Below are 72,089 nucleotides of genomic sequence, written 5' to 3'. Positions count from 1 at the left end.
GCTGATACAATTATTATGCCTATTTCACAAAAGAGGAAACTGAGCTATTTCCCCAGAATCCTAGAGATTGAAAGAGAAATCTCAGAAATCTCAGGGTTCCTACTCAGTCTATTTTTTTCAATAATAATTACAACCATATCTCCCTACCCCTGCCAACTTATTTGGTAGCCTTACATTCTAAAACATTTTCTTCCACATTATGATCTGGTAAGCCTACTGCCATCTTGAGTCTCAATACTTTTTCATTCTCAAGCTTAAAACCTTGCATTTTTCTTTATTGAATCCAGCTCTGTTCATTTGTCAACATGGTAAGCATGCACCGTGTTCCCAGTATTGTTCTAAAAGCATTTCTAAATAGGAAAGGTGTTTTGATTTGTTAACAAAGATCTTAATTACACATTCAATTGGGAGAACAACACATCTAAAGAAAGTTGTTTTCAGTGAACTGTCAAAGTACACACCTGGACTCTGCTTAAAAGATGAGAACTTTACTCACAAACATACATATTTGATGCTTAGAGTCCTGTTTGTTTATAGCAATAAAATGGATGAGGAAAACCTCACATTTCTGTGAGGAGACTAACCTGTAATTGTCTTTGAAACATTCTATTATAATTTAAAGTGCATTGCAATGGTTCACAAAAGGAAAGAACAAACCTAATTAAGTGGATTCTGCAATAGGTTAACAGATTTAGTGACACAGCTTTATCCCAATCCCCTTGACCATCAAACAAATTAAAAAACACACACACATTTGCACAGAAAACTGTTCAGCAAACACCTGCCAACATTGTCTCACCCAGACCACACACCCTGTCACTAGTCATAGCTGGTTCCACTATACATCAGGGACTTCTTGTTGGATCAAATATTCCCTGATCACCAAAACTTCTGTTCCTCTGCTGCAACTGCATGAGGTTGTTGGGAGCCAGAGAACCATTTAGAGCCTCACATGGCTGCCTAATACTCCCCAGGGTCTTGGGATGCAGCTGCAAAGAGATAGAATTACAAGCCAAAGTCACAGCCCAGCACACCCAACTCCCAGATGCCTTGGCCGTTGTTCTGCCAGCACCAGAGCAGGACTGACCATTATCCCATGGGTGCTCTTGAATAAATTCTCTAGAAATCCCTCTCAAAACACTATCCCTGTCCATTTTCCTTAGAAACGCACTACTTTCTAAGCTCACAAAGAGACGTGCATTGAAAGAAGGAGCTGAAGAGGAAGAAAGGGAACTGTTCAGCAAACACCTGACAACATCCAGCTTTCAGCTTCTTTCCTTAATGTAGAAGGACAGCAGTGAATTCTACCCTTCCATGAACAACTGTGCTAATGGCAATTGGAACTTGCCCTCTGTCTGGATGTTGAGATGGTTCTACCAGGGTTTGGGTTTATTTGGTGACCTCTGTTTCTTTCTCTACCCCTGATTTAGATAGAGGCTCCAGCTCAGACTCCAAAGAAAATAAAATGGTCCTTCTTGAAATATAAACATAATTCCTCATCTACCCACCACCAGTTTTCCAATGCATCAGACTGAGTTGTGGCCATTCTCTACCCCTACCTGGGGAAAAAGGAAAAGCCAGCTGCTGCTATCCCATTTCATCAATGAAATTTTCATTCATCGTATTAAATTTAGCCAAGATTACTTTCTTGCCTAATAATCACAGATACATGTGTGAGTACTTACTAAGTGCCAGCCTTGTTACAAAATGCTTTGCACTCACTGTCATCCTCAGTCCTCATAACCACCCCACGAAGTAAGTACCATCATAAGTCTCACATTTCCGATAAACTGACAGTCAGAGATGATAAGGATTTTGTTTAAGGTCACACTCTTACTAAGTGAACAGACCAGAATTTGAACTAGATCTCACTAATGGCAGGGCTGTATAACCTAAAGTAAAAATGCCCTCAATTTCCTACTTAATGGGATAAAGTTTCAGGTAATTCAATACAAATTGAAAAGGCTTTCAAATGATAACTTTTAACATATTTTTTGACTTACGGCTAGCACAGAAAGAAACTATATAGGGTACAAAAAGGATTTTCAGGCTTACATCTTTATGAACTATTTCTGCTTTGGCAATTTCTCAAACCTAACTTACTTCAATGATATATTACACTCTGTTTATTATCTACAAAGAGCACAAATAGTTAGAAAAATGTTTTTGACCCCTACCAAAAGCAAATATGACCTCGTTTCCAAACCAGAAACCTTGGTCTGGACTTTGAATACTGATTTGGAAACAAGTTTTTAAAAGAATTAGCTCAAAGCAGCAGGTTTGTAGCTTATATGACACAAGATGATCAATGACCACATTAGCTACTAATCTAAGGCATAAAACATGCATGAGGCATTAGCATGGAAATCTAACACGTTCCCACCCCAGGTGGCACTGGATTTCTAATCTGGTGTCCCATCTAATAGGAATAAACTTAAATAGCTTATTTAGAGCTTCATTTACAAATTTAATAATTAGGGTGATTTACTTATAAGGCAGGGGAGGAGAAAGGAGGGCCGCTGGGTGGGGGTTGAAATGGGAGAAAGAAAACAAAAGTCATTTTGAACAAGCTAGACTCAGTATAATTTGCCTTGAAAGAGATCTCCCACTCTGATGGGAGGGAATCAGGATTAGAAAAAGGCATGACCTCTAGACGCTGAGTGTTAGTTGGGGACTAACAAACAAAATCCTGTTAGGGGGTGCTAGGCAAGTGGCTTAATCTCCCAAAGATCTCTACTTTTTTTTTAATTTTTTTTAAGATTTATTTATTTATTTATACAAGCACTGGGTACAGTCAGAAGCACGGGAGGGTGAGAGAATTCACCAGAGCCAGAGCGGGGAGCAGAGCAGGCAGAAGGACCGAAGTACACCGCTGAGGGGAGCAGCGGGCGGCAGGAGAGGTCTGCGCGCCATATGGGACCCTCCTCCGGTGGCCGGGGAGCAGCCGGGGATCGAACCGATGCTGCAGAGGCTGCGGGCAGCTTCGCAACCCAGCACTCAACCGCTGCGCCACTGGGGAGGCCCAGATCTCTACATTTTTAAGATAGGAATGCTGCTGCCTTCTTTGCAAGAATTAAAAGATAACTAAAGCAAAGTGATCAATACAGTGCCTGCCACCAGGAGGCACTACTGATTCCAATTTTGGATTCACCAATAAGTGCTAAGCTTCATGGGGTCCTCTCCTCCTGGTTCTGCAACACTGGGACTGAACTAGTTACAGATTTTGACAAGGTTCTCCTCTCACCTATATCTAGTACTAGGAGAATAGCTGGATGAGTTTTTTACTTTGTTAATACATAGAAATTGGGCAAACAAGATTCAGTGAACTGGAAACAACCAGTTATGTAGTCTGTGACCCACCTCTTAGTGATCAGTTTCTCTAGGAACATTTATAGTGCCTGACTCCAGGCTTATTACGTTTCAGGCTCTTACTAACAACAAGAGTCCAAATGGAAACCCATATGCCTCTATACTTAGGACTTAGAAAGGGGGTAACGATATTTAGATAAATAATCTCTATCCCCTTATCTAGAAAAAATTACTTTAATATCTGGAAGTATTACTACCTGGCCCCTGGAAGCCTGAATTCAAATTTATAGGTCTCAGAACACTTGGAGTTTGTGCCAGGACATCACAGCATGGGAAGAACCAGTTCTCCTGCTTCCTATCCTGTTTCTGTCTCTACTCTGAGGAGTCTTGCACTTGCATGCACGTGGTCACTGCAGGCTTCATGTCCATGTTCCACCTTCACCCCCATCCTCACAAACAGCATTCCAAGGTAACCTATCCAGCCCACTGGTGAGCCCACAAAGAGGTGTGGTTGGTCCTCCCCCTACAGGAAAATCCTAGCAATGAGGCTCCAAAAGCACAGATTTGCTTAAGGCTGGAATTTCCAGAGTCCCAAATACCCAGAGTTATCTGGAGTTGCAGAGGCAGGTTCCAAGTGGCCACAAGACTAAAGGTGAGTCTGAGGACACTGCATCCTAGTGAGAGAAAAGCAGAACTCGAGACGCCATTTAACACAAGGAACCCAATGCAGTAAAACCTTTTACCTGATTCAGTAAAACCTACTTGCTCAGCTGAGTTAGTATATCTTCCCACTGTCCCACTGCCATCCTGAAGGCCAGAGTGTTAATATAGTCACTGCAGGGGGCTCAATGCTACCCATAAAGTGCTTCCAAGGAAGACAGTCCATCTGCAATGGACATTATTATTAACCCTTCTAATTTCACTCCTTGCATTAAATCAGTCTTAATAATTAGCAGCTTCTACCGCCAAACAATTAGCTAGAATGGTAAATAAGTATCCAATCAAAAGATGGGCAATGTTAATTAACCTTCAATTTTCTTCATAGCAGTGTACGAAGAATTGTTTTATATATTATGTATTTTACAGATTTTTTTTTCACAAAAAAGAATTGTGATGAGGTGTTTTCATGTCCATCCTTATTACTTAAAACCACAGTCCATCTCATGTGTCCAGTAATCCTTAGCACCACTGAAAGATTTTCTGGGTCATGGAGAGAACTTTTACAAGCTGTATTAAACCATAACGCTCATTTTAGAAGGTTGTAAATAGAGGATACAAGCTACTCCCACAGCTTGTTATTGACTCATCTAGCAGCCCTACCAAAAGTGAAAGAGCCTCCCCATACCTGCCCCAACCAGACTGCGCTGCAGAAAGACCGAATGTTCGGGGACATTCAGGGACAAGTAGCAGCACCTTTAGTTATGACAATTTCCCTCCATGAGTTGCTCTTTGCCTAGTTCCCCAGCCTCACCTACCATCACCTTCTTCCTATCTCTCAAAGGTTTTCTACCTCCAAGATTCTCAAATCACACTGCAATCACCTAGAGAGCTTTAAACTCAGCTCCAGAGACTCTGACTTAATCGGTGCTGTCTGAGCATAGAGCGTTCTGAAGGCTCCCCAGGTGACTCTAATGTGCAGCCAGGTTTGCGAAGCAGCGCTGCACCACCACCGCCCCAATCAACATGCTCTTCCTGACACTCTTGTACTCATATGCCCTTTCCTTCTGCTTTAAATGTCCCTTTATTACCTTGCAAACTTTTTCTCATTCTCCAAGACTCAATCAGATAAAGCCCTGTCCCCATCAGGTCTCCCCATTTTGAGAGATCCAAGAACAACTCAGGCATCCCTTTAATAGAATTAACGAAGACCAATGTGTTGTTGAATGTAAAAAAAAAAAAAAAAAAAAAAACTATTTATTCATACTGGGTGATAGGTGTCAGCTAGGTCTATTCCAGACAAACTGGAGCATAGGATCTCTAACTATAACCTCTATTTTATATCAATCCATGATTGCAGACTCACTTACCTGTCTTCTGCTCAAGGATATGAAAACAATTAAGGCAGAGAGTAAACTTACTTGTCTCTCTAACCTCAATGACCAGTAGAGATTAGATATTGCACCTTATGGGAAACATCTTTTAATAGTTAAATTAGTTAAATGCATAGACTCTGTAACCAAAGAACATGGGTTCAATTCCAGCTCTGTCATCTATCAGCTGCATGAATGAACAATTTCTTATGCTTTAATGACTTCATCTCTGAAATGGGAAGATTAAGGCATTACTTAATAGGATTGTTTAAAGGCTTAAAGGAATGGATACGTGTAAAACACTGAAAACAGCATCTGAACAGAAGCAGCATTATAGAAGAGCTTATTATTTATAGAAAGAACAGATAAACCAGTGGGATAAGCTCCCAGTGGTTATTTTCTATGGAAGCCCTCCAATGATCGTGTCCATAGTGACTCTCACAATAATAATGGCTAACCTTCACTGATGACTCACCATGTTCCGGGTACTGTTACATGCTTTGCATACATTATCTAATTTGCCCTTCACTGCAACCCTATTAGGAAAATATATTCTCTAATGCACTGAGTTTATAGATAAGAAAACAGAAGCTCACAAATGAAGATTCCCATAGTCACTGTATTTTATCTTTCTACAAGAAAAAAGTCACTTCAATCCTCTCTCACTGTGAATTTCCTGCAATCCTTTTGAGAAATAAAAGGGCCTTTCTGAAGTCCCTGTTATTACACAATGTACCCAATGTTTGAGGAAATGGGGAGTGAAAAGGCAGTGACAGTGAAATCTGTGCTTTGTAGAGAGCTCTTGTTCGCTTTCGCTACTTTTTGAAGCGTTTTAACAATTCACTGGAGAATATTATCAAGAGGAAAATATATACAAAGCATTATTGGGGTGCTCTGAGGACACCCAAAATTATGCAATCATCTCCTCCCCCCTAGGATTTCAAAATCTAGTTGAGTATAGAGAGAAAATATTGAATAATTAACAATAGGATGAAAAGCACAGTTATAGAAGGTGGAGTTCCAGAGCAAAATATAATTAATCTCCAAGTAAATGGTGCAGTTTGCACTTGCCATAGAAAGTCAGGAAAAGAAGGACTTCCAGTGAGAAGACACTTAGGGAGCATAATAGCTACATCTTTAAACATTTACAATTCAGCAAACATTCACCAACAGCCACCATGTGTCACTCCATTACACACTGGGACTGTGGAGATTAGAAAAACAGTGCTGTGTTCAAAAGCTAAAAATCCAGAATAGGATCAAGTCATGTGGACAGAAAGTCAAATGGTATAATAGCTGTGACAGAGGTGTGCCCAGGATACCGGGCATCCAGAGAAGGGCTGCCACCCAATCTGGACAGAACCGGTAGGAAGAAGATAGAAAGATTTCCACACTGCTTCTTAAGGAGTGAATAGAAATTGTCAAGGATAGGAATGGTGCAGAAGCATAGGGAAAGGGAGAAAGTAAGCATTAAGTAAAACAAAATATATACTGCAAAACTCAAAGAATATAAACTTTAGGAGATGGCAGGTATGAAAGTTGGAGTCCTATTAGGGAGACAAAATCTTCTAGAAAGGAAGTATATAATAGACACAAGGCTAAAGAGTAAAATGATTATTTTTTGAGTTTATATGTTTCAATGGAATTCCAAATACAGGTTTCCCCCACTCTCCAGTCTAGTCCTGCTTTATGTCCATAGTTTTGCAATCCAGTCTTCCTTCAAGACTCTGCCAATGACAGCAAGAAGCTGAAAACAATTCCTGTTTGTGGCCCTGAACTAAGCTCATAAAATACACTTGCCAGAAGGGAGATGTACACATTTATTCATCTAATTTCATTTAAAAATGCACGTAACCTATTCCTGAAGAGCAAAGCACATGCTCCAAAAGAAGTCATACACTTTGACATGCTACAGGGAAAAACAATGATTAAATTACTTACATATATTTGCTATACTCATATATTAAGTTATATAATACATACCTCAACCTTCCCATTATATACTAGTGGGTCAATAAAATAATTCCTCATAAGGCTGTACAGCAGGGTGTTTGGGTGTACATGCAGTGGGATCTGACTGCCTGGCTTTCAATCCTAGCTTCTTACCATACCAGCGGATGAGCACTTCCACAATGACTGTAAGCACCTTAGCACACCCAAGTCTTTGTGATTTTGTCCATCAAATGAAAAATAACAATAGAACCTACCAAATGGGATTAAATGATGATCCTCTTATGAGGATTAAGTAATTTCATTCATGGTCAGTGCTTAGCACATCGGTTAGCATGTCATCAGAAATCAATTGGTCTCAGACCTCTTAAACTTATACCAGAAATTATTCCAAAATATAGAAAGGAGATATTTTTCAAAGAATTAAAGTGATTAGAAGGGACTGACTAGTCTTTAAAAAAAAAAAAGACATTTTTCTTTTTTTAAGATTTATTTTTATTTATACACAAACTGGGGTATAGGCCAGAGGCGTGGGAGGGTGAAAGGATTCACCAGAGACAGAGCAGGGAACAGAACAGGCAGACGAACCAAAAACATTACTGCGGGGAGTAGCAGGCGAGACAGGAGAGGTTTGCCACGCCATGTGGGTATCTTCCTGGCCAGCCAGGAATCAAACCTGCGCTGCAGAGACTGCAGACAGCCCCACAGTGCTGCGCTCAACCTGCTGCACCACCGGGGAGGCCCTGACTAGTCTTTTTGAGGCCAACTATACATAAGAAACTTCTTTTGTAAAAGACCATCCAATGCTTAAAACAGGATCATTGTTCATATTGCTCTTCACATATATTCCTGCCACTTTGACTTTCCTCATCTATATAAACGAGCCTTAAAAAAATATCCCTGAATCTAAGCACTCCCAGAACCTGAAGAAACATCTCAAAAGAAATGGTTTCTTTCCATATAAATTGTTTGTTAAATGTAGGATCTCTTCTGACAGACTTGCTGAAAATTAAGACAATGATACACAGTCACAGGCTTGGGTAAAATGACTGTGGTCAACTACAAGTTTAACCATACTAAATTAGTCCCTCCAGTGCAGCTGAGTTGCAATTTACTTTTTAAAACTTCAATCTTTTCCCTTAGATTTATTTATCACCCTGCTCACTCTCTTTCCCATTCTCCTCTCCAGTTTCATTTATACCTTACTTCTGGGGAATAATTTTTAAAGGGAGCCTTTACCAAGATTCTGAATTGCTTGTATTGCTTAATGCATATACAAGTAGAAAAGGACATATCCAAAACCTGAATATAAAAGCCATCATTCCAGAGCTTACAATATTTGGAGCTTGTAAAAAAAATTGGAGACTGTAAAAGGTGGAAATTTCAAAAGGAAAAAAAAAAAAACCTAGTGATGAGACTCAAGAAATATTTTAAAGCACCAGAAACTTTGATCTGAAACCTTTGTGTTGTGCACATTACAAATGTAAAATGTGGATCTTTCAATCAGGAGAAGAACAGGAATTGGGTAATAGAGTCAAATGAACTGACATTTCCATATCTAACTCTCCTCTTTTTTCCTGTCCTGGAAAAAAAATTACTCTCCCATTGTGCAAATCCACCTACTCAGAGGCATATGATTAAGATCCTAAGGAGTTCAGGTCTCGGGGTACAGAGAAATGTTAAAAAAAAATCTTAAAACCCATGGTGAATTATCACTCTTTTAAGCTGTGATTAAGTTTAAAAATAAAACCATCCATGGCTTTTGTTCTACAGTTGAAACCAGAGGTCTACTTTCCCCCCACTGTCTTTACTTTTGCCTTCAAATAAAATCTTGCAGATCTGAGAGTCTTTTGTGGCTTAGGTTTATTAAACCCTGATATGATTCCTCCAGGGTTGAAGATCCTCGTGCTAAACTGCTTACCAAAGGTTTACAAATTGAAATGGTTCTCAGGGGAATTTTTTTCTGCCCAGTTAGTTCTGTTACTGCTGTCTCTGAAGTCAGAGATTATTGAGATAAAACTGATTAGAAAAGCCAAGTCTCTCTAACTTCCAACACCAAATAGGTCAGTAAAGCAGAAATCCGAGAGCTTGGAGCTCTTCCTGCTTTATATTATTAAAAGATTTACTCTGGTAAGTGAAAGGCTTGTTTACTCAATACCAGTTTTCAGAACACAATGCCTCAAAGCATCTTTTCTTTCTCCACACAACACTCAAAGCCCAAATTCTTGATCAAATTCTAGGTTGAACTGGCCTATGCTGTGTCATTTATCGACTCAACTGCAAAGTGACTTCTTACAGACCCCACATGGCGTAGCATGGTTACTACACACTTTAGTAAGAGAATAACCCCAAAAAAAAAATGAAAACACTTGTATAACAAGGACGAGACAATTAAGAAATAAGTTGAAATTCCTTACTCTTTCCTTAGCATCAAGCCTTATGATATGTGGAAAGAGAATACCAGTTCAACTTTACTTTTTCCCCCTAGGTCAGTGATGTTGCAATATATTATGGCTAGTCCAAAGCATGCTTCCCCTGTTCCTAATAATAAGAAACATAAAACTTTCTCTGAACAACTCTGACTTACAAGTGAGCCAAGGTCTGAAAGTTGCACTTTACCTGATGGATGCTCAGAAGACATTTCTCATGAAAACAGAGGCTGTGGATCTCTACGCCTACAAATACATGTACCCATGCCATAAAACCCCTCTCCCTGCCCTCTCCAACAAGTAGCTACTGCCCAGCCTTCAAACTCCTTTACTGATGGACTTCACAGCTCCTAAGGGTTTCTCTAGTTGAATGACTCCCCTTGTACATTAACCAGTATCAACTCACATGGCGCTACTATCCGCCTCCATCTATCACGTGGCAGAGCCTCTTCTCCAGGCTCAGGAACTCATCCTCCTGCCTTTGTCTTCATGTCTCCATTGTACATACGCCCGATTCTTTGAATCATTTGTACTAATGTGTATTCCAACTCCCATGGTCCTGAAAACGCTCCATTTCATTTTTAATGCCATTTGTGTAATGTGATGTGCACAGTTGGAGAGAATCAGTGTGTGTGGCTAGCACAGTTGGACACTGATTACCCAAGGTCTGGAAGCCATGGTTTTCTTCTGTTTTACTGAACACCAAGTCATTGAAAGACACTAACAGCTGTCCATGGAAGTTATTTGGGTTGGAGAAGAGCCTCATTGTTTATGATGTGTGACTGAGTGCCTTGGATGGGAAACTTCTTTCTTTTTAAACCAGAGAGGTGAGAACTGTAAATACCAGCCACTTCTGTAACTAGAACTAGAGACTAGAGCCAAAATAAAAACTCCAAATAAATCTTTATTTTCTGGGAGAATCATTTGGATAGTATCAATTACAAGATTGTAAGGGAAATAGATATCTATCACTGTGGAGTAAAGTGTAAAAGATTATATTTATAGCTTGGCCACTCTGCTTCTTCTCCCCACATCCTTGGGATTTCCACCTCTAATGAGAGTAGGGAAGGAGCAATTTGTGGAGTTGGGAGGGAGGACTTTCTGTTTAGTAAATGAATAAACCTAGATATCTTTTGTTTGTGCAAAATGAACACTTCTGAAACACAATCTCTAAATTATATAATGGGTCATCTCAACAGAAATAAGTAGGGTATAATTCTAAATGTCAGTTGTAATTCTAATCATTCCAAACCAAAAAAAAAATGTGATTTGCATTCAAAAGACCTTGTATGATAAGCAATCATATACTTTCAGAAGTGAATATGAATATTAGTATATCTGAAAGACTAGATACCCCAACATGAAGTTTCTATTTTGTTCTGCATATTTCATTCAGTTTTAGCACATATGACTCAAATTGTGTGGCTATTACTCTCATTAAAATACGCCAAATCCCCCCGGAATTCATGGCAGCCATCTGCCCAAATATTGGCTTCTTACATTTGAAATGCAATTGCATTGAAGTCATTGAATCTCTCAATCAATTACAAAGGATCTGAGCTCTTAGAGTTTACATTGATTGGCTACCATTTTCCTAATGGAATCATAGCCTCTGTAATTACCTATTTGACGGGAGAGGTGCCTGCTTTCTGAAGGCTATATACCCTAGCTCTTCATTTACCTAAAATGTTAGTTGGCAGCCCTCATAAGAGCATCAGCTACAAAATGCTATTAGAGTTAATGTAAGTGTAACAGAATGATGTTCTCATCTCATCTCCACTTATTGCATATGGCTGCCTCATATTATTCTCTAACATGGATTGCATTTTTTGAGTAACTTTGATATAAATTTTTATTTTATAATTCATCAAGAGTCAAAATTTATGCATTTGTACATGTGTTCCTATGTACAGGCATACTCAAAAAGTGCTGCTGGATTCAAAAAGCAAAGATCACTTTTTCTAAAAATAGAAAAACTTCTGACCCTCATAAGATTAAGTATATTTTGTTGCAGCTTTTTAATGGACATAAGAAAAAGTAATTAAGACTCCCTTCCTTAATAAATATGGAAAGTAGAGAGAACACGGCTGTTGAATTCAGACACAACACAGATCCCAATGTCATTTCAACCACTGATTACCTACATGGCATAGGTTAAATTTTTAGTATTTCTGAACCTGACTCTTCATTTATAACATTAAGGTATTAATATCAGTGGCTGCTCCACATTGTTTCATAGTTTCTGGTCTCATGTTCTTAATTGCACTTAACTTTGATCCCTTCTTCTATTCAAGCATTTACTTCTAGATAAAGAATGGTTATCATTAGTTTCAATATCCTCCTGGAAATTACCTTTCCACTAACTCTAGTAGTCTCTTTAAGATTCCTTAACTCCTGGGCCTCGCTGGTGGCACAGGAGTTAAAGTCTCAGTGCTATCAAGCTATCTCCAGCCACTGTGGCATGAGTTTGATCCCCGGCCAGGGAGCTGACCCACATGGCACAGGAGACCTCTCCTGTCTCGCCTGCTGCTCCCCTCAGCGGTCTATCTCAGAAAATCCGCTGTTCTTTTCCCATTCTGTCTCTGGTGAATCCTATCACTCCCCACACTGCTAGCCTATATCCCAGTTTCTGTATGCATAAATAAAATAAATCTTTTAAAAAAAAGACTACTTTAGTCTTTGTTTCCCCCCTAAGTTTAAAGTATTTGCCCTGTCTGAATACCTGCATCACTGTGTTCTCTCTTACTCCGTTTGTCTCTCTCTTTCTCTCTGTGTGTCTCTCTCTGTCTCTGGTGTTTTGAAAGTCTCTAAACTGCTTTACTAGTAAAGAGGACTATAACAGCTTACTTGTTCTACATTCCCATCTAAAAGCAAATATACCAGAAGCCAGGAATTGGGGGAGGGCCGATATACTTTAGAATTTTGCCTATCCTATTACTTTAATAAAAATCACTTATAGAGCAGAGATAATGTAGCATAATGTGTTCTTTAACCACAGAATCATAGATTTATAGTTTTGAATTGGAAAGTACCTTAAAATTCATCCAGACTAATCCTCCCACCCCACCTATGCAGGAGATTTTCTATAAATCAACTATAATCTAGTGTCTGCTTCAACATTTTACTGATGACAAGACTCACTCATTTATGAGCCATGATATTTAAATTTTAAATTCCTGTAATTAATATAAAATATGCCTTAAAACCTATATTTTTATAAATCCCACATTTTAATTAGTTCTTCCCTCCAGAAAAATTTTGAATCAAAATATTTCAGATAAAAATTTCTTAAGCTTAAAAATCAATCTTCTTTCTGTTTCCTAAGGATGTACTTTGAGTTTTCTCTTTTCCATAAATATTCTACTTCTCATATGATTTAATATCCACATATTTCACTATTCTAGTCATCCACCTAGGAATTTATTCTTAGTTGTTAAAAAAGCTCTTAAAACATGGTCCTTAACCAAGTAATATTATATCAGGAATACAAACTCAGAGTAAAGCAACATAGTTCCACATTAGGAAATATAAACATATTAGGAAATATAAAATATAAGTAGATTGAATGAAAGAAATCAAATAATTATTTCAACATACACAAAAATATATTTGATAATTTCTAGCATTTAATAAAGATCTAGAGATAGAATGGAATAATTCATAATTTTTGTAGGAGATCATCTTTTCCTAAAATAAAACCAAGGCAATGATAAGATACCACTTATTTTGTTTTTTAAATGACATTCTAGGGCCTCCCCCTGGTGGCGCAGCAGTTGAATGCTGGGTTGCGAGGCTGCCCATAGCCTCTGCAGTGCCAGTTCGATCCCCGGCCACCAGCAAGGGTCCCACAAAACAATAAATAAATATTAAAAATAAATAAAAATAAAATGACATTCTAATTGAATAAAGAGTCCATGTGCTACCATGTACTTTTATAGTGAATGATTTCAAATCAAGGACAAAATCATGATGCTATTTAAATACAGTATTACTTGGAGAGTTCCGGGAAATTCAGTAATTTATATTATCAAGTGTTATAAAAATTAAAATAATTATTTTGAAAACATTATATACTAAAAATATTTTTAAACTGCTAAAACTTTCAAAATAGCAAGAAGTAAATAAATTCATGAATATGAGCCAATTATACCATAAAAATATATGTTGTGCATTAGAATAGGCAAAAACTAAACAAAATGGAAAATGAGAATGCTTCATTCAGAATAGCAAAAAAAAAAAAAAAAAAGAGGGCAGAAAAGAGGAAGTGAGAGAAGGGAGAAAGGAAGAAAAGATGTAAGAGATAACAGTAGGGCCTCCCGGGTGGCGCAGCTGTTGAGCGCTGGGTTACAAATCTGCCCGCAGCCTCTGCGGTGCCAGTTCGATCCCTGGCCACCGGCAAGGGTACCACATGACGCACAGACCTCTCCTGCCTCCCGCTGCTCCCCTCAGCAGTGTACTTCGGTCCTTCTGCCTGCTCTGCTCCCCGCTCTGGCTCTGGTGAATTCTCTCACCCTCCCGCGCTTCTGACTGTACCCAGTGCTTGCATAAATAAATAAATAAATCTTTAAAAAAGAAAAGAGAGAGACATAACAGTAATACAGTTTAAGAAAAAGACAAAATAATAAATCATAAAACAATAGAGAGGGAGAGATAAACATGTAGATAGGTGCATGCTTACAAAAAAGGAAGACTAAATGTTGCAGAGATCTAGTATAGTTAATTTATAAAGTTAATGGAATTCAATTAAAATCTCATCAGGATTTTTTTTTCATGGAATTTAGCCAAATGATTCTGGAATTTATTTTGAAAAATAAACAAATGAAAATATCTAGGGCTTCCATGGTGGCACAGGCGGTTAAGTGCAGCACTATGAATTTGTCCATAGCCTCTGTAGCATGGGTTTGGTCACAGCCAGCGAGATATCCACATGGCGCAGCAGACCTCCCCTGTCTCACCCACTGCTCCCCTCAGCAGTGTATTTCAGTCAGTCTGCCTGTTATGTTCCCCGCTCTCTCTCTGGCGAATCCTCTCACCCTCCCACACCTCTGGCCTGTACTCCAGCTCTTGTATGCATAAATAAATAAATCTTTTAAAAAAAAAAAAGAAAATATCTAGTAATAGACCATAAAATAATTTCAAAGTTATGTGAGGAGAAAGGGAAGGGACATACATAATATGGTGTTATGAAGAATAATCATTGAAACTCCATGTCATTATTGTCACACCCACAAAAAAAATGGATATATTGTTTATAGGATTAAAGGAAAGGATAGGGAATTAGTCAAAAGATATATAAGTGCTTTATTACAATTACATTTTTAAAAACAAATAGAAAATGATTACTTTAAATATGGAGCTGTATTGGTAAGCAATATAAAAAAGAACAAATTGGATGTATGCACATCTTTCTCCAGATACCAAAATAATCACTATGTGGGGTAAAATTCTAAAAAACAAAAATCAAACCATAGTAAAATTAGCAGACTATAATATGTTATTAATTATCAAATTTTGGCAGGAGTGGGGGTGTGAATAACCAATCTCTCTGCCTTACAAAAGAAATAATTGGAAAAAACAAAAAAAAAAATTAAAAATTGCATGTAAGAGGGAATGATAACATTAACTATAGAAATAAAATTTTGAAAATAAAATAAAAATGTGAGGGCCTCCCTGGTGGCACAGGGGTTTAAGACACAACTATCCACAGCCACAACAGCACAAGTTCTATCCCCAGCCAGGGAGCAACCCACATGGCATGGCAGACCTCTCCTGACTCGCCCGCTGCTCCTCTCAGCAGTGTTTTCAGTCATTCTGCCTGTTCTGTTCCCCACTCTGTCTATGGTGAATCCTCTCACCCTCCACACCTCCGGGCTGTACCCCAGTTTTTGTATGCATAAATAAATAAATCTTTTAAAAAATGTGAGAACATGGTATTGTTAAGTAAGTTATGTGATTTTGATATGTTAAAACAGTGTGCAGGTATTTGTAAATGATGATTATTAATGCTCTGTGGAATTATTGAGAATGTTTATAATGGTAAATTAAAAATGACAAAATGTATAGTTTTTGAAAACTAAGTACACTTATTATTATCATTTGGCACAAAAAATCATTTGATTAGTAACATGTACAGTTTTGTCTATATAAAATTAGCCAAATGGTTTAATCTGAGTCCTAATGTTTCCATAATAAAATGGGGTTGCTCCCTATCATTGTGAAGATCCCGTGAGATAGCAAAATTAAAGTAATTTGGATCTCAGTCATTGCTCAATAAATCTGTTATAATTAGGGGAAGTACAGTATTTACCTCTCAAAATGTTCCTGAAAATTGTAAATATACTGCATCATGCTGCCTCAAAAAACCAAACACCCTTTGAGTAAATCATTGTTAGTTAATTGATCATAAATCCTTCTCTCTGTATCTTGCCGTCTACTCATAAGTCTCCCAAATTCCTAGCAATCCACCCACAGAAATAAAAGCAGTTGCAAAACTTCACAAGTTTTTTTTTTTTTTTTAAAGCTTGGATAAAGGATTAACAAAATGTCCCCCTTTTGTGTGAGGGTCTGACTTGCTGTGTACTTCTAGTTGTTCCCTTGATAATAAACCAAGACGGTTTGTGCCATCTCTGCTATCAGGCAACAATGACTATGACAAAAAATGATCCCTGAGAAATAGATTGAATTTAATCTGGGAGAACTTTAAATTCCTGATGTGATGCCAAACCCAGGGTTTCTCTGTGTACAATGAGTCTGCTCTGTCCCCTCCGGGATCCCTGGAAGCTATGCCTATAGGGATGTCACAAGAGGTACTGGCTCACGTCAAGCATGAGGCTTTTAAGCCCAGGCAGATGTCCAATGGGCATTTTATTTCCTTTTAAGTGAGTTGACGATGGCAGCTGTTGACAATGGTAGGCTGCTGCATAGACTGCTATAAGGACTCCAGCATGATTTCATCCTACCCCTCCAAATGGGCTGATATCAAGGGTTGCCTATGTGAGTCTGGTGAGTCTGAAAGTCTAGTTAAATCTGAGAAAATCCCAGGTGAATACTGCAGTAAGAAAAAGAAAAATCACATCTATCTTTGGAATTGAGATAGAGGAAAGGAAGGTCTCTGTTTATGCTTAGTAAAAGATATCAAGTGTTACTATATAGATAACTACATGCTTTGAGCCATCTGAGTAGCCATGGCAGAAATAATTTATATGTACAGAGGGAGAAGATTAAGAAATTTCTTGGGAAAAAATGCTTGTGGAGAGTCTCCAGGAACAGGTTACAGATAACCTTGATAGGCTTCTGAGACGTTCGGTCTGTCTCACTTCTGAATCCCTGAGGACATCTCACAGAACTACAACACGGAGGCCCATCCCATAGTCATGGCACCCTGGGGAAGCTTTGTGACAGCACAGATAGCTATTCACGGGTGGCTTTCTTGCAATAGTCTTAGATAGACTGCAATCATGCCTTATCCAGTTTTATGTAATAGACTCACATATAGAAATCCAATTTCTCTCAAGAGAAAGCAGGGCTGAAGCTCAGTGGGTGGCTGAACTAAAAAACCAGTGTGTGGTATCCTTTGGCAAATGAATAATTAATACATAATAATCATGACAATAATTTCTACTCTTATTATATAGTCCTTTTGGCCTCTCTGTTACCTCTGAAGCACTTGACCTGGGACTTCAAAGAAGAACAAGTTTTCAATATTTTAATTCACATGGGAACACCATTCAAGACAGGTTTATGCCAGCAGAAATGGCCCAAAGTGACTAGTGTGTAGTGTGTTGGTGGTAATGGGGGATGAGGTTAGAAATGAAATGTGAGCATGAATGAATAGAGAAAAAAGAGGAAGGGAAATTAATGCAGTTAGTTTTTCAGTACCTGCAAAAGCTATCTTCATAGGGCTTATATTGAACATGTTGTATATTTAAACAATTTGTTAAGATTATCAATCAAGTTTCCCCTATCGTTCCTTTGAATCCAAGTGAGGCTCATAAGATTTAGAATCAAATTACCTGAGTTTGAAACTTGTCTTCACCACTTACAAGCTGAGTAAACTTAAGCAAGTTATTTAAGCTCCCTGAGCCTTAGTGGGAGCACATCTAAATGCCAGAGGCAAAGAGAATGCCTGTTTCTTGTGATTGTGAGACCACTGTGAATGAATGGCCTAACTGAGTGTCTGCATCTAGTAAATATTTGATAAGTAGCAGTTATTTGCAAAGTAAGAGATGGATGGCAATTAGGTTCAGTTTTAATCATTCTGGGTCAACTCTGTAGCTTATCACAAACTGTGCATCTTTACTGAGAAGCATCTTAACTACCTCCTCCAAATTTGTGTCCTGATGTGTCTCATGTGCCATGTCTATAAAGATCTCCCCTAAAATTAGCAGCAATTTATTAGCAAGAACAATTCTTTAACAAGAATTTCAGTTACATTTTTCCCACCAGACATAAGTTCCATTTGTACCATATTCTTCCATTTTACCCACAAAATATCACAAAAATCTTTGTCAAATGTTTTGCAAATTAAAAAATACAGGAGACATCTGTATTATTTAGACATCAAAAAATAAAATTAATTTCTGTGACATGACTTTGTTCTAGTGAAGCCTCAGTGATATCTAGAGATCAGTGCTTTCTCTTTTTAAGTCCTCCTAAATCTCTTAATATTCTGTTTGAAAATTTTAAGAAATCTGTTAAAATCCACCTTATACTTTACTATCCATATTCCTTAGAGCAGAGCTACATTTATATTCAATACGAAACCCCTACTCAGAATTCTGTAGTAATTGTTTCCATACTAAATATAGAGACAAATGTGGAAATCTTGAGAGGATTAGATTTAACTCATCTTTAAAGTAGGTTTTAAGAAACTTAATTCTAACAGATCTGGAATTGGCCTGATATGTTCTTCTGAAATACATACACAGTACTGAACTCTGGTCAAGGCACAAAATGTAGTTTTGAAAGTGTTGTCTGGAGTAAGTTTTGAGGCAGTCTACACCAGCCTATTAGCATTGTTATGTTAATTCAAACAAGATCGATGGTTTCCACCCAGTTTTGGTGACACTCTCAGAGGACTCTGATGTTGAGTTTGGTCATATAGCAATAATGTACCTACATGCCCTGCAGAGTATAAGAGTGCCTGCACTTATACGAATATAAGTCACCCTGCCCGTGACTCCATCTTGGGCTTTCTGGTTCTGAAATGTTTATGCATATGTTACTTCTTCCTGATCTGAGAAGGCATGGACATCTGAAATGGCCCTATCCAAGAAGGACAACAGAAGCCTACTACTGGCCACTCCCAACCCTCTGCTGTGAAGTAGTCTTGGCTACAGTGAATAGCCTCCCTGCATTCTGATACAATTTGCTGTTGCTATTTTGTATCCTTTTCTGGCAATAAACTGCAGATTCAGAAATATTATCATTTTGGGTCTTATGAGCCCACCATTTTTACAAGAGGCAAAATAAATTGCCTCATCATTTTTTTCTTGCAGATGTTTATATGCTTAATATATTCCTCAAGTAACTCTATTTCTATTACTTCTATGCATGTGCTAATCAGTTATGATAGAGCTATAGGAATCAAGTATAATACAAGGTAAAAGCATGTTGATCCAGCTCTCATCTAGACTGCAGTCCATTGTAATGGTGAATTCAAGGTGCAGGTGATCTCATTTATAAGCAAATAGTTAAACTAAAAATGACCACACTCATATAGGGCAAATCCTTATGGAGAGAATAGATATTTGGTGATAGAAGAGGGTTGATAAAAGATGAAGATGCAAGTCTTCAACATAAGAATGTGATCAAATTATGTACCATTCTGAGAACTTGTAATACAGTGTAAGGCAAAGGGTTTACATCTTTTGTTCAACCTCAAAATAAATATTCAGTTAGTAATTCCATTTCCAGTATTAGGAATTATGAACCACATTTTATTTTCTTAATGGCACTTGAAATTATCTTAATTACTTACTATATTTTCCCCACTAGGAATGGAAGCTAACAATGAGGAAGTTTTATATCATGCTTACCAAGGTATCCTTAATGCTTAGAATAAAAGTTAGCACATGGTAGATGATTTAAAAAAAAATTTAAAAGTCACTCAATTTACTGTTAACTATACTATAGACATTGTTGTGTTTTTCATACGTTAATCCATTAACAGCCTGCCATGACTGTGTGAAGTAGCTATAATCTCAAATCTCATTTTATAGATGAGGAAAGCAAGGCACAGAGAACTTAAATAAATTGGTAAAGGCCACACAGCTAATAAATGCCAGACCATTTGAGTTCAGGTAGTCTGGTTCCAGAATCCAGGTTCTAGCAAATTAAAAAAAAAAAAAAAAAAAAAAGGTCAGAGAATGGCCAAAGATCTAGATTATCTTAGAAACTTACTTATTAATCATTGCTAAACAGCTCAGTGCTTTAAATATTTTTATTTTTACCTTTCATCTATTTTTTGCCTTAAATTATTAGATTTCGATTATCAAGGCTTAAATTCTACCCCAGTAAGCAAACTACTTTCTGAAAGAAACTAGATCAAGAATCACTGGTAATTTCGGATGTGTCATAATTCCAATGTCACCTCTGAGTGGAGTTTATTTGTGTCACACAAACAGAAGCAGGTGGCCCGATGCAGGTGTTGTCATGTTTGTGCAGCTTTAATGAGGATGTGAGAGTTTGCTGGGAAAAAGAATAACAAAAATGAGGTCTTTCTTTCCCACTATCTCCAGCTTATCTGAGGAAAAGAAAAAGACTCATTACAGTACTGCACATGATAAAAGTAGAGAATGAACCATTTCTTCTAAGTAAAAAAGAAAATTTTCCATAATTGTGAGAGCCCCTATTAGCAGAGGAAAGCAGAGACTGCCAATGGAAAGTGTAAAGTGCTGATTCCAGAGAGAGACCCGACATTCCACAAGACTTAGATTTGTTTCTCATTCTATTGAACAGACTTTTCTTACACAGAGAGAATAACATGTCTCTGCAATTTATTTTTCCAGTTCAATTCAATTTTAAATTTAAAATATAACTATTTTTTAAAAAAATCACCACCAATCATCTTTAACTACCCTTGAGTGGAGGTCATCACAGACCTATAATTGATTTTCTGCTTCTCAAATTCTTATACCAAAAAGCAAATTTAGAGTTGAGGAAAGAACTAAGCATATCTGTTTCACAAATAAGAGTCTTTAGGAACAAGGTAAAAAGGGTTCCACTCATTTTTGGCAGCTTTTACTTTCAGATTTTTTTTTTTATTTTTGCTGCTTAATAAAAATAAAACCATTTCTTTTCAAAGTCTTGAGGGAAAGGAAAGGAGACTCCACGTAAATATGATTCTGTGAGTTTGTTTTAAGCATCTTAGTATAGCTCCAAAATAAAATATTTAAAATTAAAGACACATTAAGACTCCACACAGTAAGATATATACCACATTGCACCAGAAATGGAATAGAAATTCGTAATGATAAGCAGAGCTGAAATGAAGAACCTGTTGGTCTCCAGATTTGGAAGCAGATAGAAGTAACTATACATTTGATTGCTGCATTGCTGCAGAGAAACAGAAAACACACACACACACACATACACACACAAAATGAATGCTTTACATTACATGAAAGACAGATAGCATCTCTGACTGAATTGAGGGCCAGAGCAGACTTACCTCCTGAAGAAGACTGAATAAAAGATCCAAGAAGTTTCCAGGACTAAAGGTGATTGAAAGCTACTCTGTTAAAACAAACACACACCCTGAATAGATGCAAAAAAAAAAAAAAAAAAAGTAACAGAGTGAAGCTGTTTTCTGGACCAGGGTTTCATTGTACTTAAGAACAAAATTAGGGCTTCCCTGTTGGTACAGGGGGTTAAGATGCAACATATGAAGATATCAGCAGGCTCTGCAGCACGAGTTCGATCCCCCAGCCAGCCAGAGAGATACCCACATGGCGCAGCAGACCTCTCCTGTCTCACCCACTGCTCCCCTCAGCAGTGTATTTCTGTCAATCTGCCTGTTATGTTCTCCACTCTGTCTCTGGTGGATCCTCTCACCCCCCGCACCTCTGGCCTGTGCCCCTGTTCTTGTATGCATAAATAAATAAATCTAAAAAAAAAGAACAAAATTAAAAGAGAAAAGGAATGTGACCCATCAATATGAGGCAGGGGGGCTGGAAAGTTAGGTAGATGCAAGTAACCCCATCTGTTAGATAAAGGTTGGGATGTAACTACAGCAGGAAAAATGAAAAAGAAAAAAACACTCTGAGCAAGTAGAAATACAGACACAAATGAGATAAATTCAACCTCAATTAAAAATAAATAAATGTAGTCAAGTCTCAATAAAGTGGAAGTAAGTGAGAAATGTCATAATAACTTTAACATATGTTTAAAGTTTTCAAATAAATAAAGGACAGAATACATTAAAATTACAAAAATTATAAACTGAAAACAAATATTAATAAAAAACAGATATAAAATTAGGCCACTGAAATATAATTAATATGGATATTTAAAAAAATAAAGGAAATAAATTCGAGCATATTATATTACACATGAAGTAATATAATATAATAAAAAGTAATATAATATATTACACATGAAGTAATATTATATCTCTTCAAGGTAGACTGAAAAGTTAAGATAATACATATACTAGAAAAGTATATTAAGGCAAATGCTAAAATAATAAAATTATCATAAGTCAAAAACATATAAAACAAAATCATAAATAACATGTTATTAATTCAAAAGAGGTCAGTGATAGTGATAAAGGGAGAACAAAGAACAGATAAGAACAAAAACCAAATAGCCAGTTGGAAGTTTAAAGTCAATCATTTAAATATCTATAATAAATGTGAATGACCTCAATATCCCAAGTAAGACAAAGACTGTCAAATTGGATAGAAAAGTAAGACAGGGTCCCCCTGGTGGTGTAGGGGTGAGAGATTACAAGAAATTTTAGAAACTTCAATGGGTGGGGCAGAGGCTAGATTTTCTGTGCATAGAATTGCAAATGAGAATATCAGCCTTTTAGACATTAATAACAGTAACAAAATGAAAGTTTAAACACAGTATATGTTACTGTATACATTCTCAGTAAATGTATTTCTGGTCTTGATTTTTATATTCAGACTATCAATTAAACATGATTACCTATTGGAGGAAACACTCAAGCAAAGTCAATCAAAAACCAGTGTAGATATGCCTAGTGAAAAGGTTGCAATCAAGGGAATTAATTAGCAGATCACACCACCAATGGAAATGGAATGACTTCCACCTCAGTGGCAGCCTGTTGAGGGCAACACCAAGAGCTTGCCATTCACCTACAATCTGTACATAACTGACACTAGAGAATAACATCTTCCCTTCTTGTCTGTCTTCCAAAAATTTCATACAAATACCCTGTTTCATAGACTCTAACTCAAAATTATAGGAGAAAAATAATTCTGGAAAAGGGAGTTTCAAGCTCTTGCCATGAACTACAGAGAAAAATGTAAAAAGGAATGCTAGAGGTGCTACATCAGACAATCTTTCAGAGGTACAGGAAGCTGTTGTGAGACACAGAAATGGACCAACCAGAGAAAGAGGAAGTAGATCCAGAAGGTGATAATGAAGAATATTCTGGGAGGACAGCAAAACAGCAGATCCAGTACAGATCAAAGCAAGAGGACCAAAGAATCTAAGAACAATTGTACCAAGAGAAAAAGACATGGGAATCTAATGACTCAGCTAGTGAGCAATACTTAATAATCTGAATAATTTAACCTAAAAATTAGTATTCAGTTTTATATGTTGAAAACTGCAAATAACACAAATGTACAAAAATAGGAATATTGATAAATTTTGGCATATTCAGAGAATGAAAAACTATACAAAACTTAGTCTATATTGGCTAAATCTTACATGAGATTGATTATAAAAACAAGTTGAAGTACATTATTATTTATGGAAATAAGTTAAAATGTGAGCCACTCCTTATAGTTACAAGTATTAATTTAAAAATAAAGGATATGGGGTCCTCCCTGGTGGTACAAGGTGGTGCACGATCCTGCACTCAGCACTATGAAGCTGTCTGCAGCCACTGCATCACAAGCTCAATTGCCAGCCAGGGAATTACCCACATGGTATAGTAGACCCTCCTATCTCACCCGCTGCTCTCCTCAGCAGTGTATTTCAGTCAGTCTGTCTGTTCTGCTCCCCACTCTGTCTGTGGTGAATCCTCTCGCCCCACCCCTGTACCTCTGGCCTGTACCCCAGATCTTGTATGCATAAATAAATAAATCTTAAAAAAATAAATAAAAGTAAAAGATATGGACTGCACAATCACAAAATTTATGATAGCTGTCAGATAGAAGGAAACAAGGAAGGAAAGCAGAAAGGCAATATGATTGATAAAGGGAATATAGGAGAAGTTAATCTATCTGTACATTTTTTTAAGTGATCTGAGACCACATTAATTACAACGTAATAATCTTGGGTAGTGAATACATGGTGTTTGTTGCCTTGTCCTATGTATAATTTTGCATACTAAATTGTATTATTTTCTTTATCTAAAACAAAGATGTCAGAAAGCAATTTGCCCATATAGCACCTTGATATGTGCAGAAGAGATGTCTTTTTTTTTTATATAGAGGCATGTTTTATTTATTTATTTGTTTGTTTGTTTGTTTGTTTGTTTGTTTTGTTTATACATGCACTGGGTACAGTCAGAAGCGCGGGAGGGTGAGAGAATTCACCAGAGCCAGAGCGGGGAGCAGAGCAGGCAGAAGGACCAAAGCACACTGCTGAGGGGAGCAGCGGGTGGCAGGAGAGGTCTGCGCGCCATGTGGGACCCTCCTCTGGTGGCCGGGGAGCAGCCAGGGATCGAACCGGCGCCGCAGAGGTCGCAACCCAGCGCTCAACTGCTGCGCCACCGGGGAGGCCCAGAAGAGATGTCTTTATGAGAGAATTCAGGAAGAAAGTGATCTATCATTTTTCAATTAAGCTACTTAGATCTGTCTCTTCCATTCCAGAACTTCCTAAACTAGTCTCATAATAATGAATGCAATAAAGATCATTATTGGCTATTAATAGATCACCCCCCTACAGGGCACATCCCACCTTTAAGTACACTTTCCTCTGCTACCTTCAGATCAAGGAACAATAATTAAAAAAATAATTCTATACAATTTGCCAAGACTTTGCAAAGTCAACTTTTATTGGGTATTTAATATGCCAGAAACTGTTAGTTGTGTTCACATCCATTGCCTCATATGGCCCCTCAGAGCCATAGAGCCTAACATATTGGAAGAAATACAAGCAAACCTGAGTCTGAAACATTGCCCCATCCTTTATACTCCTTGTGAGTATAAAACATCTGGAGCTATAAAATATCTTGGAGCTATCAAATATCTGAGTCAGTTTTCTCACATGTAAAAGGGAGATAAGTTGCCCACCTTATAGATCATGATAAGAGTCAAATGAAATGACTCCTCTAGAGCCTAGCATGGCACTGGAAGAAGACCTCAAAAAATGTTACCATCCACATTTTGCAGACAAAGAAATGAAAGTTCCAAGGGATGCAGTGATGTGATTCGTGTCACATAAAAATGATAAGATCAAGGAGGAAGGGACTGGAGCCAAGCAGTATGGGTTCCAAACCCTGTGCTGTCACTTTGCAGCTGGGTCATCTTCAGCAAGTCATTTAATCTCCCTGTGCCTTACTTTCTACATCTGTAAAACAATAAGCGTGAATACTTCATAGGGTTGTTATGAAGAGTATATAAATAAGTACTTTGGACAGAACTCGGCATATGATAAGCACCATGCAATTTAATTAATAAGTAACCAATAGCCACTAACTCAATATATGGAAATTTGTACTCCATGGAAGGAAGTACAGACCTGTTCCTTACATTGTAGTAAAGCTGCCTTCACCAGCAGAGGCGCTGATATGTGGACACTATGACTTTGGGGTGGCTTGCATCTGTTATTGCAAAGTTGTAGGGGAAAAATGAAGCACAAAAGAAGGAAGATACAGGTAAAATTCATCATCAAGATCATTAATTCTTACCTTCCCATGGGTGATGTCCTTTTTAGTTCTTTTATGTTTTTTCAAAAGTTTCAACTAAGCCAAATAGCAAATCATGGGAGATAAATCTTAAGGTTTCACTGCAATAATAGGCTCACAAGTTTGCACTGAAATATGGATAAATCTGTTCCTCCGTGACATGTCCTTTTGCTTCTTACCAGCAGCAATGACGACTAGCTGGCACCAATTCCCCATTATCCCCTTCCTGAAGGGCACCATGCATAACTCACTTAATTGCTTCACACTACAGTACACTGCTATTTAGAACCAGTCTGTTTCTTTCCATTGTAACAGCACAGAAATAAATAAGCAATTTTCATACATTAGGAAACATAAGCATGCCGGAGTCTAATTCCTACTTATGTGATTAATAAACCAGAGTCCTTAGATGAAATACACTGCACCACACAAACACCATTCCATTACAGCAGTCATGTGGGTGTGAGCTATCACCCACAGTTGTCTCGCTGCTGGGTCCAATAAAAAGCCCCAATATGGAAACTCATGGAAATTTCTTAGGTTGAAAAATGAAGGATGAGAAATGGAGGGCCAACTTTCCGGCTTTTATAAGTGATATTGACTTTGTGTGAGCTATGAGTAGGCTGCATGACTCTGAGCAAATATATTTTCTGTGCCTTGTTTATTAATGGACAGCAGAGCTAGCCTGAAAATGAAATTGATTTTATTCACTTAGGATTTTATACTCCATTGCACAGCCACAACCCAGCAAATTCTTCATTAAGAGAGATAATTACTTTAATGAAGATTAAATATAATTTAAAATTCACATTTATCTTTATCTACCTAATGCAGGTCAGAATTAACCTAAAATGGCTAGGTAAGTGGGAAAGAATGGGTTTCTCAAAAAATTCTCCATCTGTTTATGCAGAAATGGGTCTTGCCTGCTAGTTACCCCTCTATTTTTTTCCTTTCTCCTCTTCCTCTCATTTCATTCATTAGTGCCTCCCACATCAAGTGCAAACCAAACCTTCTGTTTTCCAATAATCCTAATTTGGGAATGTTTGGCAGAAGCAGCAGGATAGCAGCAATTAATATCAGGGATGTTCAATGACCTATGAAAAGCTGTTTCTGTGTGGGCACACGGGGGAGAGACATTAAAATAAAAGAAGGGGCAGGTTGGTTTTAGAAACCTCCTCCCTCCTTGAGACAGAGTATTTCTAGCCCACCTGTCAAAGATAGGAAGTCAAGAATAATATTAAATGTGTCAGTGTTAGTCATCATTTCATGCGGTATTAGAGTTGTATTTCATTAACAGTACTTTAGCATTGTTGTTGAAAGAAACTAAAGACAGAAAAACAGCTGTTTAGATCTTGGATTCTCCTTTTATCAAAATGTATGACCTTAAAGATGTATCTTCACTTCTCTGATTTGGAGGCTCCTCATTCGTAAGATGGAACTAATAATGCCCATGTGAGTTCAGAGATTTAGAGCACCAGGCACTGAATGAACACTCATAAATGTAGAAGACTTCCTTATTGAATCACAAGGTTTCTTCTAAAAGCTCCAAAACACTACACCAAAGTCCGAGTCATCCCCAAGTGATAGTCACACTTGGTACTACAGAAGTGGCCTATGAGTTTTGCCCCAGGATCTTGCTATTACTGATGGAAATCACCACCCTGGTTAAAGGACTGGCAAAGGGAAGCAGGAGTTTGTCAGATCTTCACTTAGATCAGCACAAACCTGAGTGTTTTGGCTTTTATTTTCTGGGAAGGAAAACTCAGTCTGTTTAGTGAGGAGATACAAAAGGCCACCAAACACTATTTAAAACAATAGCTCTTATTGAGTGAATACTAATGGACATGACACACTGGGTACATTATCTTATTTAACTAGTGCAACTATATAATTTATCACCCAAATCAGCTTACTTTCAGTATGAAAGGGAAGAATTGTACAAATAGTTACATCAAGACTACAAGTGTATAATCTGGCTCTTCCTGGGGAAACTGAATGGTTAGCCCCTGTTTAATCCAATGTAGCAGGTAGCTGACCCAGGGTTGGAATCTCAGACTAAGATGCGAGAGATTTTCCCTCTAACTTACTTCCTCCTTGAAACCCTTGGATCACAATAACAGCTGTCAAATGACAGCATTAATTTTGTTTTGGAAGCCTGCCTTTATTGAGTGAATAGCATATTTAACACTCTGGGTCATGACTGCTAAAAGCTATCAAAAAGAGGGCCAAAAAAGTGGGTGAATTGAAAGTAAAACGATGCCAGTAAAAAGCAGTCACATCCTAATGAATACCAACATTTTTCTGAGTGTTCCATGCAGCCTGAATAGCGCAGTCCTGAACTAATGCTTATTCAAGCATGGAGAATGACAGTCAATAAGCCAGCCATCAATAAGCCTCTGTCCCCATGTGCTGGTCTATATTTTCATGCACCCAATGAATTCCTCGATCTAGCTCAATTCACTGCTGATTGTTAGTGATCTTCAATCACAGATAAATTTGATTCACTTCCATAATATGCCAGAATCTATTCTTACCCCCAGAGCTTAATAGATACAAATATATTGTGAGATGATCAACATTCTGTCCTCTCCGTGGTGCTACAGTAGATGAAATAGATGGATGCCACATACTCTTGTCCTTTGCACCACTTTGCAGCCACTATCTGAGTTTTCCTTCTCTCTTTTTTTAAGATTTATTTATTTATGCATACAAAAACTGGGGTACAGTCCAGAGGTGTGGGGGCTGAGAGGATTCACCAGAAACAGAGTGGGGAACAGAACCGGCAGATTGACTGAAATACACTGCTGAGGGGAGCAGCAGGCAAGACAGGAGAGGTCTGCTGTGCCATGTGGGTAGCTCTCCGCCCAGCTGGGGATCAAACTTGTACTGCAGAGGCTGTGGACAGATTCACAGTGCTGTGCTTAACCTCTTGCACCACCAGGGAGGCCCTTCCTTGTCTCTTTATACAACAGAGAGTGAATTAGTCTGATCTCTATCAGAGACTAGGCACACTGGCAGAGAAAATAGTATTCATATTCTGGCAGAGAGAAAACAGCACAAATCACTCATAGATTCCAAGCATCCTCAGTCACAATCCCAAATGAAATACCATCTTCAGAGACTAAATACACTCCTGACCCCAGGAAGGGGTGAGTAGGTATTTCAGTGATCCTGCAGAAGAACCCAGTTTGGAACAAAATAAAAAATCATGTCAAAATTCAGCTTTTTCTCTGAAGTTGTGATCTTAACGTATCAACCATACATTTAGTGTTGGATTTCTCAACTATAAGCATTGCTTCTCAAACATTAGGGGCATAAAAGATACCTGTGTTGTTCTTATAACACATTCTGACTGCCCACCCTTGAAAATTCTGAGTTATTAGGTCTGGGGTAATGCCAGACAATGTGCATTTCTAGTAAGTTTTCAAATTATGACAATGATTACATCCACACACCCACTATGAGTAGAACTAAGTTGTTTCAGGGTATCAAAAATGTCAACCTCACAATTTTTGTGAAGATTCAAAGAGATATAGTGATCCTTATTACATTATGAGCTATTGACTCATAATGTCTTTCTGTCAACATATGCTATTCATTAAAGATGCAAGGCAGAAAAATTCTGCCACTCCAAAATACATAGCAACCTTTGTAGCAAAGGTTAATTTCATAGGAGAGACTATGAAGAGCACATGGAGATTGCTTTTGAGAAATATATATTGTTTTTAAAGATTTATTATTTATTTATTTATATATACAAGAGCTGGGATATAGGCCAAAGGAGCAGGAGGGTGAGAGGATTCACCAGAAACAGAATGGGGAGCAGAACAGGCAGATCTACTGAAACACACTGCTGAGGGGAGCAGCAGGCAAAACAGGAGAGGTCTGCTGTGCCATGTGGGTCAGCTTCGTTGCCCAGAATTAAACTCATGCCACAGTGGCTGGTGATAGCTTGGTAATGCTGAGACTAAACCCCTGTGCACTAGGGAGGCCCTAAAAATATATATATTTTAAAATTCCTTAAGGGTGTGTATCAGGAAGGCCTAATTTCAATGAAGAGGACAGAACTTAAAACTGCATATCTTGGTTTCCTGTGCCTTCCCTGGTAACTTCTGTAACTGACCTCTCCTTTTTCTCTGTCCCTCAACCTCCTTTGTCTTAGCTAAGCTATTTAGGATGGTGTCTGAAGCTACATAGTGAATTATTCAGTCATGTTGTGTCTCTCTATGAATACAGGAGGTATACATGCCACTTTTTGGCTTTTCCTCTAATCAATCTGTCAGGTGCTTGTTTGATTGTTTGCCAGCCTAGACAAACCCAGGAGAGTACAGGATGATTTCCTTTTTACCCCAAGAAAGAGAAGAAGAAAAAATTTGAATAATATTAGCAGAAATAAAGCTTGGGGACATTTAATAATTTCTAATACACCAAGTATAAGATTTCATTACATTCCAATCCCTCTTGTCTATGTGGCAATAACAATGGAGTAGTCCCAGTTCCAAATTGTGAATTTACCTAAAGGCTTCCCAGATCTTTGTTGTTATTTCATAATCACAAAATGTTTTTGTTCCCAAAGTCCATTTGCCCCCTTTAGACTCAGCTGCACCTCCATGCCATCAAACCCCACTTTAAATCATAAATCTTGCCATTAGAATATTTATAAGGGAATAGGTGAAGTGATACTTACTTTCCTGAAAGCAGGGATCCCCCATTATACCAATTGTCAATCCTATGACCAACTGGAGTCCTTCAGTTTGTCCTTGTCTAATGCAGCTCAGTGATGGGGGAACTTGCCTCCCTCCCTCTCTACCCTCCCTCTCCTTCCTTCTCTCCAGTTTTCTCTCTTCATGACATTATTTAATCTCTCAGTTGCAGCTTCTTGGGATTAGCTACAGCATCTATTAATAGTTTTACTTCTGTTTACAGTTCCAAGGGGAGAGAAATGGCTCATTCCTTTTCTCCAATCTTGAAGATATGTCTTATTGCAGCAAGAGGAAGATGCACAGGCCCCGTGAATAACCTATTTCCACAATCATTCCACTGTAAAGATGCTAATGTGCTTCTATGCCGAATGGATCCATTTAATAGGCAGAACAAGTTGGATATAAACTCTTTAATTGCTTTCAGCACACCGATTATCTTCCTGTGTCACCTATTGTATAATGCAAAAATGTTAACAAAAGCACTTACTGAAGACATTATTGGGAATTAAAAAACAAAGAACCATCAGTTGTCACTAAATATGCCTTTCATGTTCCCAAATGAAATGCATTTGTGCACTCAAGAAATAGGATAGAAATGTGCAGGCCCGCCATTGTCAGATGCAAACATCTTCATTAGATTTTGATCCAGCTGCTGCAAGATCTATAAAAAGAGCTATCAAAGCTGGCAACTCATTATTGGTTATTTCAGGAAAACTTCAAAACACCATCCCTAAACCTGCACTGATTTTTTTCTGACAACTTTCCTGGCTGGGCAGTTTGTTCCAAAAGAGCAGCATTAAAAAACCTCTGCCAAGTCGACCCCTCGAAATGGTACCTGAAAGGACACAGCACCGGTGGCTATTAGCAGGAGGCCACGATTGCAGAACCAACCTGTATGCCTGGACACTTGAGCTGTAAATCTCTGTCTATGACCCCCGAAATCTTCTGTTCTGACCTAACTGCATCTCCTTAAAAGCATGTAAGTGAAAGAAGCCAAACCCGAGTTTTTATAGACCAAAACGGAAAGATTAATATGTGTGATGTCTCATAACATCCTTTCTCTGTTGCAATATATCTCCTTACTCGTATTGGCAGTCAGCTCATTTCTAGCATGTTATTTTCTGCAGACATTGACTGTTTGAAAAGAAAAAAAAAAAAAAAACTAGTCAAGGCAACGAGCAAAGGAGAATAAAGGAAAAATGAAGAGAAAAAAGTAAATAGACATAGCAGGGGGAATGAGAAAGGGTCCTGGGGACCATGAACATAGGAGATTGGGGGGATGTCAAAAGTACCTACAATTCTTCCTTCGAATTCTGTTGAAACAGCAGAGATGCTATAACGGCTTGAACTGCATTCACATTAATCACATTCCCCAGCCTCTTGACTTGGGGACCTCTTCAGTCAAGTCCAAGTCTCCAGAGACTTGTGATGGATACCCGGCAATTCACAGAAAAACAGCTGTCAAAGATGTCACTGTCATTTATGAAGGATTCTTTCCCCTCTTGTCCTATATGTCTCTCTATTTGTGACAAAGAAAAACGCAAATTATGATCCCTATTATTCAATCTCAGTAAACAAGGAGGGAAGAACACATGGACCACTAACTAAATCCACTTTATAGATTTTTCACTTTCCATTTAATTTACCCACTACATTATCTATTTTACAGTCAAAAGTAAATTGAAATGCTTAAAACATCGATGTCACATAATTTCATTATTTGAATTAGGTACAAGAGTTCATTCTGGAATCAATTTGCTATATTCAAATTGCTATTAAAACTAATACCTAAATCTTAAAGCTCTTGAGACCCACAATATGTTTTTCCTTGCACACATCACCCCTGTCTCCTTCAGAATGCAACCTTTGCTGCAGTACCCCAGCTATCATCTTCCTTCCTGCTGATTGCTTTGGCCAATGGGGTCAGACTGATCAAAGCAGCAGAAACTGAGATCCACACTCCCTCCATCCAGAGTGGGATTTTGACTGAGGAGTCAACTGCAACCAGATGAGCTCGCTAAAATGTGAATCTGATCAGAGGCTCTCCTGTGTAACAACACTCGGCAATTTCCTATTGTCCCTCAGATAAAAATCACATTTCTGCTGTGTGGCTACAGGCAAGTGATTAAACCTCTCTCTGGTTCAATTTCCTCTTCTTTAAAATGATGATAATAAACATGAGGAACATGTATGTAAAGCACTTAGCTCAAAGCTAGTAAATGCTCAATATCATTATTATTATTGATGTTATCTCACCAACCATATTCCCTCTCAGTTCCCCTTTTACTCCATCTTGCAGCCAAATTCAACACCGAACTCCTCCATTCTCCCATGGCCTTTCCTGCTTTTTTGCATTGAACTGTTAATTTTCTTTCTGTGCAACACCCTCTTCTTCTTCTGGCCCTTGACTAGCTTCACTCCTATTAATTTATAAACTGTCTGTTTAAATGCATACCCTCAAGATAGCCTTCCCAGACTCAAGGCCCACTTACACCCCCCAATATATGCATGCATTGCATCTTCCTCTACTATAATATGCATCATACATTACTATATATCTTGCTTGATTGAAATATCCATAAAGGACCCAAGATTAGATTTGCTTCGCTCACCACTGTATTTCTCAGTAGCAAACACAGTGTAGATGGGGTGGACAGAATTATAATGAAACAGAAAAAAAAAGTAGGCTTAGCAGATTGCAATGACAGGATTAGTCCTTGATCGTACTACAATAATCACAGGATAGTTCCAAGTCTTTTCATGCCAAAACCCAGATTAATGGACACCGCACACTTTGTGACCTTGCTAGTTCATGATGGAAAGAAAGAATACAACAATCGTTCATTGCCTCTCTCAAAGCTTCCATTGAGAAGTGGCACATCTTATTCCTGCTCACATATTGTTGGCTAACGCAAGACACATGGTCAATCGAGCCTGATGGGAATCAGGTAAAGGACCCTTATACAAAAAGGGCACCAGAAGAAAGGAAAACAAATATTCAGCAAACCATAATGCATACAACAGACCTCAATAAATGTGACTTTAATGAAATCTTTCTTTGCCGCAGCTGAAAAACATAAACTCCACATCAACTGAAATCTTACCAGAAACTTCTGTGTTATTCAAAAAGATATTTCAATTTTGGGAAAAAATGATTTTAAAAATCACTCTCCAAAATTCTAGTCACAGCCATGTTTTCTGCCACCAACACCAGCTGTATGTCCATGTGGTCACGGTATATAAACCATATTAGTACAGCCTTTGTGAGTAAAGAACAACAATCAGATTCAACAACATCAGAAACAGTACCATGATTTGATTGTTTACTATGTGCAAGATATTAATATGGACAAATGAGGTTATATTCTGTCTCATAGGAATATGTTGGGGGAAAAGGAAATTCAAAATCCATTTGGCTGTTCTCGAAGCTAAGAGTCAAAAAAGTCAAGTGATTTACCAAGTTCAAACAACTAAATAGTAGCAGAGCCACATGGTTGGCAAAGATCACCACTTAGCAGATAAGAAAACTGATACCTAGTGAGGTAAAGTGACTTTCTCAAAGCTATTCCCATTATGTGTCCTGTTTTGCTTGGCCGTAGAAATCCTTAAAGAAATCTAACTCACTTCAACTGCTAGAACAGTACCTGCTCTTCACCAAGGCCACAAAGAAATATTTGCTGATTTTCACTGAGCTGATTTGATTGAATTGAATTGAGTTATAATAAATTAGTTTGAACTGAATCAAAATGACACAAAATGTAGAGATGTATTTTTCCCCCACTCTGTAACTCATTTACATTCCTCTTGAGTTTTAGACTTGCCAAACCAGCACGTTACACACCAATAACTACGAACTCACTAGTTTCTCTTCTATAATATCCTTGTTCTCTGCCCTTTCCAGATGTATAACTGCCTTCCTTTGAGCAGAAACAAATTAATATCAGAAATTTTGTCATCTATGACATTTACAGAACAACATAGGATCTGGAAAGCGAAATCACCAATGATAAGGATGCTTGAAAGATCATTAGACAAAGAACTTTATTCCCTTTGAGTTGAGCAGGTCAGTTAAAAAGTGACATAACCCAGATGCTCCTAAGCCACAGGAACAAATGCCATTAAGTTGCTGTCTCCTGACAACTAAGTGATATGTACAAGAAATAGGAATTAAATTTGGAGAGAGAATACAGATTCTGGCTGAGCTCCAGGGCTGAGGGATATTAAATAAGAAAGAAACAATAGTGCTGTCAAGTCTAATTGTTTAAAACATAAAACTCTTTCCATATGTCTCAAAATGAATAGAGCTGCATGGTATTGGGATGCACTGTGAAGTCATGCAAAGAACGAACAGCATATACCATTTGGATTGAAAATCTTTTCTGTGGGGAATTTGACTCTTCTTGTTTTCCTTTTTTCTCAACCCACCCAGGCACTTAGACCTTTGAAAATAGCTATATTGGTAGAGGAATATCTATGGGTACTACACCTCAGGGGGTAGGGGGAAGCAAACATTATTAAAAATGAACATTGGTGTAATATATATATAAATAAGTAAGTTAAAATAAAACAAATAAAAAGAAAATAGCTATAGGAAAAGCATATTGTGAAGCCATATCAAAGACTGGACTATAGTATGAGAAATTGATGGATTTTATGAAAGACAGAATTAGGTTTGAAACCTGACCATACCCCTTCTTGTTGTTGGATCTAAGTCTCTAATTTTCTCACCTGTAAGTAAACATTGTGTTCTTATAGCAAAAGGCTGTGCTGAACATTAGAGATAATTGAGAAATGACTGGCACTTTGTAGGCATTTATTTACAATGTACCTTCCATTAAGCGCATGGCAATGAAATCATCACAGAGTAGTTCCATTTCTGTGATGAAAGGATAGAAATTTTTCACTCATTGAGAATAGTTGAGAGATACATGGAGTTCATCCCCTCATTCATTAACATAGGTTTACTAAGCCCTACTTATAGGCCAAATTCTGTGGTAGACTATTGTCTTATTACACAAATTGTATGAGATTAAAGCATTTGTTGAAGCTTTGTCGAACCATTCTTTTTTTTTTTTTAATAGAGGCATGCTTTATTTATTTGTTTGCTGGTTTGTTTGTTTGTTTGGTTTATACATGCACTGGGTACAGTCAGAAGCGCGGGAGGGTGAGAGAATTCACCAGAGCCAGAGCGGGGAGCAGAGCAGGCAGAAGGACCGAAGTACACTGCTGAGGGGAGCAGCGGGCGGCAGGAGAGGTCTGCGCGCCATGTGGGACCCTCCTCTGGTGGCCGGGGAGCAGCCGGGGATCGAACCGGCGCCGCAGAGGCCGCGGGCAGCTTCGCAACCCAGCGCTCAACCGCTGTGCCACCGGGGAGGCCCTGTCGAACCATTCTTACATTAAGTGATCCAGGTAACTTGGCCTTTTAAGTGTTTTATTTTAATGTGATGTATATATTCCATATGGGAAAATAATAAAACAAGACATTTAGATTTGAGTTAGAATTAGTGGTTTTATTTCATCCAAAACTGATTGGAAATTGTTTCCAACCAGTTTTGTGTTACTTTGTATCCATATCTCCATGGAATTACATACACATTGTTTTTTGTCAGAAAAAGCACTAGGCTGGGGTTCAAACTCTGTCATTCCATATTCGAACAGGAATAGGAATTACTATTGCTCCTGCCTAGAATCTCCTCAAAGTAAAATCAGATTTCCCAAATAGATGATTTCTAAAGCCATTCACATATGTAAGTTTATATGTAGTATAAAACATTTGTGACTCCTTACTGATTTGCGTTTATTATTTGAAGAATATGTTCATCTCCCAGAACACAACTCTAGAGCAATGTCATGGAGGTAGGTACTACCATCTCATTCCCCAAGGCACCAGCAAGTGAGAGGTTCTCAGAAGACTCAAACTGCTGTCTACTTCAGTAACTCCTGGGACAATCCAGAATGCTTCTCTTTTGGTCCCTCTGCATCACAATAGTCCAGAGATGAACACAGATCAATCAGATGCACAGATTTTTAGACCTTGAATTGGCCTCCCAATGCCTCACTTATGGCCCCAAATAAAGCCACTCAGTCTTATCTCAAGACTGATAGGGGGCCTCCCCTGGTGGCACAGCAGTTGAGCGCTGGGCTGCGAAGCTGCCCACAGACTCTGCAGCACTGGTTAGCTCCCCGGCTGTTGGCGAGGGTCCCACAAGGCGCGCAGACCTCTCCTGTCTCTCCTGCTGCTCCCCTCAGCAGTGTATTTTGTCAGTCTGCCTGTTCTGTTCCCCGCACTGGCTCTTGTGAATTCTTTCACCCTCCTGCGCTTCTGACTGTACCCAGTGCTGGCTGTACCCAGAGAAGGGATTCATACCTTAAACAAACACACAGTAGAAAGAAGTATCCTTTTAACTTACTGGCTTTTTGAGGATTAGAACTAGGCTGGAACATTCAAAATAGTACTTGGAACTAAGAACACACAATTCATACAGAACTTTCAAGAATATTATTGAGTACTTACCTTGTACAAGATAATCCTCTAAATATTTTATTTGCATTATAATATTTATCCTCACAAATATCATATTAAGAAAATTACTGTGTCAAAGAGATAACAAAACAGAAGTTCAAAGAGTTAAGTAACTTGCCAATTATAGCTAGAGGATAAATAAATAAATAAATCTTTAAAAATAAAAGACTGATAGGGAAGGGGGCGGGGAGTGGAGTAAAACTATGGTAGGATTTCATAAAGAGGCACTGCCCAATGTCACCATGTTTTTGACTGTCATTTCCCAATTCCTCCCCAGCCTTATCACTAAATAACCTAATTTGCATTGAAAACTGCCAGGACATTTAATATTAGACCCAGGGTAAAGAGGAAGTCTGTGGATCAGGGACCTGGTCTTCTTCATAGTCTTCTACCACTAACAAAAGCATTAAATGAAGCAAGCCCTACCTATTTCACATTTCTAACTTTTCCAAATTTCTGATGTGCCCAAATGTTTTAATTTCTTACATATTATTTATAATGACCAATACCTATATACTTAAAAAATCCCATAATATATTTTGGATTCCATGAATTTTACAACAAAAATTGAAAACATACATTCTCTCTATTCAATAACTAATACAGTCTAATATAAAAGTTTGCCTTGATAGAAAGAAAAATACAGAATAAGGAGAAAGATATTTCTTTACTTGGAGAAGAAAAAGGGCCATTACATAAACAAGTCAATTCAGCCTTAAGGAATGTGTAACTCACATAGATTCCTGGTTGGAACCCAGATGAAAAGGGAGAAGAAACCAAGGAAAAATCTTTCTGCATAATTCATCTCGATTCTGTATATTAAACTTCTGTGTGATTCATATTAGATTGCAGTTATATTAACATTCTTTGACCTCTTTCATAAATGAGCCACCCAACACCTACCGATTCAGAATCTATGAAAATGAGAATAGCTTAACTTTCATTTTAAAACACATTTTAAAAGTTGCCTAGGTGATTGTGATACAGACTTCTGCTCAAAAAATACTGCATCTATCCGTTGGCTCATATAGTCCTGACTTAGCTGAAGCATTTTACTGGGGTATTGTCATTTTTACATTAAATTGAATCATGACTTTGCAATTCCACTGGCTACTTAGTTCTATACTACCTTCGAGTGAGAGTAGCTATTACATAGAAAGCCAAACTGATTTGCCTGAAGTCACAGAAGTCAGGTAGGTCACTGATACTGCACTTGTTGGGTACCTTTAATTCCAGAGAAGGGATTCATACCTTAAACAAACACACAGTAGAAAGAAGTATCCTTTTAACTTACTGGCTTTTTGAGGATTAGAACTAGGCTGGAACATTCAAAATAGCACTTGGAACTAAGAACACACAATTCATACAGAACTTTCAAGAATATTATTGAGTACTTACCTTGTGCAAGATAATCCTCTAAATATTTTTATTTGCATTATAATATTTATCCTCACAAATATCATATTAAGATAATTACTGTGTCAAAGAGATAACAAAACAGAAGTTCAAAGAGTTAAGTAACTTGATGAAGGCCACATTGCCAATTATAGACATAAATGGGATGCAAAATCCATCTGACCAACTCCTGTGGCCACATGCATAATCACCATGCTAGAAAACTTCTTCAGAAGAAGTGCATTAAGCTCTTTAACTCTGTTGCATACTTGGTTTAAAAGCCTACTTTAAACTAAAATGACTAACTCTCAAAATGATGGCCCTAACCTCTTTACTTCTTGTTCATATTGCATAACTTTTCCTGAAATTCTGACTTTGCAGTTATTGAATGACTTCCCCCAAGAACCTCACTCATTCATCTTTATACAAATCCTCTAGCTAATATTGCTCCATAAATTCTGTTTAACTTAAAAGAAAACCTAAAACAGAATCTAAGATATAGTAGGAAATTAGAACACATTTGTTGAAAAAGTCAAAGATCTCATGCTAAACTTGGGGGAAATGCGAAAGAAATATTCATTTACTATATTTGCCTTCTATAGAATGCCATATCAATAGTACTAATAAAATCCTGTGTTTACATAGCATTTTCCTCAAAATATTCTCAGGTCATATCACTGTATAGTCACTATCAGTTCTGGAAGGAAAGCAGACAAGATATTATTATTTTCATTTTACAGATAAGGAAATTGAGTCTGAAATTTTATCTTTCTCAAATTTACATGTTTAACAAGTAGCAAAGTCAGTATTCAAACCTAGCTATCCTGGACACCAGGACTGCTTCCTAGCTTTCAGTGAATGAACTATTCAATGAATTTTCTTCAAAGGTTCTTGAGAAATGGAATTACCACAGAGTATGAATTTGAAGGGAGCTGAGCCTGTCTGAAAGGATGTGGTACATGCTTATATCTTTAAGAGCCAGTTATTAAATGCTCAGTAATATTTTCAGTTGGTTATTCAACTCTTAGAAACACAAAATCAACCATAATGGGAGTATTTACATCACAAAAATGGGCTAACACTACCAATCAAGGATCTTTTTTCATGAAAGCTACTTTACCACGGAGTGTAGGCAGAATTTAGGAAAGGTGCAGAAAAGTGAAGGTGTTCCAAGCAAAGGGAAAATCAAATCTAAGTGAAGACACCAGCCTCGCTGATGCATTGCAGTTCAGTAAAAAACAATGAAAGAAAGGGACACAACATGTGGACAAATTATGGAGGGCTTCTAGAGCTGTTCTGGGCCATCTGTTTGATGACAGAAGAATTAAGAAGCTCCTAATCAGTTCTACACTGATACTTGGGTTTATTCTTACAGATTCGTTTGTGATGCAGTTAAACCCTTTTGTCATATACTGCATTCCATCCTGGGATTCTTTTGCCTTCTAAATGATTTATTTCAATTTGTATACATTTAGGTACATTCTTTGTGCTGGTCTACGAGTTTCTGACAAATGCATCAATTATGTATCCATCAACAAAGATTCATACAAAATAGTTCTATGTAGGCTCAGGGTTTTGTCTTCTTCTATCTGATCTAACTGTCACAAAGACTTTAAGCAATAGACCAATAACAAGTATTAACCCTGAAACAGCTGTAACTGAATATTGGTGGTGTGTGTCTTTCTCTCTGTATGTAACACTCCAACATGACTTTCAGCACACAAATTAAATGGTTGCTGCCCTCCGGCAAAAGCATCCAGTGAAGCTCGTGAGTTTGAGACTTAAGGAAGAATTAAAACATTTACATGTGTAATACCAAATAAATAACCAAAAAATGCTTAAAAGATAAATGTCTTCATTTAAAAAATATCTCTTCCTTGAGTTTAAAGGAAGCTGTTGTTGCTTCCTTTGCTTTTTTTTTTATTTTTTTAAGATTTATTTATTTATACAAGAACCGGGGTACAGGCCAGATGTGCGGAAGGGTGAGAGGTTTCACCAGAGACAGAGCGGGGAAGAGAACAGGCAGAATGGCTGAAATACACTACTGAGGGGAGCCGCAGGCAAGACAAGAGAAGTCTGCTGCACCATGTGGGTATTTCCCTGGCAGGGGATCAAACTCATGCTGCAGAGGCTGCAGGGCTGCAGACAGCTTCACGGCCCTGCACGCAACCAACTGCACCACAGGGGAGGCCTCTCCTTTGCGTTTTTGCTTATTCACAAGAAAATTTATAGATAAAGGATTTTAAAATGTGTTCAAGTGAAATTTACATTCATGTACTTCAAATATAAATGCACTTGTTTCAATAACAAAAAAATTATCATCTCCTGTAGTTGTGTTTTCCTCAATACAGGGCAGTAATGATAAATTACTTGGCCTTAAGGTTAGAGTTCCCAGATTCATTATATTGACAGAATGAGAAAGAAGATTATAGCAGTCCCTAGAAAGGAGACCTCACATTTCCTTGTAAGTACAGATACCTTACAAGCTAGTCAAAGAGTGCATAACCTTGAACTTGGGAGAGCAAATAGGCAGAAATCAATACTGAATATTTAAAGCTAACGTTTTGGGGAAATCTTAGTCTCATAGCAAAGTCCTGAATCCAAACAGAGAAGAATCTATATCTCTGAGGAAAGTATTTTTCATCCATCACTCAAGAATTACCATTACATGAAGCTTTGAAAAAGTCGGGTTTCTTTTCTTTGAGTTAGGTAAATGTCTATTTCTCTAAACCATGCAATCCCAGAAGTATATCTTTCTAAATCTGCATTTTCCTATGAAGGTAATCTCCCACTCATCCATGCACCTTGCAAAACTAAGCCCAGGATAGAGTACTCTTTGAAGAGAAGATAAAGGTCTAGAAATATCAAGAGAAATTATTCAATTGAGAGGGAAAATAATCAGTAAATCTTTTCTAAGTGAATTCTGCTTTGACAAATTCTTGAAAGAGCCATTTGTACCTCTTCATTTAGACTCTCCATTGATTAATGGAAACAAAAAAATAATTCTCTTATTTCCTGCCTGCACTGCTTTAGCGACTCCAAAGAGAGTCAACAAAGGACGGTGGGGCCTTCGAGTTCTTTGTCCACAATAACTGAGCATCTTGGGTTGGAAGAAAAGAGAATGCCAATCTCCTGGGCTTGTTTAGCTTTGCTTTTTTAATTGCTAAATGCCAGTCTGGGAATTCTGCCTAAAATGGTAATAAGTTGCATTTATAATACACCTTTCATCCAGGAGGCACATGCTTTCCTCAGTTCTAAAATACAGCCACCCTGGAGCTGAAAAGCAGTAACTGTTTTAATGTTGAACATTTATTCAGTGCCATGATTATACAAAGTGGGAGAAATTGTTTGAAACAGAACCAAAATATTGCAGTAACAAAGACTGTGGGCTGTGGGTTTTGAAAATATCCTAGATGAGGTCTGTTTTGTGTTTTCCTTTGCATATGGAATATTTGTCTACCTTTTTTGAGATTTCTAATACAGCCACTTCTGTGTACCTTGGTTTAAGTTCAACATAAATCACAACAGCAAAAAAAAAAAAAAAAAAAAAATCAGCACCTATGGAGAAAACAGTATGGAAGTTTCTCGAAGGATTACAAATGTATCTGTCTTATGACCCAGCAATTCCACTCCTAGGTATATACCTAAAAAATACAAAAACACTAACTCAAAGGGGAGCATGCACTCCCATGTTCACTGCAGTATTATCTACAGAGCCAGGCTATGGAAACATTCAAAGTGCCCAAACACAGATGAGTGGACCAGGAAGATGTGGTACACACACATGATAGAATGGTTTGATATAACGTCATTTCTTTTAGGAATATCTGTTCTTTGAAATACACATGAAGAAAAATGACAATGAAATAAGATTTATATCATTACTTACATTTTATAGACAATATTTTATACTTCTTATTAAAAAATTATCTCTGAAAATAATATGAGAAAACCAAGATGGCAAAGACTCATCCAGGAAATCCTGAACATTTCCCTTATGGCGGATTCCTTTTCTGCTAGTACAAGATATAGAAGAGGCATATGTCACAATACTAAAACTTACCATATCAGGAGCTGTGTCTCACTAATTGCAGTAATCACCAGGGCCCAGACCATACCTGGAAATAATGGATCCTCCATAAACACTTGAATAATGAAAGCTTGGCCTTCTTACTCTGAAAGTGTAAAGGCCAAGTCATGTGAAGTTTTCAACTAATGCTTGAGTAGAGATCAGATTTGTTTTTACCTGATCAGCGAGAGGAGGAAAACATTAGTGATGAGGATAGTAAGAATGCATACAGGGCCAATTTGAGAGATGTTTAATAGAAGTATCCATGTCCCATCCCAATCAGATCCCTCTCAGTTTATTGCTGTCAGTGATCAAATTTCATTACTGTGCTGTAAAGAAAAATAACTAAAGACTTATCAGTCATTTAAAATCAGCACCTACAGTGAAATTATGATGTCCTTTCCTGAGAGCAAGTTTTGAAAGGGGAGTAGAAAAGTGAAAACATAGAGTAACACCTTCTACTTCTTTATTTTGTTTGAAAAATATTTCTTCCTTTAGTTTAAAGGAAGTTGTTGCTGCTTATTCAGGAGAAAATTGACAGATGAAGGCTTTTTAAAGATGTCCAAGTGCAAATTAGATTATACTTCTCCTCCTTTGTTTCCCTTAAATGGCCTTTGCATTATAAGCCCATGCATCTCATCAAATAACCTTTTATTTCTCTCATTGTTCTGAAAGTCCTGAAAAGCCTTGCTGGTCTAGAAAGATGCCTAGTCTAGGCTAAAATTTCAGAATAAAACAAACAAACAAACAGCACTTTCAGCTTCTCTGTTTTATACTTGAAGCAACCAAGTCTCAGAGAGGTTAATTAAGCAGTTTTAAACTTTCCAGCCAGTAAAAGAAAAAAAGAAATGGTTGTTCAATGCTGGTCTTCAGAATCTCAATTGAGGTTTCCTATGCCATTTCCCCTCCAACTTTACAGTTGAGAAAGTTTTAAAATTACATACAGGGCTGATTAAAACCTACTTCTTTCTTTAAATAAAATTTCCCAATTTTAGAGGGAACACTGAGCACCACCACAGAAATGCTTCCTGAACAAAGAAATCCCTTCTGCAGCTCCTTAAAACCTGTCCACCCTACCCTCAGCAGAATCATTACTGATATAAGACATTCAAAGTCCAGGATTGTGCTGTTATCTTATAAAATACATAATTTGAGCCAATCCTGACAAATATTGGTATCACTTTATTCAAGCACAGCTTTCAACTTCCAAGAGTTAATAAATTGGATTCTAACAGTATGTGGAGAATATGCATACAGTAAGATAAAAACATCTTCCAAAAATTTACAGTATATTTTAGGATGAGCTGAAACATCAGCAAGCATTGCAGATACATTTACAGGATTTTTAGAGTAGCACATTTCATCATAAATGACTCTGTGATTCAGTGTGGCATTAATAATGGAAAGAACAACCTTTAAAATAAAGTAAATGCATTTGGAGCAGTTACTGAGGTGATATCTGTCTCAAAAAAACTCAGTTAACTTGCAAGTTGATATGATATATTCCTTAGCCTATCCTGTCGGGAGAGATTTATCTTTTGTGTTAAACTTCGGGCTGAAAATTAAAATAAAATTTGATGTCTCTCTGTTTAACTGCCTTCCTCCATTTCCTTTACCTTTTAATTTCTATTACTGCCAACTTTAGAATTGTTTCTTTGACCTTATGCAATATTTCAGAAGGAGGTTTAGATGTCAGATGACTGCCAAAACAAAGTTATAAATAAACTCTGCCTATGCATGCACACATATAGATCTCCAGGTGCTAATCAAAAAGTACATAAATCATGAGTGCATTTTACCTTTATACAAATGAAAGTTACCACCACATGTCCAATGTATTTTAGTCATATTACTTTTCTTTACTGCTGCTGTCTAAAGCTGTTTCAGAGACCGTGAGTTAGTTTGAATTTTCTTGCTTAGTAACCAGTAAGTCAACCTTTATTCTGCTCTGTTCCCATGCCACTGCTCCATGACTATGTGTCTAGTAAACTGAAATGCTGAAAGATGAGGAGAAAAATGTCTTCTCATTTTCTTTTTTCTTCTTGCCTATTTCCTTGCTTCTCCTTTTCCTCCACCCATCCTGGAGTTTTTCCTCCCACCTTCTCTCTCCTCCCACGGCCCTCTTTCATTTGCCACCTTTTCCCTCCTTGAATACTTCCTTAATTTTCTCCCCAGCATATCAGAGTCGGCAGTCAGGAAGAGCTGAAGGAAAAGAAGATGTGGCGCATCTGTGACCCTCTAATCCAAAACTAAATTAACAGCACATAAAGAACCTACAGTGATTCTAACAGAGCTCCCAGAAGGGGGAAAAAAAAAACTATTTTCTTTTATTAATACCAGCCAATAAATTCTGAGCATTTCAAGGTAAATCCCACATTAGCCAACAAAAGCTACACACAAAACAGGATTGAATAACCTTGACCCTCCTCTCTTTCTGCACACTGCTCATTAGCAGGGAAAGATGAACACCTTAAGAGTCCTTTGGGCCCTGCTCTGAGGTAATTTTATAAATGCCACAGTCATGTTTTAATATATTACTAAGATAAGCCACTTACAAGACAACATTTCCCAGATCTCAACAGAATAAAGATAGAATGCTTAACACCCTAGAAGGGTATGAAAATGACCACTTCAATGCCAACCATATGATATTAAAATAACAAAGAAAGTCATTCTTCTAGAGGTTAATAAAGTAAATGAAAAAAGAAATTGAAAAATCAGCAAAAACACATCACTTCCACCCTACCATGAACAATATTCAAATTTAAAATCTAAAGTTTCCCCTTCTTGCTCCATTCCTTTCCTTATAAGAGAGGGGTATGCGTTTCAACCTGTCTGTCAGACAGTTGTCATGAACAATGTCAAACAGGCCCTCCAGGTCAGCTAAGTATCTAAGAGTTGTACACACCAGAACTGTCAAACCCACACTGCTTTGTTCTGCAAATTTGTTTTTTTTCCCAAGTCAGGTCGTATTTTTAGGGGGCACTGGTGGGAAGGGAGTGAAGAACTGGAGTTACCACAAGAGATTTTCTCTTTAATAGGATATTAAACATATCTTAACAGGGCCTCCCCGGTGGTGCAGTGTGTTGAGTGCAGCACTGTGGAGCTGTCTGCAGCCTCTGCAGCACCGGTTCAATCTCTGGCCGCCAGCGAGGGTCCCACATGGCGCGACAGACCTCTCCTGCTGCACCCACTGCTCCCCTCAGCAGTATATTTCATCAGTCTGCCTGTTCTGTTCCCCACTCTCTCTGCTGAATTCTCTCACCCTCCTGTACCTCTGACCTGTACGCCAGCTCTTGTATAAATAAATAAATCTTTAAAAAATAAAGCATATCTCACAGAGAAAAGTAAAGCAGTGGTTTGGATGTGGAACTTGCAACAACTTGCAAACCAAATATGGAGTAAATAAAAGATCCAATGTTTTTTTTTTTTTTCTTCTACTCAACCCACTCCTTTTCAATAAGAATGTAAAATCTTCTTTATCATCATTAGCAAGTGAGGAAATTTTATGGCATCCCCCATGATGAACCCCCACTTTATTCAAAATAAAATCTAAGTTCTAATTAGGATGCACAAGTAATCATAATTTGTGGGGCTCTCACTCTGGCACTTGATCCAGCCTGCCTCACCCACAGAGCCTTTGTTCCACCACCTTCAATTTCTCAAACAGTCCTAGACTTGGTGAATTTCCACAGTCAGTGCCCTCTGTTTACAATGCCAGTCTTCACTTTTTGCATTTGCCTAAATCCCACTGCACTATCTAGATTCAGGACAGACCCACATCCTTTAGGAAGTTTTTCCTGATTTTTAAGCCAAGTTACTCTCACTCTTCTGGATAATAAGACAACACCTTGTCCTTAACGGAGCTCTTACTGCATTTTGCTGGACAGTCCTTAGATCAGAGGATGCTGTCTGATCCACATTCAAGGAGATTTAATCACATCAGGGATACAAAAAGCAACAAAGTAAACCAAGCAGGGCTGTGCCCTAATACAATGCAAAGCATAGGAAAATGTCAGAGAAAGAAACAACTGAACAAGCTTTGCACAGAGGAGTGGGCAGCTTGCTCAGGGAGTCATTTTATGTTCCCAGGGTACCCGTAGTTATCATGCAGAATGTGGTCCCCTGAGAGAAACCCGCTCTGGCTCTGGTGAATTCTCTCACCCTCCCGCGCTTCTGACTGTACCCAGTGCTTGTATAAATAAATAAATAAATCTTTAAAAAAAAAAAAAGTCTTATAAGATAAGTCTTATAAGATAAAAGTTTATAAGATAAACTTACTACATAAACCCAAGCGAAACTGGCTAAGGAAAAACTGAAGCTTTTATTAGTTTATGTCAGCATGTGACATCTTTGCAGAATATGTAAAACTTAACTTGTCCATGAAAAACAACCAGAAATAACTACAAAGAGCTTTAAAATGAAGTTTACTGTTAAAAGTGTTTCTAAAGCTAAGAGAATTCACTGAGGGATGGTAAAATACCATGACGCATTAGCGATCAATTAATTAGTTTGCAGGGCCTCATCAATCCTAGTTATTCAAGATTTAACCAAGAGTAATGGGAATAAATTAGAAAGAAAAATTTAGGTTGAATATCAGGAACATTTTCTTAATCATTAAATCAATTAGACAATAGAATTTAAAATTGGATATTTAATGTGAAAGCTGGAATGGAGAAAGAGAAAGTATCACATCAAGAGTAAACCAGAAATCATAAGTTTAAAAGACTCTATGTCATCATTAGCCCATCCTTCTGTGTTTGGAAAGAATAATTGTTTGGATTCCTATTTAGGTCAGTGTGTATTCTAGAATTTTCAAAATACCAGAATATATACGTACTAAAATAAAGAAGTTAGACTTCTTCAAGGCCAGCATATTCTGCTGTAGAAATTTTAGTGAATTCCAGAAGTCTTAGACATCCTTTTTTAACACCCTCTGAAAAAGAAAAGAAAGAGAATATACTTTGTATACTGGATATTTGTTCTGTGATACAGCCCTTTCAAAATTTCTTAAAAGACAACATCCATACTATCCTATTTCCCTACTCCAAGTTACATACTTTAATAAAGTCAAACAGAACTTAGAAAGTGATGAAAAGGAGAAGACTATTTCCAACAACATGAGGGAAGAGGTTACTTGACCAACACTTTCCACTGAAAATAATTAGCAGTGCTGGATAAAATGTGCTTGGATAAATGCACTTTTAAAAACTCATTGATGAGTTAGCAAGGTATACCCAGATTCACAAAAACTAAAGGAAGTACAGTCAGTAAAGAACTGAGCACATTTGCTGCAAGTGAACTTGAACTTCAGTTTTCACAAACTGATAGGTACAGAGGACATAAAAACCCCACCCAAGGTTGACAGCCTAATAGAAGATTCTCTGCAAGAAGTTGCAATTCCAAACACATATCATGACCTTGAAAAACCTATGTATATCACTGAGTTTTTGTTTCCTCAGCTTTAAAATAGAGTTAATAACACAAAACTTGCAAGATTGATATAAGGACTAAGTTAAATAACCTGTAAGTACATAATGAGTATTCAGAAATTTTAATTTTCCCTTTCCTTTTGAAATCTTTGTTTCTGAACAGGTTAATGAACACTCATGTCATGTTTTATCATTTGCTGAATTTCTCCCCACCTATCTCATTTCATACTCACAGTGTGTGGAAAAATGGAGACAATGAGAGAGATATTAAAGGCTTACCTTTAATATATGTGACCAGAATGTGGATATGACCAGAATCTGCATCACCTGATTACAAACCTTATAACTGTTCAGTTACTTCAGTTTGTGATTAGTAAGACTGTTGTTCTCATAGCAAGAAGACACAACAGAAGCAACTTTATTATAACCATAGCATATGCCTGGAAATAAAACCACTTATCACTCCCCAAAGATATTTCTTCCAGAAGTACCTAAGTCTTTATTGAAGGAAGATGAAACAGATATGCCATGTTCTCCACCAAAATCTCAGGCTTGCAAAGAAAAAGAATGCAATCAAGATGGTGACCTTAAGTGCATGACAACATTATTGTTAATGTGGCAAAAACAGGAAACGTGAATTTTTGTATTGAACAACTATAACTATTAACAACTACTAGATACTCAATATAGCTATAAACTTTTTTTAAGATTTATTTATTTATACAAGAACTGGGGTATAGGCCAGATGTGTGGGAGGGTGAGAGGATTCACCAGAGACAGAGCGGGGAACAGAACAGGCAGACTGATGAAATACACTGCTGAGGGGATCAGCGGGCGAGACAGGAGAGGTCTGCTGGCCATGTGGGTTGCTCCCTGGCCAGTGTGGGATCGAACCCACACTGCAGAGGCTGTGGACAGCTTCACAGCACTGCGCTCAACCGCCTGCACCACCAGGGGAGGCCCTATAGTTCTAAACTTTCAACGGACTGAATACAGCAGACAAAATACCTGCTCTCATCAACTTAGTATGTAATTAGGAATTAAAAAAAACCAAAGTAACAAATATCAGGAAGTAATCCTATTACTATTAATTCTATTAATAAAACTAAAGCATAAAAAAGGTAAAATAAGAGACTAGATCCTCAGGGGGGATCTCTGATAAATGAAGATTCACATTATTTCCAAAAACAAATGTATTATTTTGTTTTCTTTTTGGAGAAAAACCAATAAAAGTAAATCAAATAAACAAAACAAAAGCAAGTCTATAAACTGAGACACTGCCTTTACTTTCCTAACTCCCATCTCCCAAAACACTTTTCCCCTGTGAAATCTATTAGCACACAGCACTGAGTTTCCCAGAATGGGAGACTTCCTGCCCAGCCTCTTTATCTGAATTTCCCCCCAGGACCAACAATTCCTAGCCTATGATATAAAAAAATATAAGAGCAATGGCTCTCTTGAATGTGAAAATCTTTGGGGACATTATAAAATCTCTCTCATTTCAACTTATCAAGAACACATTGAATATACGTTTAAGCACCTCTGGAAACTTAAGATCAGTAGTAGTCCATAAATAGTACCACCATCGAGTCAGAAAAATCAATAGAAACAGATTTAAGCTCTTTAATTTGTTTTTCCTCCCTATATGAATAGCTTTTGTAATACAGAACTCTACATTAAATTTTCTGAGTATAGATCAGATAATACCCCAGAGATTACTGATTCAACACCCTTATTATATAACTGAGGATCTAGGGTCCAGACGGTTTAATAATAGTAGTTGTTCATATTAATGGAGTTCTGTGTGCTTGGAGATGTGGCAAGTGCTTTATTTCTCATTTAGTCAAGGTTTTCATGGTAATGGGAACCAATAGGGGGTGAGTGTATCACATATATATAGAGAGACAGACAGAAACAGAGAGAGAACAGGCTTTCAGGAATTGACTCTTAAGGAACTGTCAAGACTGAAATCTGTAGAGCAGGGTAGCAAGTTAGAAAACCAGGTAAGAGTTGACCTAACATTCTTGAGTTTTAAATCTGCATTCTGGAAACTCAAACAGGATTTCTATGTTTTCTTGAGACAGACTGCCACTTACTTTTTCTTTAGTCTCTGTTCTTAAGCTTTTCATCTTGTTGAATGAGATCCAGTTACATTACAGAAAATAATCTACTTTTTTCAAAGTCTGCACATTTTATCAGTACCTCCCCAGCAACATTTGGACTGGTGTTTGACCTGACACTGGATACCATAGCCTACTCAAATTGACACATAATATATACCATCATATTCCCTTCATCTTATTTAGTTCTATTACTTCCTTAAGAAATTGGCATCCATTTTATAGGGATTTGAAATACCTGGATGGAGAAACTCAGATTAAACATGAAGATATGTAAAAATAGATATTTTTTGAGGCCCATAGCCCATGACATATTCTGTTTCCTCTCCTGAAAAGTCCTGTCCACTTCTTCCATCATCGTTACCTTCCCATCACTACTAACCACAACTACCCCTTCCAGTCTCAGAGGAAATACATCCATTGGGAAGCTTTATTCTTTTCAAAAATAATGATATCAAAATAATAACAATAGCTAACATTTACTGAGTAAATTCTACTCACCAAGCTCTATGCCAACTCTATCCACACTGTCTTATTTAACTATCACAAGATTTTAGTGAGGCACTTGCTAGTCCTGTATTTTATGGAGATCATTCAAGCTTAGCAAAATGATCTGTGAAGTTTATTTAGCTCGAAAGTGGCAGAACCAGAATTTGAACTCAGTGAGTTTGATTTCTAAGACTTAACCTAGTATCTTAATCATGAAATTTTCTGTAGCCTGTTCAATCTCTTGCACACACAACTGACACTACCTCCTCTTTGCCTACTCTATCTTTATGTGGCTGGGTTATGGCATGAATCTCAGGTTTATAATCACTTTTCCACATGTCTCACTTCTCCATGCAATTTAGGTGTTGGAAAGAAAGTATTTACGACTTCCCCTCGTGGCGCGGTGGTTGAGCACTGGGCTGTGAAGCTGCCCGCAGCCTCTGTAGTGCCAGTTCGATCCCAGGCCACCGGCGAGGGTCCCACATGGCATGCAGATCTCTCCTGCTGTGCCCACTGCTACGCTCAGCAGTGTATTTCATCAGTCTGCCTGTTCTGTTCCCCGCTCTGGATCTGGTGAATTCTCTCACCCTCCTGCGCTTCTGACTGTACCCCGGTTCTTGTATAAATAAATAAATAAATCTTTAAAAAATATTTAATTTGATATCTAGAACTGTGTCTAGAACTGCTACTGACACAGTATAACTCAACTAATATTCATGAGTGTATAAAGGGACTGATGGATGGATGGATGGATGGATGGATGGGTGGATGGATGGACAAACATTTATAGTGAATCTGATATGTGAAACTCCATATTAAATCACTGTCAGTTATTTTGTCTGAAAATATACCACTGGGACATTTCATGTCATACTCAGGCAACAAATATATATGCCAACTTATGCCTATGATGACCAGGAGAAATTGAACAAAAAGTAAACAATCTCACGTAAAAACTAAGCAGCAATCAGCGGTAGAGACCCTGGCATCTTTGCCTAATTTCACCCAAAATCCCACCAGCTGGGAGAGGGCCAGGGCTATTTGAACATAAACTGTACCTTTTCCTAATGAGAGAGAGAGAGAGAGAGAGAGAGAGAGAGAGAGAGAGAGAGAGAGAGAGAGAGAGATAAGGGGACTTTTATGTCTATACAGGAACATTGTGGCATCCAATTACCCTCCTGAAATTGAATGCACACTCACATCTGCATTTTTAACTCAAGTCCTTCCACCCAGGCCTTTCAAATCCCTATAAAGAAATGGAATCAAGTAGAAACAAACAGAAAAATAAATGTATTACTCATGTAGTTGTCTCCCAGGACCTTTCTTCTCTAGGTCATGGGTGCACTGTCATTCTGCTGTTCTTTTTCTGCTTCAATTTAGAGCTCAGAGTTTGGAATGGATTAATAGTCTGGGTGCTGGGGAAGAGCACTTGCTCAGCAATATTCATCTGTCGCTTGCAGGGACACTGTATCCCCATATACCATGTCCTCTCCTGAGCGATCTATTGCTTCACATTTTATCCTCTGCACTAAAATTGGCCTTCAGTTCACAGACCTCATCTTGCAGTACCTGTTGCATTAATAACTAGAAAATCCAGTTCAGCCAAGGGCCAGACATTGACCAAGCATTGTTCTCATGCAGTAAATAATCAGGTAGCAAGGTGTTGTCTTTGCAGATTTCATTTTCCTGATATTATTAACTACTAAATAAAAAGGATGTCTATATGAAATATATTTCTCTGTACCTGGTAATAGAATGACATTACTTCATCAAAATAGTTTTACTGCATTTATTCTATAATATAAAAAGGAAAAAAAGTATGTTTGATAAAACTGGCAGAACATGACATTCTATTTGAAAGATGACATGGAATTCTGCCTTATACAAAGACATTTTATAAGGAGAAGAAGAGATGGTTGTTCAAGTTCTTTTTTTTTTTTTACTTAGACAGTACCAAGTAATAAGAAGGGAATACTTTTGAAACCAGATTCACCTAAATTTAAATCCTGATTCTACCATTTAGCCTTGAGCAAATGACTTCACTCTATTGAGCTGTCTCTTCACCTTTAAAATGAGGATATTACTTCCTATCTGAGAGTAGTCTTGGGGATGAATGATGAAGAAATATATTCAAAGTACCTGGTAGCATTCCTGGCACAGGGAAAGTGTCCGATAAAAAGGAATTAATTTCATAGGAGAGAGCACATAGGAGAGACCCCCAGAGACCCACGTACTGCTTGGCTTTTTTTTATCAGCTACTCTTCCTGCTGTCCTGCCTTACCCCCTTCCAGCAATCCTGGTGGAAGGAGTATGTATCTTAGCAGTAGAACCATTGCCCCTTTGTTTCTCCTACTGGCATATCAAAGTTTCAACTCAGTAATCAAAAAAGGTAAATTCATGCCATTCACAGCAATGTGGATGGAGCTAGAAGGAATTATGCTCAGTAAAATAAGCCAGAAGGAAAAAGGAAAATATCAGATAGTTTCACTTATAGGAAGAATATGGGAGAACCAAATAAAACATCGGTTTAAAAAAAATAATAACAGTACAAAATGCAACAAAACAAAAACAGACTATTATAAATCAGAGACATCCTGCAGGGGAAGAGGAGAGAGAGGAGCCAGAGGGAGGGAGGTAGGAGCACAGGGGACTGTATTGTTGGTGCACAGGTGCACTGATGAAGAAAATTCTATGGGGATTACACCTGAGGTAGCGGTGGGGAAGCAAATATTGTTTAAAAATGAACAATGATGTAAAAAAAAATTTTAAATAAAACCAAAATTTCAACTCACATACGGAGTGAACAACAAATAAAGGTCTATCTTTAGCACATCCCTAGGCTTCGAATGTGCTGATCACTGAAGTAGCCAATATACTATAGCTATCTGACAACCCTTAAGATTTTAAATAAACTTCCCTTTTCTGCTCCAATTCAGAGTCCTTGTTAAATTTTACCTCAATACAAAATGTCTTTACTTCTTGGGACCTGGCTTGATTTATTTTCTCTACAAATTACTGCCTATCTACAAATTCAGTCTTTATTTATATTATCTGATGCCATGTTTTTATTATGTTAACATATAATTAGTGAAGAATGACAGTTATTAACCTTAGAGTGTTCTCCACATCATATGCTAATGAGAATGTGGTTTCTGGCTTGGTCCTCTTGAATCTCTTCCCTATTCTCTCCCTCCAGGAGACGTATTTTTAGACCAATTCTGAGACTGGTCAATCAGAAAGAAAGGAGGAGAGATAAGGAGACATATGAGTGTAGACAGACATTACTGGAAGGTTAAAGGAGATTTGCAGGGGTGTTGAAGAGATGATTATGGGATCAGTTGTAGTATGTGGGAAATTGAATGAAAGGGAATTTTAAGGAGTATTTCTAGAGTGTCTGGGTGCTTTCGATAGCATTTAAGGAATGTAAGTAAACAACTTGTTTTTTTGAATCCTTTCTATGACAAGCATTGTGTTCCTTGAAGCTGAACTTTGCTCCCACACTGAACTGTATGGATTACGCCATTGAAATTCTTAGTTAGCACAACCTGACTATCAGATTTATAAGGGGAGGGTTTCTCTTTAATTTGCCAGATTCTCAAAACACCTAACACGATGGAGTACATACTTTAAAACTGTTAACAGTGCATTGTTCTCCTGACTATATTCACTTTGCTTTGCCACACAAACGGAAAAGCACCTCAACCACAGTTTGCACTAATAAATGCCCTATCCCCCTTCTCAGACAGATGACAGATGTATTCTTAAACAAGTGAGGAGATTAAAAGGAGCAGCTCTAAGTGAATCCTTGTCTCTTGGCCCAGGAGTGTGTCTCAACACACTCGGAGAAACTTGCAGGTCGGCTGAAGCACTGTCAGTGAACTTGAGGAAACCCGCAGCGGCAAAGAGCTCTTGGAAAATTGGATAAAGCCAAGTGTCACTTAGATTTATAAAAAAGGGAAAGAATGTGTATTCATGAACTACAGAGCACTGAGCTTGACATCGATCCAGGGCAACATTCTAGAACAATTTTTTTAAACAGTGGCTTCTGAGCACTTAGAAAAGGAAGTGGTAAACTCAGCATGAGCTCACTAAGAATAGTCCTGTCAGACTAACCTCATTTCCTACTGACAGAGTTACTACACTGGGAGATCAGAGAAATAGAGTAGAAATAGTGTATCTAGGCTTCAGGAAACCTTTTGACAAGTTCTCTCCTGATACCCTTGAGGGCAACATGGGAGAAAGCAGCCTGAATGATATTACAATTGCACAACCTCAGAGTCAATGGAACATTTGTACCCAAAAGGAACTAATTAATGAGTCATTGTGAATTTAACAAAATATTTAATTCAATTAACAATTTTTCCCAGCCTCTATGCTACCCACTATGTCAAGGGCTAGTGATTCAATTGTTCAGACAGAGAATAGAGAAAGGGAGATTTGGTAGCAGCAACTTCAAATGATCCACTTCTGTGATGAGAGCTTCAATGGTGCCCAAATAAACCTGAGATTATGTTAGAGGAGTGAAGTGTCTAAAATGAGTGAGGCAACAATTTTGCTATTCTCTGTGCAAACTGTTCAATTCAAATTGCACCGGCAACACTCTGATTATATCTGAAAGGAGAGATCAGGATGATGAAGAGACAGCGATACAATCCTACCAAGAAGAGAGAATGAAATGCTAAAGACAAAACCCATAGCCACCTCTATGTTCTCCAAGAAGCAGAAGTGAGCTAGAACTCCAGATGGACTGCTTCACAAGATGTTATCTCATAGACATCTTAAAGTTCTCTATAAGTGGAATTATTCAAGTGTTGATTAGGATGCAAATATAGAGTGAGTGATTGGAACCCATAACTTATAACCTTAAAGTTTTTTCTCTCTTAATCATAAATTCTATACAGCAAGAATTCTTAAACCTCTTTTGATATTTATTCCATGAATTTACTTGTAATATACTCTGTTTTCAATTTATTTTACATCAAAGAAACATAAATTAACATATAGTCTTTAAGTACAGAAAAAACTAGACTGATATTCATATACTTACTACCTAAATTAATCTAATCTGAACATGTTGACATTGGGGCTTTAACTTATTTTTAAGACATAAATCATATAAATATAGTAGTATGTTCTTCTCAACCAATGATGGAATTGTCTTAAAGACAGTATGTATACATACACTTGTGACTTGTTATATTTATATAACATATATAGCCACACATATTTATATTATTGTAAGAAGACAAACATGGGGCCTCCCTGGTGGCACAAGGGGTTAAGACACAACCTATGAAGTTATCCGCAACCACTGCATCACTAGTTCGATCCCCGTCCAGGGAGTTACCCCTATGGTGCAGCAGACCTCTCCTGACTCACCCGCTGCTCCCCTCAGCAGTGTATTTCATTCAATCCACCTCTGTTCTGTTCACCACTCTGTCTCTGGTGAATCCTCTCTCACCACCCCCCCACACACACACCTCTGGCCTGTACCCCAGTCTTGTATGCATAAATAAATGAATCTTTAAAAAAAAAAAAAGATGAACATGAAGGAAAATGTAGAAAACCTTCACAAAGGAAATGATGCCCACTGTCAAATGATGAGTATGTGTTATTCATACTTTCCATGATAAGGAGAGCATCCCAGATAGAGGAAACAGCAGTCTCAAACCCACACAAGCAAGAAAAGAGTTGGAAATTTTCTAAAAACTGCCAATGAAGTATGTCTAACTTTAGAGAAAAGGTTAAGTTGGGAATTTGAAAAAATGAAAATTAAGAAATCATTGAGGACTCTGTTATTAAAGACTTTATTCCATAAAGGCTCAGTTTAGCATTTTCACCATGGGAATAATATGATTTACATGCTTGTCAGAGAATTAAATCTGGTGGTGATGTAGTTAGAATGGAGGGGTCAGTAAAAAACAGAAGGTATTGCAAAACTCCACAAAAGAGATGATAGAAGTTTAAAATAAGTCAAGATAAAGAGGTAGATCATAAATATCTTTGTGGATGTGGAAAAAAAGGAATGCTCGTGCAGTATGGGAGTGTAAATTGTTTTATCACACTGGAAAACAGTATGACGGTTCTTCAAATAAATTAAAAATAGAGCTACCATATGATCCAGTAATTCCACTTTTGAATATTTACCCAAAGAACATGAAAGCACTAATTCATAAAAGATATAGGCACACCTAGGTTCATTGCAATACTATGCACATTAGTAATGATGCAGAAATAACCCAAGTTCCCAATAACAGATAATGGCTTCAAATGACATGGTATATACACAATGGGATGCTGCTTAGCCATAAAAAAAAAGATAGTCTCACCCATGATGATAAATATTTAAAGAACTTGCTGACCCATAGCTTTAATTATATTTCAGGGAAATGTGTGTTTCCCTGAACACACATTATCTGAATGTATAACACAACATAGCTGAATCATTATTATGGCATCTTGGATTATTAATATTAATAAAAAGATATAAAGTAATATAATGTTTGTGAAAATTGTGGAAAAATGCTCATATTACCAGATACAAAGAAGTTTTGCAATTTGTCTTTTCAGATATCCATTTTATTTCCGAAGAATTCATCATAAAGCAAGTCACCAGTAGTTTTATATAAAAGGTTCTTTTTTTTTTTTTTTTTTTTAATTTTCTAGAGGCATGTCTTATTTATTTATTTATTATTTGTTTGTTTGTTTGGTTTATACATGCACTGGGTACAGTCAGAAGCGCGGGAGGGTGAGAGAATTCACCAGAGCCAGAGCAGGGAGCAGAGCAGGCAGAAGGACCGAAGTACACTGCTGAGGGGAGCAGCGGGCGGCAGGAGAGGTCTGCGCGCCATGTGGGACCCTCCTCCGGTGGCCGGGGAGCAGCCGGGGATCGAACCGGCGCCGCAGAGGCCGCAGGTAGCTTCGCAACCCAGTGCTCAACCGCTGCGCCACCGGGGAGGCCCATAAAAGGTTCTTATACACAAAAATATATGTATATTCTTATCAAAAAGTAAATTATAAACTATTACTTATAATGTAGAACTAAAGAGCTGCAATTTAAAGCATAGATTAATTACTACAGCTCTTACTGTTTAGTTTATTTCCTTTCCTTTTCTTCAATTTGCCTTCATTTCAGTGCAGAAGACGGTTTGGGGTAAAAAGACAGTAAATTCTCTTATTCCATTTGGTTAAAAATGGAAACCTGATGCTCCATCATGTCCCAGAAATATCTTAAAAGAGTGCTCCAAAGTATTGGCGGCAAGGACACAGATGTGTTCATATTCAAACCAAACTAGATAACTAGATTTTTTGGAATACTCATTAGATTAATTTGGTCAATTCAGTCTCATTAGTTTTCAAAAAAAAAAAAAAATAGTTGTTCTAAGAGATGTTGTTTTGCATTGTGTAACTCTAAAGTAAGTAGTAGTTGTTTGCAATTTAATTTAAGCAATTTAAATATGCAGTGGACAAAGTATACATAAGATTTGCTTAAAAGTAAGGCTATTTAATACATTTGTATAGTTTAGAGACAACTATGAGATCTTAGAATGACAATTATCAGGCCTTACATAGGTGAATTTGATAGTCAATACATCCTCTTTGCCTTATAAGTTTGTTACTTCTTCTGAAATAGTCTTGTCTAAACTTCAGCATGTATCAGAATCACCCTGAGGGTTTCTTGTACAACAGACACAAGACCCATTCCTGAGAAGATGCATTTCTAACAAGTGACGACATTGCTGTAATCCAGGGACCGCACTGTGAGAAGCACTGCCCTAGGAAGTTGTCTCTGATCCCTGACGCTGCCTACATTTGTCCTCTAGGAACCTCTGTTCTCTCCCTATTTATCCCTCTCCTAGGATTATCTCTCTGAACTATGAGGGTGGACTAATCTGTTTCCTTATCGGAGGATAAGCTACCTGAAACAAGTGGGTGTCTAATTAGTACCACATCTCCAAGACACAGCACAGGGACACGTGATGACAAGTAGTAGATGGTTAATAATATGTGTTGGATGATACTTGATTGATCATTAAATATAGGAAAATGTTGATTGTGAAGAAGAAAAAGAATTGTGTACTTGTGTGTGTACATATATACATATATATATATGTATTTGTGACTTGAGGTACTCGAGTGATAAGGAGAATGCTGTGTTTTCAGGAAAGAAAATAACATAGAGGCAAGAAACGTCTAACCAAAAGAAAAATAAGATATTAGAACTTGAAATTCACTTTAGCTATTGCAGTATATGATGGGAATAAAATATTTTAGAAAGATCCCAGTAATAAAATTGTACAAATGGTTTCAACTTTGTCAGATATACTCTTTGGCCCACAAATGCCTTTGAATACTCCATCCTATATAGATGGTAAAACTGAGAATCACCCCAATTTACCTACAGTATAGCTGAGGGCACACAAGAGATTACAAAGATCGCCCATATCCTAAACAGAAAAAGGGAATTATAAGAAGAAAAAAATGGAAAAGACCTAGTAGGTCATTCAGTCCTAGTCTCTGGACTAGTGGGAGATTAAATAAAGTAACAGAAAAAATTATGGAAATATACTCAAGAAAACTTAAAACTCTCTGATCCTCTAATTTTTAGTGCCTCATGAAGTTCAAGGGTTTATTGTCAACTCATTGCTTAAACCCCTATTCATCAAAAGAAAAATATTCCCTACAGTCTGCATTAGAAATGGAAATAAGAACAGCAATGTAAAAAGTTGATTTTTGTGGTATTAAATGACTTGCTTTTTCCGTGTTCATGCATTTCTGGTTTGTAACTGTACTTATCCAAAATATTAAAATGACCTTCAGGCCAACCCCTTTACTTAAGAGTGAAGGGGGAAGAGAAAATTACTAGAAGTTGACCATTACAGAAATTACTTGCAAGGCATTTTTCTCTGATAGCTGCAGTTTCACTCATATTATCATCCTTTTTTGTTGACAAGTTTCCAAGATTTTAATCTTGGATTGGAAATGTTACCCTATCAGAAAGGGCTTATATTGTCAGGAGCAGTGCTGTCGTGGAATGCAGAATCATATATGAGAGCGCTTGTTGTATTGAAAAATATACCATTGCTGAGAAAGGCATTTAAATGTTTAGTCTGCTTGCTCATAAATCACTTTCAATGTGCTCAATTCTTAGACAACATATTGAAAGCTTTCTTATTTCTTTTATTATAGCCATGTCATTTGCATTGCTGAATTGGGGTTATGTCGGCAATTCCAGATAAGCCCTTGGTAGGAATGGTTTATAACTGCGATTAAATTTCACCCTGCCTTGGAACTCAAAAGTAAAATTTTTGTGAGTATATTTTTAATCTAGAGAATATGTGATATTTTAAGAAATGGTCAGGCTGATAATTTGTGCTTCCAAAAGGAAACAAGTAGCCAAAGTACCTAGAACTAACGGCATTGGGAGAGCAGGCGTGTTTGTCTCAATTAACAGATTTGCTTGGTTGAATTAGAAACACGTATTCACAGCATTTTAAACATTTCTAACTATTTGTTTTCCTCAAGATTGCTGCTGTTTATTTCCTTTTCTTTTTTCTTTACTAATTATATGGATGTCCACCCCTCTCGGTCAAAATATTTTAAATTCACTCAGATACCTATTTAACCTTGGGCATGCATACACTCAGTGCTATCATTTTTCTTATTTTCTTGTACAAAACTAATCCCAGTATTCCTGTCCTCTCCCTGCCATCTGCAGTTGTTCTAGGAATGAAACAAGACATCAATTAAAAAAAAAAGAGAGAGAGACAGAGAAGTTAGGGTACAAGGTCCTTTGATTTAAGGATGAAGCAGAGAAATAACAAGCAATGCAGCATTTCTAAGAAGCAGAATTTGAAGAAAATTCAGAATAACAAAAAAAATGAATCAAATCCTTACCCATTTTGAAAAATAATCCTCAACTTTCTGTAGAATAGAGGGTGAAGTAGTTAGCCCCATTGTGAGCTAAGGAAAGTATTCTCTTAACACTTTCTATAAGTTATTCTCCAACTCACTCTATCTTTGTCAAAAACCTAAGTAAAAGACAAGTGATATTTACTTGCTTTGAGCAGAAATGGACTGGTAGTAATACATTCTACAGTTGAGGAGAGAAATACATCCTGCGTAAAAGGAGGTATCTGTATAAAGGTGCAAAAATTTTGCTCCTGAAGACTCACTTCTGAGTGTGGCTCATGCACACCAGCAATGAGCTCCTAGAAAAAGCACAGCACCACACTAAATATAGGGTCCTACTAATCCAATTAATAAACATATCCAGACTTCTCTCTTAGATAAACCCACTTCTCAGTAGATGTCAGGAAACTGAGTATGGGTCAAATAAATAGATTGTACCAGTATTTATCAAAACATAGTAGGAAGCACCATTACAAGGGTGAAGAAAGAAATGGGAGAGCCTTCAGATTTCATAAAGCTTAACCTGCCTTCTGAGAAGCCTAATAGCCTCTGCAATGAGCGCTAGGTTACAGGACTCTGTATGGACAAACGAAACACGCCATGCTGTTCATTTAAAATGGCAACTAGGGCTTCCCTGGTGGCGCAAAGGGCTAAGACGCAATCTATGAAGCTATCAACAGCCACTCCAGCACAAGTTCAATCCCCGGCCAGGGAGATAACCCACATGGCACAGCAGACCTCTCCTGACTCACCCGCTGCTCCCCTCAACAGTGTACTTCATCAGTCTGCCTGCTCTGCTCCCTGCTCTGGCTCTGGTGAATTCTCTCACCATCCCGCACTTCTGACTGTACCCAGTGTTTGTATAAATAAATAAACAAATCTTTTTTTAAAAAATGAACAAGGAGTTTCTGTCTCTAGCAGATGCTCAGACTAGATCCCCTCATGGACTCTTCCATTGAAAACAACAAAGAATATTGACAAACAATAAATTACATGTATCAATGAAATGACCAAAATACTAAGAGATTTTCAGAGTCTGAAGATTAAGTGACAGAAGGAATCCAGTAAAGAGACACTCATCCGTTTTCACCTCAAGAGTAAGATTAATAGCCAAAGGTATCTGTTGAGTTATTATTCACTATATTCTACATTTATGTCTACTCTCCTGGATATTTTCAATCTGTCAGTTCAGCTACCAGCTCTATTTCTCTATTGTCCTCTGTGTCCAGGAGAGGTTGGTCTTTAGGGATGGCATCAAACCACCAGCTCCTAGTTAGCTGTGCCAAGGCAGTGGCTAAGGGCGATTAGGCAGCAGGATTAGGAGACATGGGAAACATTTGCAACATGTACTCCCATAGGTCTTTCCCCACTAGGTAGCCTAGGGTTGGCCAAAGTCTTCTGCCAAAGATTACAGCCCCTATCTGGAGACCCTCTCCTACAGTTCTGTGACCTCTAATAGGTACACCTCCTTGCCTGTTCAGCCTTAGTGCAAGGAAGGGTGATGAGGGCTCAAGGAACAGGGAACAACCTGTTCAGGGAACCACAGGGAATCACAGGGAACCACACTATTCTTTGCTGTTTTCTCTTAACCCTGTTCACACCTTTGTAAAAAGTCTTCCATTAGCCTCTTCAGTTACCTACTTGAGAGGATCATCTATTTCCTTGCAGGCCAGTGACAAATGTAGTTATGCAATATTGAGTGGAGAAATTGTTTTTAGAAAGAGCAAGAAGAATGGTTAAAGTGAGAGATACTGCAGAGATTGCATATGCCTCGGGATAAGAAGGAAAGAACAGGCATCGCAGGAACAGGCAGCCTTATCGAGAGACATGACTGGGGCTTGAGAAAGTGAATTCAGTGGAGGCGGTTTATTTTAAGAAGTTTGGTAATGAAAGGAAGATAAAAGAGTGACCCATATCTAGTGCTTTGAGGTTGTAGAAACCACACGACACGCACACATATCCACACACAAAGACACACACACACACTCTTCAGTTTGTGGGATGGGACAGAGAGACAGAAAAGACTGTCAAAAAGGAATTTAACTGGTAGATGGAAGATCACAAGGAAACATGAAGATACAGAAAAAAGATGATGGAGAAGTTAAGAACTTACTCCTCTGATAAGAAATATCAAAATAAGGGTAAAAATAAGAAAAGTCTGCAGGTAAGAAGGATGGAAGTTTCAGGTATTTTGTATTTGCCTTTCCAAGCAGAGGCAACAGAGCTCTCTTCTGTAGCAGGAGGTGTGAAGTGGAGACTTGACATACCTGATAAATTTTGAAATAGCTACTGTGGGCATCGAGTGAAGTTGTTTGACTTTTAATGGATCCTCTTTTTTCATTCACTACAGTCAACCCACTTTCAATGTGGAGCATTAAGGCCAGCTACTAGAGTATCCAACACTCATTTTCCCCTCGCTTTCTAGGAGGGGATTTTAATGAATTTCTGTTGTTTCTATTGTTGTGGAGCTCCAAAGGTAACCCGGGCTTTTGTAAATCTGACACAAGGTTTACAAATATTCATCAGGCATTAACAAAGGAAATGCAGCAAGAGCAAAAAGCAAGGGAACAAATGAGAGATAGCAACAAGAGAGGGAAAAAACCTAGCAACCAACAAATAACATCATCCAAATTCACCCCATGCAGTCACCGGAGGATTAATAGGGAAGCAAAGAAAACTAGGTTTGATGAGGCTTTGTGGCTTAATAAAATGTCTTCGAGAATCTAGGAAACAATGTGGACAGAGCATTTTATGTTCCTTCATCATTAAAGGCATGGGATTAATGAAAGCCACTCTTCTTTTTCATGTCTGACAATGTATTTATCACGATTTGCTCATATCCTGACACCCAATGAGAATGGCTCCAGCTGGTTGCCCTGCCAACCCTTCTCAAGGACCAAAAGAGTTCAGGCACCACTTTGTGCTTCATTGTTACACTTTGTATTGAAGCTGACCAAAATAGAAAAGCTACCCACTTTTGTGCCCATAAAGGCAATAAATGTCAACAGTGGGAACAACTCTGGAAATGAGAATCAGGCTACAAAATACAAGCTATCTAAATACAAGTGATGTAAGCCTGAAACTTGTGGCAACAAATTTTCCCAAATAAAATTTCCGAAAATAAAATTTCATTTTTAGCATGCCTGTGGTATACAAAATGCACTCCATGAAAACACCCTGAAGTGAGAAAATGTGAGGAGTTTGTGACGCTTAAGGCCTGCAGCCTCACTACCTCCCTGCCCAGCTGGAGCAGTGGGACCTCTCCACTTCGTGGATAGTCTCTAGGAAAGATTTTGTTTGCACAAAAGATTTTACAGTTGAAAATTTTGATACCTATGGTACCAAAAGCACAATTTAAAGGAATCCTTTACCAAATCCTCCTCTAAACCAGAGTTGTTCTCACTTCTTGTACATTTTTTGAATTATCTTCTGTGTGTGAGACCGGGCTTTGCACTGTGATGGGCTTAAAGAGCTTAGAGATAGTGGCGAGAAGAGGAAAAGAGAGATTAACTGATGGCATGTGGATCTTCTGAAGAGTAAGCAAAGGGGAACAGTCTCAGCTAAAGGAGAAAAGTCTTGTCCACCACAATGATAGAATGGACACAAATGGTTAGTGGGGATGAGGGCTGAAGAAAGAGTAGGGAAATTCAAAATAAGAGGAAATCCCTACTAGTTGGCTATTTCTTTAATGGATAGTTGTGTTGCTTTCATCCCACATCCATCAATTCCCTATTACGGAGCAGAGATTATGCTAAATGAAGTCTGCAAAGATACCCATACACACACCCCTAAACTTTGGGGATTGTAAACTAGCTAAAGTAGTGAGACAAGTACATACCTGACTATAATTAAGACAGCATATGAAAGTCCATAAAAATAAGATAGCAGGGGGCCTCCCCGGTGGCGCAGCGGTTGAGCGCTGGGTTGCAAAGCTGCCCGCAGCCTCTGCGGCGCCGGTTCGATCCCCGGCTGCTCCCCGGCCACTGGAGGAGGGTCCCACATGGCGCGCAGACTTCTCCTGCCACCCGCTGCTCCCCTCAGCAGTGTACTTTGGTCCTTCTGCCTGCTCTGCTTCCCGCTCTGGCTCTGGTGAATTCTCTCACCCTCCCGCACTTCTGACTGTACCCAGTGCATGTATAAACAAAACAAACAAACAAACAAACAAATAAATAAATAAAACATGCCTCTAAAAAAATAAATAAATAAAATAAGATAGCAAATAGATGCTGTGTGGATCCAGAAGAAATTCTGGAAGCCGTATGGATCCAGATGAAATACTCTGTCTCGACCAGAGAAATTCAAGATAGAGATGAGATTTGCCCTAAGCTTTTGAGGACAATTTTCAACAGATGGAAGTGGTGGGAATTAACTGATATAGGAGAATTCAGTTTGATAACACAATGCTGATCTTTTTATGCCACATATCACCAAAGTTTGTGCTTCTAAAAATCAATAGAGCTGAATTCCAAATAAGTTATCTCATTTAATCTTCACAATAATGTTACAAACTAGATATTATTGCCACCATTTAACAGATGAGAAAACAACTTCAAAGAAGAAAAATAACTTGTCCAGTATCACCTCTCTAATAAAGGACAGAGCCAGGATTTAAATTAAAGTCTGCTGAGTCCAAAGATCGTGTTCTAGTCCAAAGATCCTGTTCTAGTCCAAAGATCAAGGAAACAAGGGCACCACTGACCCCATTCCATCCTGGCTCCCCTGTCCTGGTTTCCCTCAATCTCTCAAATCACCTGCACATAATCAACAATCAAAACATTTTTTCAGAATAATTGCATGCTGCTGAGAGATTTGTATCACTACAAAAAATGTATACCTAGGAACATATATTCTCTATTAAACTTTGACAGGTTTCCATCCATCAAAACCAGCAACAATCAATTCTTCAACTGAAACAAATTCTTCCCAGGGCTATGATGAGACACTCTCCAAGAGTCCACACCTTACTCATTTGTGAAGCTGAAGAAATTCAGCACAGATAAAGAATCTAGTGAGCCTACTGGAAATGAAATGAATGAAAAGTTCAATGTTCCCATCACTTTTAATGAATGGTCTGATGAAATTAGTGGAAGAAGGTGTCTGTCTGGCAAACTCTCCATGTGTCAAAGCAATACTTTATTCCACAATACTAAAAACTGGTGGTTTATTTGTTCCTCTACATACTGATCTTTGTGTTTAAAGTTCCAACTTGAGACCCACCTTTTCCATTCCCATTCAATTGGTATTTATTTAATTCAAATGTGAAATAAGATGTATTATTTTCATTTTGAAGCTGAGGAAACAGAGGCTCAGAGATTGCTGCTTACATCTACCACTCAACCAAGAGGCGGTGGAAACTAGATGTTTGATTCCAAGTCTGCAAAGAAATCTTGTGGGGGTGGGAGGAAGCTTCCCTGGTGGCGCAGGAGGCTGGGCACCACGCTGTGAGGCAGTCTGCAGCCTCTGCAGTATAGGTTCGATCCCCAGGCAGCCAGAGAGAAACCCACATGGCACAGCAGACCTCTCCTGTCTCATCCACTGCTCCCCTAAGTTGGCCTGCCCATTCTGTTCCCCACTCTGTCTCTGGTGAGTCTCTCACCCCCAGCATCTCTGGCCTGTACCCCAGCTCTTGCATGCATAAATAAATCTTAAAAAAAAAAAAAAAGAAATCTTGGGGGGGGGAACCTCTTCCAAAAAGAGTTAACTTATCTCTTCTTCCCAAGAGAAGGTTCTACAACCATAGGCCCAGCAGAGAAAGCCACTTTGCCCACAGAATATAAAGAGCAAACTTTGTCACAAAGACAATCTCTGCAAATGAAATTGGAAAACCCAGGAAACTTGAGAAAATAAAATACCCAAATTTAATTTTCTACCAATACATCTATCATTAATCATTTAAATAGATTTTATAAGATCTTTATTACACATAACTCTAGTACTGAAATCTCAGATTTACAGAAGCTAAAATTTCCATTAAATATAAAATGTGAATAATTTAGATTACATCCTACTGTACAATAAATATACATCCCAGACAGGAAGAGATCTATAACCTCATTTGCCTCCTGACATCCACAGAAGAGCTTTCCCTGGCAAAAAGTTTGCTGACTCCAGCAATTTAACCAGTTAGGATTCTTTGCTAGAGTTCTAACAAAGCAATAGGTAGTTCTCTTTAGCTAAAATGCCTTTCTTACCAAAGTCACTTTAGAGACTAGGTTCAACACAGAGGCTGTCTGGTTTTGAATTCCACATCTGCCACTTAAAATCTGTGTAACCTGGACAACTATAAAAACCTCTCTGCATCTTCTTCCTTATCTATAAATTGGGTTCAGATTTTTATGATTGTTGTAAGGCTCAAGTACAAAGACAGATAAATTAATCAGTTTATTTCTAAGCACCTAAAAATGTTAGCTATTGTTTATATAAATAATATACCTTATGATTATATAACATATAATATGTAGTATAATGATATGCATATTATAAATTACATATTTTCATATCTCCCAAAACTTAGACCAAATTCTTTACGTGTCCTTTCAATCTACAGGGCCAGTAGCAGGTGAAGCTCCATTTAAAGCAATGACCTCCATAGTGATTATCCTTAGAATCAGAGGCAAGAATTCAGAGGATCCTGACAATCCTAATATATATTTTCAGTTCTCTACATAGAAGGAATTCCACAGCAAGGTTTTGAAATAAATATAGTGCTTTATAAAATCTAAAACCCCTTACAAATGCAACAGGTGCTTGACATATATTATCGCAAAATCTCTCAACAATCCCACAGTTCAAAATAATTTAAATTTTGCAGTTAAGGAAACTGATTCTCCAAGAAGTGATACAGTTATTAGGTATTGGAAGCCATAATGCCAAGTCAATTCCACCTCACTACATATTCTCTGACATTTCCACTCCACCATCACATAGCATGTGTTAAATACCACTCCATCGCTCCATTGTGCCCCTGTCCTGCTTTTGATGCCCCCTCCTATCCTGGAGCCCATACTTTCATGCAGTCACATGGGCAACTTGATACTGTGTCTCCTGGAGGGGGTCTAGACCTAACTTATCTTCCTTACAACCCATCTAACTTACCTGCTCAACATTCTGTTCTTTCAGCATTATTTCTTAAGGAAAGAATTCATTTCTGCTAGGGTATTAATAGACATGAATAACCTAATAACAACCCTTTGGAATAAAAATGATAGCTAACACTTCCTTATACTTAAAATGTGCTGTGCATACTTGCAATGTATATATGTATGATCTCAAGTCTAACAAAACCACTGCATGAGTGATGAAACTAAGGTTACATAGTGTACTGAAAGTCACAGAACTTCAAAAACCAAACTGTAAAGAGCAATCTCCTTGTAATTATTAAGGTGCCCATCAGTTCAAGTTGTTTGTTAGGTAGAGATGGAAAGGATGATTTCTTAGTCCGTGTTTATAATCCACATGGCCAGCAATTTGGGCTGTTTTCAAGTTAACTTTTTATCATGACTATCATTCAAGGTTTCATTTGGCTCTTAGCATTTTCAAGTAATAATTTAATCATAAAATGACCCAAACATACAATTTTTAAGATTAAGAGACTCCTGAAAACCAAGAGAAGAAGCAATACCACCAGGAAGTTCTGGTGATTTCAGATGTGTTTAAAGAAAGCATCATTTAGAGAAGGCCAGCAGCCATGGAAGAGTAAGGACACTGGGTGAACGTTGAATCATGAGATGTTATAGGATGTGTCAGATTTTGCTGATGCTTTTTTTTTAACCAGGTTCTTTGTTATCTATGGGAAATAGAGATGAGGATATTTGAAAACACGATACAGAGTGGGAAGATTGGGTCAAGGGAGTCAATTTAATAGTGGTAAATAGTACTAGAATTTTGGTCATGGATATGTTTTTTTTTTTTATTTTTTTTTATTTTTTTTAAAGATTTATTTTTATTTTATTTATACAAGCACTGGGTACAGTCAGAAGCACGGGAGGGCGAGAGAATTCACCAGAGCCAGAGTGGGGAGCAGAGCAGGCAGAAGGACCGAAGTACACTGCTGAGGGGAGCATCGGGCGGCAGGAGAGGTCTGCGCGCCATGTGGGACCCTCCTCTGGTGGCCGGGGAGCAGCTGGGGATTGAACCGGCGCTGCAGAGGCTGCGGGCAGCTTTGCAACCCAGCGCTCAACCGCTGCGCCACCAGGGAGGCCCATGGGTATGTTTATTGAGGAGTGAAGCTATAATTTTTAATATTATGTAGAATTATAAGCTATTGTTCAGTGAATAAATTTAGAAAATAACTACATAGAAAGAGTTAGAACCTTAACTAGAGTAAATGGTGCAACTCTCCACAAAACATGATAATAATGATGTCTCCAGGATTATGTTTATGAACAAAAGCTATAGGCTGGTTTCTTTAGGACAATGGTAAGGATTCAGTTAATGAGCCTTAGGGGTTTAATTGTTCAAGGTTTGACACCTACTGGGGTAAACCTACAAGAATACTTCAATAGGTGATAGCTTATACATTGCAAATTTGGGTCCAATATAATAGACCAAAGAAATCCTGACTTTGTGAAAACCTGAGAATCTTCTCTTTGCAATATAACTATCAGCACTATAATTCAGGTTTCATTTCTTCACCTGTTCCCATCTCACAGGGTGACTAAGAGAATCAAAGGGGATAATGTATCAAAAAGTACTTTTTAAAATCTAAAACATCTTACAAATGTAAGGGATTATTATTGCTGTTATCATAAGATATTATAGACTCTTCCTAGCTAGCAACCTTCAGAAGTCAGAGATTGCCTATGGCAGGAAATACAGTTTTTATTAATTCATTTAAGCTGTATGCCCATTGAATTCTAACTCTAGAACCATTTCTTGTAATTGTGATTTAGGAGTGCCAAAAAAATAGGTATCAAGTTCAACCATTTGTACAGAGAACATATTAGTTTATTAAATGTAGTGGACTTTATCTTCAAATTGAAAATTTGACCTGAATCAGTAACAAATATTAAGTAATTTAATTTTTTTTCTTGGTAGGGTAATTTTGGTTAGCTGATACACTCAGAGAAAAAATAGTTAATGAGAGTAAGGTAATGTAGTCAGGAAAAAAATATATCCCTATATAAAGTAATACAATAGTCCACTTAAATCATTTTTATCTCTTTTATAAAGACTAATTCTCTCTGATGTTTGCTATGAGTGATTTCAACAACTCTGGTTTCCAAAGGAGTTTCTATCTTTATATTTATTCATACATTTATTCTTATTTTTTTCCTGGAAAGGGACCCAGGAATCTCCATTTTAAATTAGAATCTCAAGTACTTTTGACTCAGGTGGCCCTTAGAATGCCTGTTGGACATCACAGTTTTGCAAAATCAAACTAGGCTCCTGTCTAGACAGGGCAAAGCAGGCATCATAAATGAGTGAAGTAAGCTTGATGAGGATGGTAGAAAATAGGAGAAGTCATGTCTCTCACTCATGGTATAGTAGGTACTTAGCATATTTGCCCCAAAGAAGTATATATCCAATTTCCAGGTGTTTCAGCATTTTAAGAGATGCCCAAATCCTGAATTCTTCTATTTAAAATATTCTGAATTTTGTATCTATTTTTTAATTTGCTTATTTATTTGAAGTAACGTTGGTTTACATCACTAAATATAATTCAGCGGAATAGGTTCACACCTCCTTAGATGTGTATCACCACTCTCCACCCACCCCAGAGCTTTCCCCTTTATCATATTTTTTTCAAAGTTTTCCTCAAAATTTAAAATACTATGTACAAACCTTTAGTTAGACTAAGAAGAAAAAAGGGGTAATTCAAATAAATAAATCAGAAATGAAAGAGGAAATGTAACAAATGATATTGTAGAAATACAAAGGATCATAAAACTACCATGAAAATTTACATGCAAACAAATGAGACAAGCTAGGAGAAGTGGATAAATTCTTAAAACATACAACTTACCAAGACTCAATCATGAAGAAATAAAACATCTGAACTTTTCAATCTCTTCTAGAAAGCAGGAAAGAGGGGAACACTTCCATCTCATTTTAACAGCATTACCCTGATACCAAAACCAGAAAAGGATACCACCAAGAAAAGAAAATTACAGATCGATATGCATCATGAACAAGGATGCAAAATTCTTAAACAAAATATTCGCCAATGGAAATCAACAATACATTAAAATGATCAACTTCATAATCAAGTAGGATTAATTCTGGAGATACAAATTATGGCTCAACAACTACATATTAATCAATGTGATAAAACGCATTAAAAATGAAGCATACGAGGGGCCTCCCCGGTGGCGCAGCGGTTGAGCGCTGGGTTGCAAAGCTGCCCACGGCCTCTGCGGCGCCGGTTCGATCCCCGGCTGCTCCCCGGCCACCACAGGAGGGTCCCACATGGTGCGCAGACCTCTCCTGCCGCCCGCTGCTCCCCTCAGCAGTGTACTTCGGTCCTTCTGCCTGCTCTGCTCCCCGCTCTGGCTCTGGTGAATTCTCTCACCCTCCCGCGCTTCTGACTGTACCCAGTGCATGTATAAACAAAAAAAAAAAAAAAAAAAAAAAAACAAATAAAGAAAGAAAGAAAGAAAACATGCCTCTATAAAAAAAAAAAAATGAAGCATAAGAATCAAATTACAGCTTAACAAATGCAGAAAAAGCATTTAACAATTCTAAAATCAGAAAGAAGACAATGATGCTCACCCACTCTTACCACTTTGTTCAACATAGTATTGGACATCTGATTTAGAGCAATTAGCGAAGAAGGTTACAACAAGCATACAAATTGGAAAGGAAAAAGTAAAACTGTCACTATTTACAGATGACATAGAATATATACAAAATCCTAACGTCTCCATCAAAAACCATTAAAATTGTTAACAAACTCATTTAAACTGCAGGATACAAAAATCAGTTACCTCACAACACACCTATAATGAATATTCAAAAAAAGATAATCCCATGTATAATTGTATCGATTGTATCACAAAGAATAAAATACCTAGAAATACATTTACCCAAGGAGGTGAAAGACTTGTGCACTGTAAGCTATAAGATGTTGATGAAAGAAACTGAAGAAGACACAAATGACTGGAACAATAGTCCATGCTCATGGATTAGAAGTGTAAATATTGTTAAAATATCCATACTGCTCAAGCAATCTACAAATTCAGTGAAACCCCTATCAAAACTATACTGATATTTATCACAAAAATAGAAGAAATGATTCTAAAATTTGTATGGAACCAACATAGGCCCCAAATTTTCAAAATTAATCTTGAGGAAAAAAGAACAAATCTGAAGGCCCCACATGCCCTGATTTCTAATTATACTATAAAGCTTAGTAATCAAAGCATTATGGCATTGTTTAAAAAACAAACAACTGGACAGTATATAAAGCCCAGAAATAAAATCATACCTACATGGTCAATGAATTTATGACAAAGGGGCAACAGTATACAATGTAGAAATGACAGTCTTTTCAATAAAATGATATTGGGAAAACTGAAAATTCACACTGGTCCCCTATCATACACCATACACTAAAATCAGTTCAAAATTGATTCAAGACTTGAAATCACAAACTTCCTGGAACATCAGTCTTGGCAATATATGACTTCAAAACTTCCTTGTATCAGTCTTGGTAATATATGATTCCAAAAATAAATGTAAC

The sequence above is a fragment of the Talpa europaea genome, assembly GCF_964194135.1.
Source record: "Talpa europaea genome assembly, chromosome: 7".
Taxonomy (NCBI): domain Eukaryota; kingdom Metazoa; phylum Chordata; class Mammalia; order Eulipotyphla; family Talpidae; genus Talpa; species Talpa europaea.
The sequence above is the reverse complement of the archived record's forward strand: the minus strand, read 5'-3'. Positions refer to the sequence as shown.